Below are 71,684 nucleotides of genomic sequence, written 5' to 3'. Positions count from 1 at the left end.
ACATTTTTAGCATCAAAAAGAATAATGACTACAATGTATTGAAAGCTGGAAAATACAGAAAACTCAAAGTTCATAATGATTAAAAAAAAAAAAAGACTCCTTATTGGTCACTATTAGAGGTTGTTTGGGTACCAACTCAACACTCTGAAAACTGATAGAAATAAGAATATCCCTTTCCTGCATGAACGGTATCTCAGAGTAGCCAAAGAGCTGGTACGGTAAAGTTCATCTTTACGACAAAATTCTCCCTAATAATAAGGAATAATAGAATTAGAAAATCACGACTTTTGCAACCCCTAATAAGATAATGGATTTAGAAATGATCATCAACGGATGCTAAAACTATCTAGTGAAAGGCTGACAGGGAATTTTAAAATAGATAATCTATGACAACATCTACAAAGTAAACAAGGTTCATAGCTGAATTTGGTTGTTATATCTGTCTTCAGAGAAGTATGAATAGCTAGTTATAATAAGACATTTTTGAAACAATCTGGGAAATTTGAATAGTGGGACTGAGTATCAGATCATATTAAGGGTTTGTTGTTTATTTTGTTAAAGGTGATAATGGCATTACGGTTATGTTTTTTAAAATATGCTTATCTGTTAAGGGCACATACCCAAGTTTTTGTGGGTAAAATCATATGTCCTCTGGTATTTCCTTTAAAAATGCTCAGAGCAAAAACGTGTGGGGGGTGGATGAAACCAGATTGACAAAGATGTTGATTACTGTGAAACTAGATGATGAGGATGTAGGAGTTCATCATATTCTTCTCTCTGCTTTTAGTATGTTGAAAAGTTCTAGAATTTAATTATAACTAATATTTATTTATAACTAATATATAATATGATATTTAATAATACATTAGAAATATATGATATATTTTCTATGATAATGATTTTTTAATGTTTCAGAAGCTATTTTTATTTTCAATGCCGGGGAAAGGTAACACGTGGATTGGTTTATCAGGTGAAGGTGCATGACATCTTAGAAGGCAGAGTCCAAAGAAAATGGGAAAGAAATCGGGCAAGATGCACACCCACCCCTGTGGGTACCAGGTTTCCCGTGAAGAGTGCAGCTGGACCAGGGCCAGCTCAAAGGCACCAGATTCCTAAGGTGGGAAGGAGGGTTGGTAGGATCTGTAACCATCTAAGAAGGCCTGAGGCCCAGCTAGGGGCTCTGCCTGGGACCCGCCAGCTCAGCACTCAGACCGACCTCACTGGTGGGCCCCAGGGTCTGGATTCTGGGCTGTTCTTGGTATATCTGGAGGTACTAGGCCCTAAGTTCATGAACTAGAATGAATAATCCCAATTTCAGTTTGTTCATTTACGACGAGCTGAACCGTCAAAGATCAGATATCCGTGGCCACTGAACAGCATGTTATGGGGAACCGACACCCGGTGGGAGAAGATGGCGGTGGCTGGTTTCATCGGGCTGGGATACTTTCCGACACATCTGTCTCCACCAGAGGGAAACTGCCCCAGCAGCTGCCCGGGACTTCCTTTCTGGTATTAAGAGAACAGGGCCAGAAACACAGACGTGTGTGCCCCTGATTTCACCTGTTGTAGGAGTCCCCTCCTGGCCACCTAACCCTCTTCCTTTCTCCATATCTTTAATCAGGTCATGGTTGAGCCATTCCATCTCCTTAGAGGAACTTTCCCTCGTTATTTTATTTGATATCAGGTCTGAGAGGGCAAACCCATTTCCCCTTCCTGAGTTCTGTTAGGATTACTCATGTTGCCCCTTCCGGGTCTAGACAAGGATGGTACTAAAAATTAACTTTACCCATGATTTCTGAAGCCTAACAGTAAAGAAAATGGGTTCTGGAGCTGCACAGAGACTGTGCTAGCACCTCTACCTTTGATGTCAACCAACTGTGTGACCTTGAGCAAACAGCCCCTCTAAGACTTGGTGTCTTAAAAATGCAACACCCTCGACATTACTGTGAAAAATGGATTAAATAGAGCATCTGGTAAAGTGGCTTTCACCTAGTAGGTGCTTGATAAATGATAGCTGTAATTGTTGTATTATAATTACGACTGCAGTTTAGAGTCGACCCTGACAGTAGTTTTGTTCACGGGGGCTAAACTGAATGCCCAAACTAGGAAGCTTAGACATGCTTCCACACTCCAAATGCAAACCTGGGGTGCTTCTCGATGGAATTAAAAGTGGGACTGAGCCGTGGAATACAGGCTAATCCCATAAACAAGGTATATTTGACATGTCCACTCTGCTTGCTTCTCTGATCTAGCAACTCCAGAGTGCTGAAGGTGAGGTGGGGGGGACACGGAGGGGGCTAACCTTGACCACGGTGGTCACTCGCTACGCTTGGAGTTAGCGTGTAGGCTCACACCTCTTCTGGTTCCCCAGCAACTTGCTTCCCTACCTGTCCTAAGACCCCACCATGCAGCTGTCTCCTGCCCCAGTAGCCTCCTTGGCAGGATTGTATTAATGACTGACAACGCTCAGTAGATCACCCTCGAAGGGACACGTGCTTCTGAGCTCAGCATAAAGCCCTCACTTAGCTCAAAATAGCAAACGCGTAACGATGCGTGTCAGAATCCCCAAGTGCCTGGCACCTAGTAGGTGCTCAGTAAATATTTGTTAAGTGATTAACGGAGGGAATTTCAGGCACCGTAGTGAACGGCTGAGGGACATAACATGCCTTAGGCCTGGGGACTTTCCTGGGACCATTCCAATCACTCTACAGAGGGTGGTTTCCTGTTCCAGTTACTCAGAAGGCCAGCCCTTAGGAAGGGCACCAGACCAGTATTTCTTTAAGGGTTGAGGCAGATTCCAGCCTGAGCTGTAGGAGATTTCCTGCTTCACAGTGCTTCAGATCCATTAAAGCTGCTTTGGTGGATGGGTTCCCAGTGGGAGTGATAGAAAGCTCACCATTTAAGTCAGTTAGGCTTTGGCTGCCCAGGCCTGAAAAAAAATGCCCTTGGGACTGATCCTGAAATGCCTGAGGGTAAGTTAAATGGCTTAATAGATCCTGGCAGCTTCAGAAAGGACTAATGGTCCCGCATTAATTGGGTACATACAGTGAAGATGAATCTCTGAAAAGGTATTTCAGATTTGCCCGTTCAGCTGTCAGAGCATCACGTCAGTCGACCCCCAAACTGATGCTGATTCTTAACGAAGTATGAATGCTTGATATTTGCATCGACCTCCATATTCCTCATCCCCTTGCTCGTCCCCTCTGCAAACATGGAGTGAATACCTACACGTGCCAGGCCTTGGGCCAGGGCCTAGAGATAGATGACGTCCCTATCCCTGTCCCCCACGAACCTGGATTCTAGAAGGCAGAGGATGAGGACGGGAAACAAGGAGACAAGTGCCTTGTTAGGGGCAGATCCGAGGAAGGCGCAAACGAAGGAGGCGTGGTCCTGCCTGGGGTGGCAGGGGGCAGCGACGTTACCGGTTGCTTGGGGACTGGAGGAACGTTCCAGGCCTCTGAGGTGTGCAGGCAGGAGACGGGTCCTGGAAGGGGTGGGGCAGCGCGCCCACAGAGCCTGAGCGCATGACTCACTAGGGCTTGGGAGTTGCAGGGGGCACACACGAGCTGAGGGAGGGAGTGCGGGCTGGAAAGGTGGACAGGAGGACTGCGGAGGAGTCTCTGCTGGGACTGAGTCCCTGGAGGACTGGGACCCAGACGTGCCCAGCGCAGCTTTGCGCGGTGAAAAAGACGCAGACCAGAGTACGCAGAACGCACGCGGGAGGGGGCGACATGAGAAGCGGGGAAACCTCTTTGAAGGGTCAAGGATGCGAAGCACGGTTTAAACTCTTGCGGCTCTCTCTGTGTCTGCGCACTTAAAACCTCTCTGAGCTCCTTCCTCAAGTTGAAGAACAAATGATAAGATACCTAAAAACGCGTATCTCAGACGCTTTGGTCGTAAGTGACCGAACGCCAACTTGAACTCAGGCAAAAGAAGAATCGACAGGAAATCTCATGTTTCCGGGGAATCCTCTGGGCGGCGGGAATGCTTGCTGCTGGGAGGCTGCCTCCCCACCTCACTCATTTCTGCTTCCATTTCTCCACGTGGCACCGAAGCCTGGCCAGCTGCTACTGCCACATCGGCTCTCAGCGCTTCCCCACCGGAAATGCCTGCAGCTCTGCTTTTAGTTCCACTCGGACAAACCCTGGAACTTTTGGGCAGGCTGGTGCAGGGTACTATTCCACTGAGGAACAAGGGATGAGATACTGGAAAACAGTGGTAGCTCCCATTCAAAACTCAGGGTTGTAGCTTGAGAAGGAGCATTTCGTAAAAGTATGGGTGCAAGGGAGTACAATTCCTAGAAAAAGAGGAGAGATGCTGGGCAGAAAAACCATTAGGGCAGCATTACAAAAATACTTTGTAGATAGAAGACACCATGCAAGTAGAAGACATTGTTCACACTCTGAGAGCGGGACTTCTTTGGATTCATCTCTAGTTTCATTGTTTAGAATAGGTACTGACACATAATAAGGACTTCATAAAAAATGGTATGAGTTATTAATAGATACCAGCTATTGAGTTAGGAGAATTAGCAGATAGCATAGATGCAGGGGAGTCAAACTTCATCAGGGATTAGGTCTAAAGTCTACATGTACTGTGGAAATGACATGTAATCAATATAACCCTTAAAACCCTCCCCCGTCCCCCCCCCCCCAGGGAGACACCATATTGAAAAACCACAGACCATCTCTCAGTAAGTTTAACAGAATTGTTTGCCCTCCAAGTTGGAACAGATCACTGTTTCCTTTGGTTAAACACCAGATGGTTTTTATTTAAGAGTAAAGCTTTATGAAAAAACTACATGAACCTCAGAGTCCCATTCAGCGTGGTGAAATGCTCAGGACGGGGCAGCAGGTTTCCTTCTTCCATCTCCTGCTTTCTCTGGATGTGGACTCACTGAATGCAGTGGCAGGTGGAATTGCTTGCCTTATGTCATTGTTATTTTTATTATTCTCAGTGTTACTGAGAATTGCTGAACAAATGTAGTTAGAATTATGTAAATCAAATAAGTGTTTAAGTGTCCTATTCTCTCATTTATTTATTTGTATATGGTCTGGTGTTCATCCACTAGAATGTGTATTCAGTGAGTTTGAAAGCCTGTCTGCCCTGTTCACTACAGATGCTCCAGCAGCGTTGGCACAGAGTAGGACCTCAGTAAGTACGTGTTGAAGGAATGTTCCTATTGCACGAGGAGCCATGCTTGGTACTGAAGAGGTAGGGGGCGGGGAGATAAAAAGACCAGTGAAACTAGCCCTTCCTTCGGGGCAGAGTCAATCTAATAAAGGAGATAAGCTATGAAGTGCCTGAAAAGACAATAGTTCCAAGCAGGAAGTGTTCAATGTCAATGAATAATAGAAGGAAAAGTTCTGGGGGACTCTTAGAGGAAGTAGGACCTATCTCTAGGGACCGTCTTCCTGCTTTTCTTCTCAACTCCATCCTGTTTGCTTCTCTATTCACCCAGAGAGGTCTCAGCTTCCTGCAGCCTGGAGCAAGTTCAAGCCCAAGGATTTACTTCAAACATATTCTGGTGCCCGGAGCCAGCTTCCTGGGGACCCCTCTGCTCCGAGATGTGCCTAGAGCGGGGAGAAATTCTCACACTGGCTGGCAATCAGTTGATATCAAATATCAGATTTATCTGAGCTTGGAGAAACCTGACATTGTAATGACTGGCTGTGACAATGAGGTCTTGATTTGGTGACCTCCTGGGGAAGAGGGTCTTACTTTCCTTCCCCACGATGGCACACGCCTGCTTTGTAGGGTAGGACCTTGGGCTGTCCGACTGCCCATGTGAGTTTGCAACCCCTAATTCCAGAGCAGAGCTGCTGGGGGCAGCCCCACCTCTGTCCTCACAAATCTGTCCATCTGCCAACAGACTCCCCCTTCTGCTTTCACGGGCAAGACAGTCTGACCTGCTCTGGTCTGGGAAGAGTTTCTCTGCTGGTGGCTTTAGACTCATGTCCTGATGGGGACCAAGTACCTGGGATCTCGGGTACAGTGAACACCACCAGGTGTTCACCGTACAGGAGGAGGCTACCTGCTTTACCTGAGGGCCAGGTCACTTATAGCCCACATAGAATGCAAAATTTATTTTATTTAATTGCAGAAAAATTAGAAAGTATGTATATGTGACCACTGTACACAGGAGAGTTTTTAAATTCTCTCTCTCTCTCTCTCTCTCTCTCTCTCTATGTATATAAGTATACAAATACAAAAATAGGATATTATCATTTTGTAACCTGCTTTTTTAACTTTTACCATATCATGAAATCTTTCAATATTAAGAAATACAGATTTGCCACATTATTTTTAACAGCTACATAATATTGTGCCGTGATTTATTTAATAGCATCCTATCATTGGGTATTTCATTGTTTGCCATTTTTTTGCTGTTATTATAAGGCAATGCTGTAGTAAAACCTTTTTGTATTGAATATGTACTATCACACTCTTTTTTTTATTTTTCACATTGCTCCATTTTTTAAAAATATTTATTTATTTATTGAGCTGCAATGGGTCTTAGTTGCAGCACGCAGGATCTTCCTTCCAGCACGTAGTCTCTCTAGTTGTGGCATGCGGGCTCTAGAGCACGTGGGCTTAGTTGCCCCGCAGTGTGTGGGATCTTAGTTCCCCCACCAGGGATCAAACCTACATCCCCTGCATTGGAAGGCAGATCCTTAACCACTCAACCACGAGGGAAGTCCATCACACTCTTTTTTGATAATTTCCTTAAGAGAAGTTTGCAGAAGTAAGATTATAGAATTAAAGGGTATGCACACTTTAATGTTGGATCAGTTTACATCTGGCCGGGGATGGGTGAGAGGGTCACTGGTGGGACACATAGCTTCTGTCTCTACCGCTCTGAGCTCTTGTGTCTTGTATTAATTTTCATTTTTTTACTTCTAGTGAGTTTGGCCATTTTTTCATATGATGAATGTCTCTTTAAATCTCTTCTTTTGGGGATTGTCTATTTGTGGAAGCTTTTTTAATGTGAAGCTTTTTAATGTCCATTTTATAGGGTCAGACAATTCAAAGTATTCTAGTTTTATTAATGTCCACCTTCTCTTTCCTGTATTTTCCGCCATTTCTGGATCTGACCTATGTTGTTCCCACCCCCTTCCCCCCTCATTGCACATTCAACATTGGGTCCCTGTCCCCTGGCCTGTCCCTGCTGTGACCCATGGTCAGAATGACCCCCAGCCCACCCCACCCCCAATGGCCCCAGACATCCCTCAGGACAGGATCTGGTCCATATTTCAATCTTATAAACACTGATGATAAGCCTGGGCTGAGCTGAGCACTGAGGGGTTAAAAATGAATGAAACACAACTATAATTCTCAGAGCTGAGCATCTATTAGGAGAGTCAGACACGCCATACGTCACTAATGCAAGGCAGACTCTGAGATGTGCACTAAGAGCAGTGAAATGGGTCTGGAAGAGGAAATAACTAATTTTACCTCTTGGATCTCAAATGATTTCTTAAAGAAATTGAGGTTTGAGGGGAAAGGTATTTCAGGCAGAACAAACAGTCTACCATCAGGAGAAACCACTTATTCAATAACTGCCCTGTGCCAGGTTGGGACATATGTTATTGCTAATTCTTCCAATAGCTACACACAGTAGGTATTATTCTATTTCACAGCTGAGGAAAGGAAGGCTTAGCAAGATTAAACAACCCACTTAATGCTGTTGGGTTGTGTCAGAATGGGGATTTGAACCCAGGTCTGTTAACATTTCTTCGTACTCTTCCAATGACTGTTTGAACAAAAGTTGTAGGTTAGGGAGTGTGCAGAGCACAGGATTCTTGGGGGATCATGAGCTGGCCTGTGCCTCTTGTCCCTACTGTCCAGCAAGGCTGAATTCAGATATCACCTCCTCCAGGAAGCCTTCCCTGACTTCCTCAGGTTACCTAGATGTCCACCCTTATCCCCCGCTCCCCTACACTTGTAGGCGTGACCCTGTGCCTTCCTTTCCCATGGACTTATTCACCGTATATGAATTGTCTACTCATCGGTTTCTCCCTGCTTGACAGTAAGCGCCTTGAGGGTGGGGCTATGTCTGGTCATCTTTGCATTCCCAATTTGTGAGTGACAGAGTGACAGAGTCACGGGGCACTGGGTGTGGAGAGGAGGGAATGAGCAGGTTCAAGGCAGCCGGGTAGGATTTGATGACAGGCAGGGAGGGGAGAAAGCTCTGAGGATGTAGGGTGACTGGGAAGAGGGGTGTGGGAGGAGAAGCAGGGTGGCTGGATGGTCCTCTGCCCTCCCTCAGGGGTAGGCGTCCAGGAGTGGGGAGGCAATGCCATTTGAAGTTCATGGATCTAATGCCATCAGGGACCCATTATAAAAGTAACATCGGTCTGTGGGTAAACTCCTTGCCTCTGGTCTGAAACTGTCTGGGTCCAAGTTCCAGCGCTGCCACCTGACCCCCTTAGCACATGTGGCAATGTAAAGACCTGTCTGTGTCTCATTTTTCTTCACTGCTAAACTCAGGCTTTAATCCTGCCAAGCTCCAAGGCTGGGAGTGGATGGAGCTGAGATAGTGTGGGCTCAGGGCTAACATCACCATCCTCCTTTCTCTCTGGTCATCTCCTAGCCTCAAGTTCTGCCTCAAATGCAGGGTGTAGGCAGAGCGTGTGCACTTCTACCGGGGGCTTGAACTAGCTCAGCCTGGGGCTGAGCTTGTGTTATTAAAAGATCTGTAGGTGAGGTTTTTGTTTATTTAAGGTTTGGGGGCTCTGGGAATCACAGGACCTGGGTCAAATCCCAGCTCCAGACTTAGTGGCTGTGGAATCTTGAATTTGTTACCTAACCACTCTGAGCCCAAGGATGATTGGGCTTCCCTGGTGGCTCAGTGGTTGAGAGTCTGCCTGCTAATGCAGGGGACATGGGTTCGAGCCCTGGTCTGGGAGGATCCCACATTCCGCGGAGCAGCTGGGCCCGTGAGCCACAATTACTGAGCCTGCGCGTCTGGAGCCTGTGCTCCGCAACAAGAGAGGCCGCGATGGTGAGAATCCCGCGCGCCGCGATGAAGAGTGGCCCCTGCTTGCCGCATCTAGAGAAAGCCTTCGCACAGATACAGAGACCCAACACAGCCATAAATAAATTTATAAAAAAAACAAAAAACCCCAGGGATGATTATAATAATAATAGGACGTGCCTCCTAGGGTTGTTTGTGGGAGTTCATTGAGATAGTATATGACTTCTCATGAGACAGAATAACTTTCACATTTCTCTGTGAGTCTCCTTGTGCTCTGACTTCTGTGCAGGAATCTGATGACTACTCTTCTCCCCACTGTTGCCCATCCCTCCATCCCAGCCACACAGGCCTCCCTGCTGCCCCTCAAGCCGGCTTTCCTCTTGGAGTCTGTGCACCTGCTCTTTCCTTGGCCGAGCTTTTCTTCCCCGAGGTCTTTGCCAATCTTTCTCCCTCACTTCATCACATCTGCTCAGTGTCACCTCCTCGGAGCAGTCTCCCCGGATCTCCCCACTCAACTTGTTTCCCTCCAGCCCACCTGTCACTCCCTATCCCCTACCTTCTTTTTCTTGATTAGCCCTTACCTGGTGTAAGATTCACGTTTATTCTTGTGTTGTCTCTCCCTCCTAAAAGGTAAGCTGCCCGAGCACAGGGACCCGGTCTATCACCTAGAAGAGCAACCGGCACAGAGTAGGTGCTCGATAAATATTTGTGGAATGAACACGTGAACAAACAAACTTCTTAGCACCTACTAAGAGCACACCCCATTGAGTGTTGGCTGGTGTGCCTCTCCCCATTGTCACTATTACTACAGAAAAGCAGAGTTATTTGGGTTAAGCCACGAACTCTAGAGTGCCTGGGTTCAAATCCCAGCTCTGCCTTTGTCTACCTGTACAGCCGACTGTATGTTCCCTGGACCTCGCCTTCAGGGTGTTGTGAGGAGTGGATCAGTCAATGGTGTGAGGCCCTAGGGCAGCGCGTGGGCAGAGGGGTACGCCATCACTATCCTGAAGTCCATGGTTCACAGTCAGCCACACTCACCAAAACACTCAGGTTTTCAGAAAAATGGGTGACACCTCTCCCCTCTTCTACACTTTATGTTTCATTTTTGCTTTTTTTAAAAAAATGGAGGTAAATTCAAACAACATAAAGTTAACCATTTTGACGTGCACGCTTCAGTGGCATTTGGAACATTCACAATGTTGTGCAGCCCTTAACTCTGTAGTTTCAAAACGTTTTCATCATTCTGAAAGGAAACCTTGTATCTATTAAGTAATCACTCCCTAGACCTCTCTCCTTCCAGACCTTGGAAGGAAACCACTAATCTATTTTCTGTTTCTAGGGGCTTACCTCTTCAGGATAAGATTTCATATAAATGGAATCATAGAATAGATAACCTTTTGTACCTGGCTTCTTTCACTTAGCATGTTTCTGAGGTTCAGCCACATTGTAGCATGTGCTGATATACTTTACTCCTTTTTATGGCTGAATAATATTCCATTGAAAGGAAACACCACATTTTGTTTTTGCCCTTCATCCGTTGATGGACATTTGGGTTGTTTCTACCTTTTGGCTATCTTTGAACATTTGTGTATGACAATCTGTTTGAATCCCTGTTTTCAATTCTCTGAGGAATATATCTAGCCGTGGAATTGCTAGGTCATATGGTAACTCTATATTTAACTTTTTGAAAGATGGCCAGACCATCTTCCAATGCGGCTGCACCATTTTACATTCCCACCGGTAATGTATGAGGGTTCCAATTTCTCTACATCCTCACCAACTCTTATTTTCTGACTTTTTGATGATAAGCCATCCTACTGGGTATGAGGTGGTATCCCTCTGTGGTTTTGAGTTGCATCTTCCTAATGATTAATGGCATTGAGCATCTTTTCCTTTACTGTGTGTTGTTGAACCAGAGGCAGGACTTGGCTCAGTTTCCGTGCGTGAGGTTGTGCTTCACAGGCAAATGCATCTAGAGAATGCGATTCTTCCCCTTGGTTTTCCCTTCATCATCAGGGTGTGGGATTGGCTTTCTGGGTCCTGTTTCACTTCCATGTGTGGTGGAGGAATTGGAGCCCAACCTCCTTTGTTAAACAGGGACGTCAGCCACCGACTTAGAGTGAGGGCAAGTAAGAAACAGGAGTAGCTGGGTGCAGACTCCGAAACCAGATTACGGGTTTTCTAAACCTGACTCTGCATCATCTATATGACCTCGGGCTGAATGAGTCAATGTCTGTCTCTGTGCCTTTGTTTTTTCTGTAACTGAGCTTAATAATAGTAACTGCCTCATGGGGTTGTTGTGAAGATTAGATGAGTTACTACATGAAAGCCAGCACTCAGTCAGAGTCTGCTATTTTTATCCCCGGCATTCTGTACTTCGGCTTCAGCTGGACACGGCCCATCAAACTCATGTCTGTTCTGCTCTGCTCCCCAGCCAGGTCCTCCGAGTTCTTTATGGACCGTTTTCCATTTGAACTACATAAAGACTCTCTTATCTGTTGTTTGTCTGTCTTCAAAGCGAAAAGAGTATGGTTTCAGTTAATAGCTCTTCTTGTGTCTAAGCAAGACTTTGATGAAACTCTTTTAAAACTGTGCATCTCTGATCATCAGACACGGGGCCAGGAACACAGAATGGAAGAATTAGAATGTGAAAGGCCAGTTTAGTCCCCCAGACCACAGCTGCATGGGCACTGCAGACAGAAAGGAAAACCTGCTTCTCCTTCCGACTTGGGCCTCCTGACACCGTCTCTGGATCCTGCCTTGTCCTGCACTAGAACTTCAGTCCCCTTGGCATGGGACTTGGCCAACCTAAACCCAATGTTGTAGAAAATCCTTCTGGGGAACTCCACCTGGAACCTTTCCTAAGAATGGCTTCCTCTGCCACATCTGCAGTTCCTTCAGCTACCCTGATTCTCTCACGCCCTCACTTCAAGTCTTGAAAATCTTAGGCAGGGAATCTCTTACTTTGAGGAGGAGAAGAAAGTCACTTTGAATGTTTCCTTTAAGTATTCATGACACAGCCTGTCTTCCAGCCTCAGGGAGCAAAAAGTGTTTTAGATGGTGGGAAACATTCTGGCCAGGACAGGAAGCTGGGTACCGAACGGAATGTGAGTTTGAGGGCGGGAAGGCTGCCCATGGCAGCATCACCAGTTCTGGGCTAAGGGGTGCATCTGGGGTGCTTGGTTGGAGCCGTTCATGCTCACGGTGGGACAGGTCAACCACTCCGGGATAATGCTTTCATCCAGCGACAGCAACTCTAGGGCTTTGGTCCAAATCCTGGCTGCGTGTCCTCATCTGCGTAGTGGGTGAATGAATGCATTCTGTGACCAGCACGGTACTGCACCGGTTCTGATCAGCTTCATGAGCTCTTCAAGCTCAGACTTTTCTAACAACTGACCCAAGAGAGGGCAGCCCGGGCTCTTAACTCGATGGGTACCCGTGAAGATGCATCTTGGCCTTCCCAGGGCAGGCCCAAGACTGACACGTTGTTCCCTACTCTACTCTCTGCGGTGCTGCAGAACTTCTTCCCGGGATGCGCAGCTGTGTCCACCCATCTCCAGTTTGGTGAATCAGGGGTGGGGCTGCAGAAATCTGGAAACCCAAGTTTCCCACAGCTTCAAATTCAAGTTCTTCTATTAGGCCTCACCTCAAATTACATATTGATTTAGATTCATGGATTGTTTGTCCTGTCAGTCACTGCTCTTCTCGCGTTGTCTGCAACAGTGACCTATAAGAGGCTGAGGGCTAATGTGGGTGGAAGCCTCAGAGAGAGGCCATTGGCCCCAAAGCTATGGCCTTTCAACCTCCAAAGCTGTGCCCATCTCCTTTGCCCTGCTGTCACATGGTGTGAGCTTCCTTCCTTTCCTCTTTGATCATCCTGTGGGAGAATCACACGGTGATTGGGCCTGGTGGTAGAGGTCAGAGATGAGCAGGTTGGCAAGAGGGACACAACTGCATCTGCAGGTACTTGAGTGGGGACTCATACACCGACGATTACAGAGGCAAAGGATATGTCCATATATCTACATATCTGTGCACTGAACGGCTGTAATGGGGCACCTATGCTGGATAGGCTCAGGGCTGGGGACAGGACGGTCTATTCTCCATATTCCTCAAATATACCTACCCTCCCTGCTTCTGCCTCAGCGCCTTCTCCTGGCTGTTTCCTTTGCTTAGAGCCCTCTCTCGCAAGATTTCTACATGGCTCACCCTCTGACCTCCTGTAAGTCTTTGCTCAAAAGTCACCTTCTCAGTGAGACCCACCCCATTCCCCTGAGGCTCCTTTATTTTCCTCCAAATCATGAAACATCTTCTATAATTTTGCTTATTGTTTATGTTTACTGCCCATCTCACACCACTACAATGTAAGCTCCCTGTGGACTTGTTTTATCACTGACGTATCCCCTGTGCCTGAGACAGGGCCTGCACATCTCATAGTAAGCTTGCACTACTTATTTGCCGAATGAACTACTAAGTGACTGAATGACTTGTAAGGTACCTTTTAGCTCTAAGAAGCTGGGAATTGGATCATGAAGGGAAAGAAGACTGCATTTGGAATCAGAGGGCCTGGGATTGAGTACTAGCTCTGTCACTCATAAGCTAGCTTACCTGAAGAAAATTCGCTGAAAACATAGGAGTCTCAGTTTCCTCATCTATAAAATGGGGTTAATAATGGACAATATTTGTTTTGTGTTTGCTGTGTTCCAGTACTTACCAAGCACACTGCCATCTTAACCAAGTTATAGTGGGACAATCTAATATTATGAGTCTCCTGATATGATACAATATTCAGTACACAGTATCACCTATAAAGCATTCTTGCCAAAAATATTTAACTTGAACCTAAACGAGCCTTTTGGCCTAACTTCCAATTTACAGGAAAACCAGAGATAGAGAAAATACTGTCTAGAAAAACCAGAGATTACATACTGTCATAAAAAAAAAAGACAAATTCAGAATTTGGGACATTTTTCAAGACAACTGACCCTGGAAGAACATTCCTTCATGAAATTAATGATGAAGTTGAAGGATTGTTCCAGATTAAAATAATATAAAGAGACATGCAATGCATGATTCTTGCTTGGAGTGTAGTGTAAGAAAGCATCATTTGGATAGGCAAAAACTAGAAAAGATAACACATAACCAGTTGAATGGATATATAAACGTATATATATATATATATTATAATGGTATATGTTGTAGCAGTACAATACATTGTACAATATTCTATTTAAGTATATATTAATGTACTACTGCATCACACTACATAAATGTATCTCAAAAACATAATGTAAATTAATAAATCAGACCCAAAAGGAAAAAAAATCAGTTGGACATACATTTGAGAACATTTGAATATGGCCTGAGAATTTAAATGACATTAGGAAATCCTTGGGGGTTTTTTGTGTTGTTTCTTTGTTTTTTTTTTTTTTTGCGGTACGCAGGCCTCTCACTGTTGTGGCCTCCTCTCCCGCTGCGGAGCACAGGCTCCGGACGCACAGGCTCAGCGGCCATGGCTCACGGGCCCAGCCGCTCCGCGGCATGTGGGATCTTCCCGGACCGGGCCGCGATCCCGTGTCCCCTGCATCGGCAGGCGGACTCTCAACCACTGCGCCACCAGGGAAGCCCTGTTTTGTTTTTTTAATTTGGCTGTGCTAACTGGCTTGATCCCTGACCAGGGACTGAACCTGCACCCTCGGTAGTGAAATCTCGGAGTTCTAACCACTGTTCACATTGTCAGGTGTGATATGGTATTATGGTTCTATAAAAGAATAGCCTCACTTTTAGGAGATTTCTACTGAAGCATTTTGAGATAAAGTGTCATAATATCAGCAAATTGCTTTATAATGGTTCTGTAAGATAGCTAGCTAGCTAAATGATAGATGTAAATAAAATCAGTATGGCAAAGTTTACAACTGTTGAATCTAGGGGGTAGGTGTATGGGTGTTCATTGTACTGTATGTTTTTCAATTTTTTGTATGTTTGAAAATTTTCATAATAAAAAGGTGGAAAAAAGATTCCATGGAACTTCTTTGTTTACACAGTGGCAGGGATCAGGGAGAGGAACATCTGGCCCCAGACATGAGCCCGTAGTGGTGCCCCTGCCTGTCCTCCCTTCCCACACATGGGTCCCTGGGCAACCCCTCTGCCACTTCTGTAGTGTGATGGCCAGTGACTTGTGTAATGTCCTGGAGGGGAGCTCTGTGTGTAGAAGAGACACTATTTGTGGTTACTTAAAAAAAAATTCTACTCAATTTATTTAAATAATACTCTGAGGAAAACCCCCTAATTTTCCTTAAGCTTTTAAGTTCAACTGACAGCTCTCATTATTTTATTTACAAATCCAGTAAATTTTAACAATCATTCTTAAAGGGGCTTTTTACATTTTGTTAATTAAATCCCCTTATATATTTTAAATCAGATTTATAAATGTAGCATATTTGGTTTTATTTATAAACACTTCAAATACCTAAAAATCAGAACATTCCCCAATACTAAAACAATCCTATTAAGTATAATAAATTAAACTTAAAAATCCAGTGCATCTCAAGTTCTCATAAACATTCCAATATTGTTTATAAACCTAGTAAAATCACAAATCTAAACAATTACTCAGTTATACATTTTAAATTGCAATCATGAAGATAATATACTAGACTCCTTAATGCCAGCTCCTCTTAAACATTACAAACACTCAAAATGCCCAATATACACAAATCATTGCAAAATCCAATCTAAAAGTATTAATACTTAATTTGAACCCTTTCCAAGGTCAAAAGACACTTACTCATGGAGGAAACAGTAAAGTTGAACCAAGCAAGTTGTAGTTTCCATCTCAGCGGACTGAGGTGTTACAGCAAACAGAGATTTTGCTGTGGACACAGACTCCAGTTTTCCTCATGACCCACAGACAGGTTGAGTTGAACTCTTGCCTTGTAGAGGGGTTTGGAATCTCTGGCATTGAAGGTATATATAGCCCAAGTCTCACATCTGGTCTGAGTCTGCAACTCTCTGCACCAAGGTTGCTTTATCTTATTTATTTATTGCCCAATTCTGTTCAGAATCCCCCCACTCCCATATATTCTTCCTGTCTAGTAGGACCACAACACTCATGGCTATTTAATGATACACATTTGGGTTCTGTTTCCCTAGCGGCTTTGTGTAGCTCCACACTCGGGATCACAAAAGTCATGTTGGGGCTCTGAACCCACTTACTGTACTGTCTCTGTGACACACTAAGGTAGCAGATTGCCCAACCACGTCCCTGGGATAGGGCACAGGTCTTTTCTAACTCAAATCCCCCAAAACTGTCCTGGCCCTTGTCACCTCCTCACGTCTCTGTATGAGGGAGGGACGGAAGGCTCTTTATCCATGGACCACAGAATCTATATTCTCTTTCATGGCCTCCTGACCATGTTTCCCCTGTGAGTCCCTCAGCCCTAGGAGTATTTCCATGGTGTAAAGGTGAGTGGGGGACTTCCCTGGCCATCCAGTGGTTAAGACTCTGCAGCTTCCACTGCAGGGGGCAAGGGTTTGACCCCAGGTTGGGGAACTAAAATCCTGCCTGCCCCATGGCATGGACAAAAAAAAAAAAAGGTGAGTGGGATCACTTAACTCTTCTTAAACCCCCGATCCCAAATACCTTGTGTACATCTCTTCTTTCCTCTAAGGAATGTTTTAAATTCCTAAATTTTTAGAAGACAAATGCAGAAAGAGATTCCCAGATTTCTGTTCTTTATCTTTTGACTTTTAGGAAACTATGAAGTATTTCAAGCATGCAAAAACAGAATAAAAGTTAATATAAAGAATGCTAGCATAGGGCTTCCCTGGTGGCGCAGCGGTTAAGAATCCTCCTGCCGATGCAGGGGACATGGGTTCAAGCCCTGGTCCAGGACGATCCCACATGCTGTGGAGCAACTAAGCCCATGCGCCACAACTACTGAGCCCGTGCGCCTAGAGGCCGTGCTCCACAACAAGAGAAGCCACCACAACGAGAAGCCCATGCACCACAACGAAGAGTAGCCCCCGCTCATGGCAACTAGAGAAAGCATGTGTGCAGCAACGAAGACCCAACCCAGCCAAAAAAAAAAAAAAATACCAGCATATACACTTACTACCCAGTATGTTAGAGTTTAGCGTTTTTCCATATTTCCTTCAGAGATACATATATATGTATGTATATATATAGGAAAAATATGAAAAATATTGCACAGTTGAAGCCCTTGCATACTCAGTGCTCATCTGATCCTCCTCTCTCCCCTGAGGATAGCACTATCTGGTGCTTAGCATTTTGTGTATACTTTTATACTTATATTTACTATATGCACGCATAACTAAGCATGAAATAGTTTTGCCACGCGCCACAGCTGCAGAGCCTGTGTGCTCTGGAGCCCGTGTGCCACAACGAGAGATCTCGTGTGCTGCAACTGAGACCCGATGCAGCCAAATAAATAAATAAATATTTTAAAAATTGGTAGAATGTGAATAATCCTGCTATTTTAAAAAAATAAAATAGTTTTACATATTATTGAACTGTAAATAAATAACATAGTGCATCTTTCTGCAATGTACTTCTTGTATTCAACAACACATTTTGAGACTTATACATGTTGATGCATATAGCAATAGTTCATTCCTTTTTTCACTGCTTTACAATAATCCATTGAATGAACATATCACAATGTATCCGTTCTTCTCCTGATGGACCTTTTGGTCATTTTCAGTCTGTTTATACAAACGTAATACACTGGTCGTTCTTACTCACATCCTCTCGTGCATGTGTGTGAGGATTTCTCTACACTTTTTATCTAGGGTGGGGTTGTAGGGTCCTGCTGTCTGTGCCACTTGAATTTTTCTGGAGATGTCAAAGCTTGTACACTCTCTCCAGCAATTATGAGTTCCTGTTGTTCCACACCCTGGACAATGTACTTTAGACTTGTTTCTCTTTTGCCAATAGTGTTAGGCATGAAATGATATCTCTTGTGGTTTTAAATCCCATTTCCCTGATTAACAGTGAGATCTGATTACAGATCCTTGACTGTGAGGTTTTCTTCTCCTGTGGCCAAGAGCAAGGGACAGCCCAGCTGTTTTAAGGTGGGGGACAGACACAAGGGTGGGAAGGAACTAATAGCTTCAACAACCATACAAAGGATGAATTTTTTTTTAACTGTTTTTTTTTAAATTTTTATTTATTTATTTTTGGCTGTGTTGGGTCTTTGTTTCTGTGCGAGGGCTTTCTCTAGTTGCGGCAAGTGGGGGCCACTCTTCATCGCGGTGCGCAGGCCTCTCACTGTCACGGCCTCTCTAGTTGCGGAGCACAGGCTCCAGACGCGCAGGCTCAGTAGTTGTGGCTCACGGGCCTAGTTGCTCCGTGGCATGTGGGATCTTCCCAGACCAGGGCTTGAACCCGTGTCCCCTGCATTGGCAGGCAGACTCCCGACCACTGCACCACCAGGGAAGCCCCAAAGGATGAATTTTGTTTTGTTAGTCTATAAATATACAGGGGTTGCCTCGCCTGGAGGAGGTTCCATCCGCCAGAGCCACCCTGTTGTCTGCCTATCTTTTTTTTATCACCCCTGCACTTCCCCCTCCAGCAAAGCTTCTCTCTCCTGATTGCCCATAATTGACCTGGAGTTGTAGATGAGGTTCTGGGGTATCCTTGGCTCTGAAGGCTGGTACCTGTATGGAAATGTCTTCATCTCTAGCCAGTGAGTTTTGTTTGGTTATCAATTCCAGGTTGGAGTCACCTGTGTGGAATAAGCACTGCAAATCTGGACACACTGCCTCCAGATTTGTGGTAGCTTCCTCTCCTCTCTAAAAGCCAGGATTCTAAACACACTAGACGCTCAGTGTTTCCTGGGGAAGTGCAAAGACTTTCATGGAATTCTAATCAGTGAACAGCATCACTTTTTTATACCTATTGGTTTTATGACTCCCCTCCTCACTGACTGGGGCCTTTTTTTTTTTTTTTCACAAAGAAACAAAGTGGTATTAGAATTTCAATCACTTCTCTTCTATCTTAATGTACAAAAGCCATTAATGCTGGCATCTGGTCTCCTCACTTGGCCCAAGAACTCCCTCAAGAATGTTAGCTTCTTGACTTGTGGAATTCAAATTGGGCCCCAGCAAATTTTAAATGATGGCATGTTGTCTTCAGTATATGGCATGAGTATTCAAAGACAGGAATCCGAAAACTTGAATGGTAAAATTTTATTAAATACATTTATTTATTCTTTTAAAAAAAGAGCTTCATTGAAATATAATTTACATACCATACAATTCACTCATTTAAAGTGTACAATTCAGGGCTTCCCTGGTGGCGCAGTGGCTGAGAGTCCGCCTACCGATGCAGGGGACACAGGTTCGTGCCCCGGTCCGGGAGGATCCCACATGCCGTGGAGCGGCTGGGCCCATGAGCCATGGCTGCTGAGCCTGCGTGTCTGGAGCCTGTGCTCCACAACGGGAGAGGCCACAGCAGTGAGAGGCCCGCGTACCACAAAAAAATAAAAAATAAAATAAATTAAAGTGTACAATTCAAGGAATTCCCTGGCAGTGCAGTGGTTAGGACTTGGCACCTTCTCTGCCATGGCCCTGGTTCAATCCCTGATTGGGGAATTAAGATCGCGCAAAGCTGTGAGGCAGGGCCAAAACAAATAAAGTGTACAATTCAATGGTTTTGGGTCTATACACAGAGTTGTGCAACCATCATCACAGTCCATTCTAGAGTATTTTTATCACCCCAAAGAAAAACCCCATACATTTCAGCCATCCCTCCCCAACCCCCATCTCCATTCCAGGTGTAAGCAACTACCGATCTACTTCCGGTCCCTACAGATTTGCCTGTTCTGGACATTTCATACAATGGAATGACACAGTAATGTGTCATCTTTTGTGACTGGCTTCTTTCACTTAGCGTAATGTTTTCAAGGCTCATTCATGTCGTAACACGTATAGCACATTCATCTGTTGATCGAAATTTATATTGTTTCCACCTTGTGACTGTTGTGAACATTGCTGTGATGAACACTCATGTGTAAGCTTTTGTTTAAATACCTATTTCTAATTCTTGGTGGTATATACCTAGGAGTGGAATTGATGGGTCATATGGTAGTTCTGTGTTTAACTTTTTGAGGATCTACCAAACCGTTTTCCCTAGCAGCGGCACAATTTTACATTCCCACTAGCAATGTACGAGTGTACCAGTTTTCTCACATCCTCGCCAACATTCATTTTCTGTTGTTGTTTTTTAATTATTATGATAATTATAATAGGGGATGTGGAGTGGTATCTTCTTACAGTTTTGATTGGAGTTTCTCTAATGACTAATGACATTGAACATCTTCTCATGTGCTTGTTTGGTCATCTGTAGATCTTCTTTGGAGAAATGTCTATTCAAGTTCTTTGCTCATGTTTTAATCGGGCTGTTTGGTTTTTTACTATTGAGTTGCATGTATTCTTTCCAAACTTCTTTTTTGGCTGCGCCGTGCGGCATGCGGAATTTCTTTCCCCGATCAGAGATCGAACCCATTCCCCCTGCAGTAGAAGCGTGGAGTCTTAACCACTGGACTGCCAGGGAAGCCCTTCCATAAACATTTTCTGAGCACAAATTGTGTACGACACATGGGTAATGGCATTTGGGAGGAGAAATGCAAAGATGAATATGGTAAGATCCCTGCCTTTTTTTTTTTTTTTTTTTTTTTTTTTTTTTGCGGTAGGCGGGCCTCTCACTGTTGTGGCCTCTCCCGTTGCGGAGCACAGGCTCCGGACGCGCAGTCTCAGCGGCCATGGCTCACGGGCCCAGCTGCTCCACGGCATGTGGGATCCTCCCGGACCGGGGCACGAACCCGTGTTCCCTGCATCAGCAGGCGGACCCTCAACCACTGCGCCACCAGGGAAGCCCCCTGCCTTTTTTTTTTTTTTTTTTTTTTTTTTTTTTTTTGCGGTACGCGGGCCTCTCACTGCTGTGGCCTCTCCCGCTGCGGAGCAGAGGCTCCGGACGCGCAGGCTCAGCGTCCATGGCTCACGGGCCCAGCTGCTCCGCGGCATATGGGATCTTCCCGGACCGGGAAACGAACCCATGTACCCTGCATCGGCAGGCGGGCTCTCAACCACTGTGCCACCAGGGAAGCCCCAAGATCCCTGCCTTTTCATTGCTTTTAGCAGAGATGCGAACAGTGAGTTCCCCTAGCACAGACCTGGCACTCTGAGAGTCCAGCAGAGGGAGGGAGACTGCACTTCTGGTGGAGCAATTTTGGGGCCCTGTGGAAGGAGTAAGCCTGGGACCCCATGTTGGAAGTGGGAAGATAGTAGGAATGGCCTGTGGCCAAAGCTTAAAGAGCCCTAGGGAGATGGTAAATCCAGGAGAATGTTGGGAATGGAGGCGGGGGAAAACAGGTGTGGGGCGGATGCATGAATGAGGTGATACACAATTACGAATTGACGAGAGAAAGCTGCGGAGTAACAACAACAACGTGAACGGGAAGTTTCATCTGAGGATTTTAAGGGCCCAGAACCTCAGCAGCGACCTGCCAGGAACTATCCCCTAGATGCAGCGACAGAGCAGTTGTACCAGTTTGTGGTGTGGCCTCTATTACTCAGGTGCGTGAGTGTGGCTGAGAAAAGTTGGCCTGAAGACCTTGGAGCCCAGAGGTGTCCTGTTTCCTATTAGGTGACATCTACGTTAGCACCTGGACCACTCTGCAGAGCCTGGGACAACTGGTGGCCTGCCCCCTGCCCTTGGGGTCCTCACTCGGATCGTCTGAGCCCACGGCTGGCTCTGTAGGCTGCCTGCGGGCTGTCGGTTCCCCACCAGGGCCTTAGCCTCGTGGTTTCTGGTCCTGCCTCAGGTCATTTCCAACTGAGGTGAACTCTTGGGAAAAGTCGTTGTGGCTCCCATTACTTCCCACCCCAGGCCAGTCAGAGAGCTGGCTCCCAACTGGGTAAACTCCTTTCCTCAGTTTGGGAAGGAAAACAAGTGTGCAAAGCAATAGCTCATGTGCCCTGAAGGCCTACTGGTTGCCAAACACTCAGAGGAAACCAAGATTCAAGCCTGATGCACGGAGAGCACTGGTCCAGCCAGGATCAAACACACAGAGGTGTAAACAGCAGCCCAATTCCCAGGGTGGCTGAGAAGCGGCTACCCCTCAGGACTGAGGGGTGTTCACGGTGCGCTGGGAACAGTCTCTGGCAGTGGAGCGCTTTTCTAGGAGCATCTCAGGAGACTTGTGGGGAAATGGTGCTGTATTTCCCGTGGGCGTGCTTGACATTATGAGTGGGGTGCAGCCTGGGAGCTGGAGAAGCCGCAGAAAGCCAGAGCCAGCAGCAGTGCTGGTCATTTAGAAAGTACACGTGGCAACAGTTTTTGCAATGCTCCGAGGGAAATCACTCCATCTGAGTGTCCGGCCTTCGATCCCCTGAGGATGTGTGTCCTGGTCACCTCTGCATCCTAAGTGTCCAGCATGTGGCATCAGCTTGTAGCGTTCGCCCTGTGATTTGAAACGCTGAGAGAGTGTTCGCCCTGTCTTGTCACAGGTAAGGAGGACGTCAGGTAAGGAGACCATCTGCTATGGCTACTTATGGATGGAGTGTTGCCTTCTCAATAGTGGCCCCAAAGGCCAGGCCATTCAAGTGGTTTTTTCGTTTGTTGGTTTGTTTGTTTTGTTTTTAATCATAGTAAAATACACGTACAATTTACCATTTTGACCATTTGAAGTTTACACTTCAGTAGGGTTAAGTATATTCACATTGTGGTGCAATCAATCTCTAGAACTTTTCCGTCTTGCAAAACTGAAACTCTGTACCCATTAAACAATAATTCCCCATTTCCCGTCCCCACTCCTGGCCCCTCAACCAGCCACTGACAACCGCCATTCTACTCTCCTGTTGCTGTGAATTTGACTACCCTAGGTACCTCCTCTGAGTGGAATCGTACAGTATTTGTCCTTTTGTGACTGGTTGATTTCACTTAGCACCATGATCTCAAGGTTCATCCCTGCTGTAGTATGTCTCGGGATTTCTTTTCTTTCCAAGGCTGAATACTATTTCATTGTATGTCTGTACCACGTTTTGTTTATCCATTCATCTGTCAGAGGACGTGTGGGTGTCCTCCACCTTTTGGCTATCGTGAATAAGTGATGCTACGAACATGGGTTACAAATACCTCTTTAGGACCCTGCTTTTAATTGTTTTGGATATAGGCCCAGAAGTAGAATTGCCGGATTACATGAAGATTCTATTTTTAATTTTCTGAGGGACCACCGTATGTCTTCCATAGTGGCCGCACCATTTTACATTCCTACCAACAGCACACAAGGGTTCTGACTTTTGAAACAGCCGCTCTTCTAAGACTGAAGTGTGTTCTTTAAATAGCTGTCTGTTGAAGTTGGACACAGAAACTTTTTCTTCTCCTTTCCTTTTTCATCTTCCTGCCTCCCAAATTGTAACTGGTTCGACTGCAGATGAATCTGATTTTAGGGGTCTGATGCAATGAGAAAACACTAGAAACCCTAAGGCTGATTAAAGAATCTATCTCAGCCTATGAGCCTCCACGGCCAGAGGAGCCAAGTAGACTGGCCTGGGGGATCCGCAGTTGTGTGCATTTTTCTCTAGTCCGTCGTAACTTCACTGTTCCCTCTTTAGGTGACACTTAACTGATCTTTGAAGTTACTCGAGTTTTTTCATCCATCCATAAAATACTACTTCTTCTCTTCTAAGATAAATCATTTCGAATGGACATTTATTCACCGAGAATAGGCCAGAGGTACCCAAATTGCACACACTTTTTATTCTGTGGTTCATTGAGCTAAAACCTAGAGGTGCGAATGGAACTCATTCCCCAGAGCTCTGTCCCAGATAGGGGAACTGGGCCAGTCTGTCTTCTCCAGCATGTGCTGTGCTGCATCTGGAGCAGGTGAGGAGGAATGGTTCCTGGGCTTTCAGCTGGCTGCGGGAAGGTCTTCAGGGACAGACTCCAGGTGGCGGTGGAGCAGGAAGTCGGAGCAGCTGGAGGAACTGTGGTTAGGGAATCTCCCCCAGGGCCACAGGTTTTGCTCCATCTAGTTCTTTCCGTGACAGCCGGATTCATTTCTTCACTCCCTGGCCAGGTTCCGAGTTTCCCTGATCGCAGTGCTGGAGGGCCTCCCTCTGCTTCAGGAATGTTGAGGGCAGTGGGTTGGGCTCCAGAGGCTGTCATGAGAAAAGCATCTTTAGGTCCCCTTCCGGGGATGTTGCAAAGATCCTTTAGCATCCATCCTGCTGCAAAGCCCAGAAAATCTGACAATGCCATGCCGAAGTCACAGCAAAGCAAGTAGAAAATGAAAGGCAGCGTCTGGACGATAGAAGCTTCTAGTTATTCTTTTTTTTTCTTCTTCTTCTTCTTCTTTTCCTCAAAGGATAAGCTTTCCATTGTCACTTCAAGCCAGAAGAAATGGTGTATTAGGAGTCCGATTCAACTTCTCTGTGTCTGTGTCAATGCTTGTCTTTTTCAAAACGTGGCTAACTTTTGTTTTTCTCTCTTGACTTTCCAAGACTGGTGAGATACTCAGAGGGGTTGGAAGGGCCAGCATCTGTGGAGTAGCATCTGTAGGTGCTTTGCATACCGGTGAGGTTGATTGGAATAAAGTCAACAAGGGCATGTGAATAGAAAATTCCTTTGTCCTTATAGTGCCTTTAGAAGCAACAGAGCAGAAAAAAAATTCCTTTAGTGCACAGAAGACTTGGGAAAGTTCCTTTTTATTTCACAGATGAGACAGCCACCAGGTAGTATGTGTAAAGCACAAAGGTCATTCAGGTCAACATTGATTGAGCATCTGACTGTATGCTTGGCTCTATTTGAGGTGCAAGGACTAGGATGGTTGAGAAGAATAAGCAGGACTCTTGTCCTCAGATGTACAAATAATTGCAAAACAATTTGTGGTAGAATAAAAAGATAATATGTATATTTGTCCTTTGCCCCCAGTTCCTGGCATAGAGCTCCTAAAACCCTTGGAATTTCAAGAGTGAAGGAAGTGTCTTTTGTTATTCATAACAAGCCCCTTTCAACCAAACCTGAGTTTATGCTAATGAGGTGACAGAGGTTGGCATTTAGATAGTTTCAAGGAGGGGCCTGGCCTTGCTTAGAGGATTGGAATTTTCAACTACCATCTGTCACCTCCCACTTCCAACCTCTAGGGTAGGAAGAGGGGATGGAGATTGGGTTCATTCATCAGTGGCCCATGATGTAGTCAATCTTGCTTACGTAATAAAACCATCATAAAAAAATACTTTTTCCTTTGGCCACGCCTCGCATCTTGAGGGATCTTATAGTTCCCTGACCAGGATAGAACCCGTGCCCCATGCAGTGGAAGCATAGAGTCCTAACCGCTGGACTGCCAAGGAATTCTTCAAACCACCATAAAAATTCTTGAACTATCTGTGGATCTCTTCATCTGGCTGTTGATTCGTACCCTTTATAATGAACTGTCATCATAAGTACAGGGTTTACCCACGTTCTGAGTTGTTCTAGAGGATTAGCAAACCTGAGGCGGCACTGTGGGAACCCCCAAATTTGGAGTCAGCTGGACAGATGTGTGGGTAGTCTGGGGCCCCCGCTTGCAGCTGGCATCTGAAGTGGGTGCAGTCCTGTGAGACGGAGCCCTTAACCTGTGGGGTCTGTGCTAATGCTGAATGGTGTCAGCACTGAAATTGAACTGTAGGACACCCGGTTGGGGTCAGAGAGTGAGAACTGTTGTTGGAAAAACCAAACGGTATTATAAACAAGGTCTCTGTTCTCACCACCACCACCATCCCTATCATTACTGTTAGGCTGGACCCTATGAAATTGCCTTTTGCTGTAGGTAGGTCAAAACTAATTGAGTCACAGCGAGTTCATATAATTCAACCTAATGCCTTTTCTTCAGCATTTATAATTGACAGTAGGCACAGTACCGAGTGCTTTATGGGTGTCCTCTTGAATATTCCTTACAATACTCTTGAGATAGGTACTGCCATTATTCCCAGTTTATACGTGAGGAGACTGAGACTTCCAGAAGTTAAGAAAAAGGCTGAGGATAAATGGCTAGGGAGGGGCAGAGCTGGGTTTGAGCTGAGGCCGGGCGTCAGCAGACTCTGCGTTCCTCTCCTAGGACTGCCTTAACAGAGTATCACAAACTGGACGCTTTGTTTTTTTTTAATCTTAGGAGCCAGAGTAAATTTGAATATAGTTCACATGTTAAAAGAATAAACCTATGATGTGTACCAAATGAAAAAATACACAATGCGGTGAAACTAATACATATACAAAGTGATTTTTTGTGCATTTTTGATCACGAGGTTTATATTCTATATTAAATCGTAAGATAAAAGAAGCTATATATAGTTTTTTGGGGTTTTTTTTGTGGTACGCGGGCCTCTCACTGTTGTGGCCTCTCCCGTTGCGGAGCACAGGCTCCGGACGCGCAGGCTCAGCGGCCATGGCTCACGGGCCCAGCCGCTCTGCGGCATGTGGGATCTTCCCGGACCGGGGCACGAACCCGTGTCCACTGCATCGGCGGGTGGACTCTCAACCACTGTGCCACCAGGGAAGCCCTATATATAGTTTTTTGATAAATGTATTCTCTCACAGTTCCAGAGGCTAAAAATCAGAAATCAAGGTGTCGACAGGGTTGATTCCTTTTTGGAGGCTCTGAGGGAGAATCTGCTCCTGGCCTCTTCCTAGCTGCTGTCCTTGCTGGCAATCCTTGACACTCCCTGGCTTGTAGCCGCATCCCTCCCCTCTTTGCCTCTGTCATCACATGGTTTATTCCCTGCCTGTTTCCATCTTTCTTTTAAGGACTCCAGTGATTGGGCTTAGGGTCCTCCACCCCCCATGCAATATGACCTTATCATGACTACATCTGTGAAGTCCCTATTTCCAAATACCGTCACATTTACAGGATCTGGGGGTTAGGACTTCAGGACATTATCTTTTTGGGAGGGGAGGGACACATTTTGACCCAAAATGTTGGGGTCAGATGGGAAATCTATGGCTTCAGGATGCTGTGTGCCTGTGTTGGGGCCAGGATCCCAACATGCCCATTGGCCTCCTGGACCTCGCACGCCCTACGCACAGAGCCAGGCTAGCTGGGGTGACAGCAGAGGGCTGGGAGGGAGGGGCCAGGCTCCTCCTCTGCAGGGGAGGGGAGACCTCCCAAGTGCAGTCCAGGTGGACCACCCAGGACGTGTGGGCAAGGCAAGGGGGCATTTTTCATGGCTGCTATGACCACACATCTCTCCCTGCAGCATGGTTTAAATCACCTGGACAGGAAAACCTCAAACTTAGAGTCTGGGCTGAAGATGCTTTGTTTTTCTTGCTAATCAATTCTCTTGCTTTTGGCTAGTGGTTAGAAAGGTTTCAACACTTGACAGCTGAAAAGCTTGTTAGAAGCTCCTGGAAGACATCTTGGAAGTACTCTACAGAAACGGAACAAGTTAAATGAGAAGTAATTACCTAGCGAGTAGGATTCATGACCGCACATTCTCAATGCTTGCCCAAAGAGAGCGTAGGGAAAATGTGTTAAGTGTTATTGTATTGTAGGAACTGTGAGGCCCAGGAAGGGTCATAATAAATAGTACCTAGGACTGTGGTCCCACACGGCTCTGCCTTGCCGTTTCCTGGGAGAGCTGGGGAGTGCTTGGATGTCCATCTTGACCTGGGGATCTGCCCGGAGCAGTTCTCGGCTGGGAGTTTAGTGCTTGCGGGAACCAGATAGGAGCCCGTCTCGTTGAGCAGACTGATAGAAGCTGGTTCTGTCCCATCTTTCTGGCACGTCAAAAGGAGTTCATCTGAGCTAACATGTATCCATCTGGTGATGCTTGAGAAGCATTTGGTTTTCCCCAGGGTTCTCATGAAGCATGGCCTCCAACATTTAAGCAAGCCATGCTTCTGAGGCCAAGCAAAAAACACTGTCAAATGTTGACGTCTCCAGGCTTCGCTTAGGAAGAAATTCTACTTTGGTTATTTTAACAATGGCTTCAGTTACTAGGAACCCGGGTGCCCGGGTAGATAGACCCCTTGGGCTCTCTGCTGACACTACCCTTCACCTTTTGGGCCTCTGCCCCAGGGCTGGCCACACAGACTCTTTTTCTTGGGCCAGACTGAGGTCTCTTAAATGTGACTCAGACTGGAGATTAGGCCCAGCCAGAGGAGATAATTGTTTCTAGTCTGGTTTTTCCTCGGGAGGACGAAGTTCCCCTCCGAACTTCGCTGAGACGTCACCCGTTATCAATTTCCCTTCAGCGGCTCCCTCCTGTTCCCCAGGTTTTGAGCACTGGACCTTCGCATTCTGCACGTCCCCGCTCCCAGTTTCCTTGAGTCCAGAATCCTAGCACCCACCTCTCTGCTGAGGGCCAGGTCTAATGTCCCCGTGTCTGCCGGGGATCGATCATCACCTCGAATGCAACGTTTCTTACAGTCACTGTTGGTTCTGCGGCTCCCTTAGAAACGACCTGGCTCTCTCTGCCTGACTTACTTCACTTAGTACGATCATCTCTAGGTCCTATATTCACTATCTTGTAATAAACTATAATGGAAAAGAACACGAAAAAGAATATATATAGGTATGTATAACTGAATCACCGTGCTGTACGCCTGAAACTAACACAACACTGTACATCAACTATACTTCAATTTAAAAACTTTAAGTTAAAAAAAAACAAAAAACAAAACCCTTAACGACCTGGCCCGTGACGAGTGAGGCTTCAGTCGCTCAAGCTTAAGTTAGATCTCATGGGCAATCAGCCGTTCGGCCTTGCAGGGTTCTTCTCCCTCCTAAATTCTCACTGTCTTCTTTTCCTGTCTCACCGCGAGGCTGGCTCACAGGCCTGTCACTGCTTAGCTGCAAGAGCTTCCCTCCTGACCGCTCTCTGGCTCGCGGCGACTCAAAGTTCTTACGGCAGCTTGATTGGTGCTCTTAACTTCGCAACTCTGTGCTCCTGTCGCTTTCCTGCTAAGAAACCTCTCAGGGCGCCCCTCTTCTCCATCACGTGAAGCACCCATTCCTCCTCCTGGAATGAAGGCTCTTTTCAAAACGGGCCTTTTGTCGGGGAGGCATGGCATTCCCTTCGCGTGTTCTGTTTCAGGCACGATGACTATCATCGTCCCTTTTCAACCTCTGGGCCTTCCCTCTTTTTTTTCTTCCCGCCACACCGCGCCGCATGTGGGATCTTAGTTCCCCGACCAGGGATCGAACCTGTGCCCCCTGCGGTGGAAGCGTGGAGTTTTAACCACTGGACCGCCAGGGAAGTCCCTGGGCCTTTCCCGATAATCCATTCTTTGCAATGCCCAAGCTCTCATCCTCATCTCCATCTGTTTCATCACCAACCTTCAAGGCTTATCTCAGTTGCCTCCCCACCTTGCTGAAACCTCATCACACTTCTGAGGCCTCACCTGTGGTATATGCACAGAAAGGTACTTGTATTTGAACTTGTGACTTGCACGCTACTTGAGTCCCTGGGCCCAGTAGATGCCTGGTGTATCAAACTGAGTGTGGGCAAAGGCTGACTCCATGCTCCCTGGCCCCATGTCCCAGCCACCTCTGGCCCATCACAGCCTTGCTTTCTCTCCTCCTTTTTAAAAATTTTTATTTATTTATTTTTTGGCTGCATTGGGTCTTTGTTGCTGCGTGCGGGCTTTCTCTAGTTGCGGTGAGCAGGGGCTACTCTTTGTTGCGGTGCACGGGCTTCTCGTTGCGGTGGCTTCTCTTGTTGCGGAGCACGGGCTCTAGGCTCGTGGGCTTCAGTAGCTGCGGTGCATGGGCTCAGTAGTTGTGGCGCACGGGCTCAGTTGCTCTGCGGCATGTGGGATCCTCCCGGACCAGGGCTCGAACCCTTGTCCCCTGCACTGGCAGGCAGATTCTTAACCACTGCGTCACCAGGGAAGTCCTCCCGTCTTTTTAATCAGACACAGGCAATAAATTTGACACAGAAGGAACTGCCCTCCTCCCCCAACCCTCACTAATTTTGTGTTTTGTTGGGGGCAAAAGCAAATTTCCAAGAGTCAAGTCAATACCAATTTCGAATTATTTCTGCCAGTTGGAAAAGAAAACTTTGAAAAATACATGTGACTTTTTTTTTTCAACTTGGGAAAAAATTTGAAAGCTATAGCCTTTCAAGGAAACAGGATACTTTAAAGAAAAAAAACAAAAAAACACCAGCCTGGCTTTATGCAGTTCAATCCTGTCAAGCTAATCTAATCTTTTGTGACAAAGCAACAGACCTGGTAGATCAAGGGGGAAAACAATAGTTGGAATTTATCTTTGCTGCCTTCAAAACTTTTGATTCCTGGGCCCCAAGATGAGAGAGAGCCAGTTCTAGCTGGGGAACAGAAGTGGCCTCTTTAGGGGGTCAGCCTTGAGCCCAGTGGTCCTGAACATCGCCTAAAAGGGCCAACTGACAGAAAAAGGGAACATATTCAAAGTCAGCATTAATCTCAAGGTGGGGTCGGGGGTCTCCATGAATAATCAGCAAGAAAAGGAACACTGGTAATTACTTAAATGATCAACACAAGTGTGCAGTCTTGACTAGAAGAGAGTTCACGTTTGGGGAAAACTACATCATCAATACAGCTTTAGGCTAAGAACAGGAGACTGGTATGAAGCTACATAACACGTAGGAATCCTGCAGTCCTAAATTTGCATTAACTGGGTCCCCTTCCAAACTCCACGGCTAAAGATGGGAAAGAGAATTTGGACAACATTCAAGGGAGAGCCACAGAGGTAATTCAACTAAGGCTGGGACATGGGAATTGAAGACTTCTACCAAAAAGTTAAATGAATTTGGTTTATTGAATTTAGAGATGGACAACCTTATAAGGGCAGTAACAAACAAGAATAGAAATAGGTTTAAGTTATAACACATGAGAATAAAATTAAATGTAAAGAAGACTTTCCTTAGTCTTAAGATTGTTAAGTGGGTTGTTAAAGTAGAACGGATCTCTGTAGGATGGTTGGAGGGTGCTAGGGGTTTACTGATGGGCAGACCCAGAGAACCCCTGAAAATAAGTCTCCACCCCACATTGTTATGAGGTTACTTCAAAGTACAGTTGACCCTTGAACAACACAGGTTTGAAATGCACAGGTCCACGTGTACATGAATTTTTTTCAGTAGTGAATACTGCAGTACTACACAATCCAAGGTTGGTTGAATCAGCTGATGGGGAATTGCGGTTAAGGAGGAACCACGGATACGGAGGGCTGACTATAAGTTACACATGGATTTTTGACTACACGGAAGTCGGGGCTCTAACCCCCGTGTTGTTCAAGGGTCAACTGTTCTTAAAATCCAAAATGGAAAATAAGAGGCGGCCAGTGCCTCAAGTGTTATAATGCCTTCAGGTTTAGCTGTCATTTGTAAAAAGAAATTCAAACACAGAATGAAGCTGCTCGTTAAGACCAGTGTTGGGGACACTAGCAGTGAGCCAGCACTATCCTGTGTGTGGGTACAGTGCAGATTTGAGCTGTGGTGCAGCCAGACAGCACACAGGTATTGGGATTCTTTCTATCCTCTCACTTTCACTATCAACAAGCTCCTGATAAAGTCTCTAATCTAAGAAGATGGTAACATTGGAAATTTGAGTGTAGGGCAACCAAAGCTATCAATGTCTGTTCCTGAACACTATCCCGTTCAAACATCTCTCTTTGAGGTGTGATATGGCATGGAGGAAAAAAAGAACACAATGTCCCTGCAACAATGCTGGTAACTAATAATCACACAGTCATTTGTATGTAAGTTTTCTTTAAATTTAATCAGTCCTTTATAAAATTTCCCAATTAATTAGTAAAAGATGGCTTATTTTAATAGCCTAAAACATTGGTCACTATTTAAACAGGACATTCTAAAAACAAAAAAAAGCAATCACATAATATTTTATAGTAATTTACAAGTGGATGGTATACATTTAGATACAGAGGTAGAAGTTCACTTTTACAACGTTTCACTAATACACATTTACCAAATTCAAGGCACAAAATAGTTTGCTTTACAAAAAAATACTGTAAAAATGTCATTTGCTGTTCTACAATGTGAATAAAACTTTCAAAAGAATCTTTACACCCTTCCATATGTACTCCACAGTATAAGATTTTTTCCCCCTTGCTAATCATAGTTGGCACAAAAATGGGGACGTTTTTAAATGCAGAAGTTCCCATTTTTAGAAACTGTTTCTTTGCAGAGCTGCTATGTATTCTAGATCAAAGTCCATCCAAAGAAATGAAACACAGCAACTTCCTGAGGAAAGGGCACTTTCTGTATGCAGCAAAATTCATAGGTAGAAAATGTATGATCTTTTTTTGGATCAATAGGTCTCCAGGGGAATAGATACTCAAGGAAAGATCTCAGAGACTCATTTTAAAATTCGACCAACACTGTAGTCGTTATGAGTTTAACAAAGAGACCTGATCACCTTTACTGTAACAATCAGACATCATCATCTACTTCCAATTGACAGAGATTTCAAAATGCCATTTTCAAAGAGCTGTACATACAAACACAATGAAAGAGCCACACAGGCTTTGCAAAACTGAAACTTCGAAAACATGAGAAAATATAGCACTATCAGTCCTTGAAGTTGCAAGGGTGTCGATTGGCTAGAGATTAATTACAAGAATTAATAAACTCTATGGGAATTAAGAAAAACCACACACATGAAACACACTGTCGTTATCATCTCGAGACTCCCTGCTCATTCAGAAAAAATAACGGTAGCCTGGAGACATCACACAGCGCTTGTCTAAAAGATAAAACTGGTTTTAGGGTTCTGCCGGAAAAGGACCCCATTGGCAACAGCTTAAGCTCATTTACGCTGATCACATTTTCCAAGCACTCTAGTCGGTTAATTTACACTTTATTTTTTTAAAAAGTTGATTTGAAAAAAAAAAAAAAGTCAATACGGATTTAGAATCCAGAGAGTATCAGTCATGCTGATGTGGGTCGGAATGAGATATCTTGATCGTCTTCTGGTAGAAGTGATATTCCATACAAAAAAGATCCTTAGATTCCGTTTTTTGCTTCGTTATTGTTTGTGGCTTGTTTTCTCTGAGCGATAAAGGGGTACATACACTTGTCCGCTCCTAGGAACCGATACATACACACAACTGCTTCGAAAGGGAGGATGCTGAAAAGGGAAAGTCACAGTGAGCCACCGTGAGGCGTGGTGTGTTCCTTACGTTACGGGGCGGACAGGGGAAGACCTGCGGAGGAGGGAGCCCCCTCACACTTACCTCTTCATGAAAGTCACGATGTACATGAGGCGGGGGGTGCAGATCATGGGCTGGTCCGTGAGGATGGCCTTCATAGCCTGCTTCACACAGTAATCGGGCTTCAGAGGGGGCAGGAAAGGCTCAATTTCTTTCCTGAGAGTTACAAATTCAAAAGACGAAATTAAGAATGAACACAAAATAGGGAAGACTGGAAATGCACATCAAAACACGAAGGATGACGTTATCTGAGCAACAGGATTTGGAATTCGTTTTGTTTACTTCGTTGTGCTTTTTCTAAATTTTCCTACTATGCACACATTTTATTTGCATAGTCTGGAAAACAAGTTAAAAAAAAAAGTAGAATTGGTCTGCTTTTCTGTAAAGTGAGAAAGTCGTGTTTTCAACATGCCTTGAAATGTATTTCAAATTACTCTTTTTTTTCTTTCAATTGAAAAAGGAGAGGGTGTCTGGCATAACAGACACTAAACCCAAACAAGATGCCAAACTTTTAAGTATTAAGTGTAGTTCAGATGATGGTGTGTAAACACCAACATAACCTTTCTGAGTGAAGTATAAGTCAGCTGTGTGCTTTCCCGGGTGCCTGGAGAGGGAAAGCCGTGGCATTTTCTCCGGGGGTCTCTGAAATGAAGTGCACAGAGACATCCTACCTTCAGCTGAATTCATCCAGGCACCCACTGAAATAACGTAATACAATTTATTCTTTTGACTTTTCATCGTCCCCCGCCCCTCCGCAGCTCTGGACACCTGCTGTGATGCTAAACAGTCTAAGCTCCTCAGACCCGCAGCGTCAGTCCGTAAGAGGCAAAAAGCAAAGCAACACACACCCCGCCCACACGCGGGAAAAGAGGCAGGGCTGAGTCCGTTCCTGGTCCAGACTTGGAGTCAGCCTGAGATGGAAATGACTCAAATCACCTCCACCTGCTCAGAGCGTGGCCAGGCTCAGGATGCGTCCATATCGGCCCTGACCCATGGGGAACTCGTTTGGTTCTCTCGCTTTGCCTGTCAAATTCGTCCAAGCAAAGCTCTCACAGTCAGCATGTCTTTACAAGTGTCCTCTTGATGAGTCACGGCTTTGTTTACTCCGCTTAGCTCAAGTCGGATGTGACCTGACATGGCTATTCCCACATGCCTCCTCCCTCCAAAGTGTGGTGGTATTTCATTGCATGTTTAGAAAATCTCAACGTTTCTGCTCATTCTGTCAGAGTGAATCTAGCTACATACACTCTCTGCAAAAAGGAAGTTCCCAAACCTGGGGTGTCTCATTCAAGGGTCTTTTTGGAAGAAAGACCACCCTCTTCTATGGCAGTGACATTGTTTCGTATCCAAACCAAAGTCGCATTTATGTACTAACGTTAATATTAAAGAAAGAAAATCATTCCTAAAGAAGTAGCTTCTAAGGAAAATCCTGAGTATTTGCTCCTTGAAGGTGCAGAGAAGCCGTTTCCTACTGATGCTCGTAGGCTACCTTCTGTGAGCTAATACCAGTCCTTGCTTATCAATCGTACACGCCTCAACTTTATCGACCTTGACCAACGAAAGCTACAGGTGAGCTGCCAAGTGACAGATACTGAAGTGCGAGGCGGGTTACGGCTGGAGATCTGACTGATTCCACATATTCTCCCAAGATGGAAAGAGGATTTGTTAGAACCGCTTCTTGTCAGTATCGAGGCGGGTCCTTACTGACCTGATTCGGCAGCCCCTGAACATGCCAGTGTCTACAAGGTAAGGGCAAACCAGCGTGGTTTTAATTCCATCCTTCTCCGCAGCCTTTAACTCATGGCTCAGGGATTCATGAAAACCCACGACTCCAAATTTACTGGCGCAGTAATCCTGAGGCAGAGGGGAAAGAGCAGAAATCCTCAGTACGTGTCCACGTCCCTGACCCATCCCAAGCTGCCCTGGTCCCGTTACTCCGGTTACATGTTTGATATAAAAGGTTACAGGTGACTAAGCAAAGAAAAGGAGAGCATTTTAAAAGGCAGATATCTGATGTGGTTTGGTGCAGAAATAATATTTTCAAAGTAACAGCAGAAACAGATGAACACTTTCTGCCACATCAACGAAGTATCAGGTTACTTTGGGGAAGTTACCACAAAGGACTCTATGAAAGCGAACGAGCTGGAGTTAAAAATGGAGAGAGGCTCGCTTTGAAGTGTCTGGAAAATTTACAAATGGTCTCTTGTTCAGTAAAGGAGACTGAAAAACCAGTTTGTTTAAATTAATGCTAGGAGAACAAAGGCGAGTTTAGCTGGGGTTATAAGCTGTTATGATCCAATTTTCTTTTTAGGGCCAAGTGAAAATGGAAATGATAACTCTACCTTGTAAAGTTAAACTAGAACTTAACCTAAGGACTCATGGTATAGGAAGAAAGTGCTGCTCCATTACCCAACTTTAAAATTAGGAGTTGAAATGTAGAATGTAGAAGCTGTCTCTTCCGCATCCTTTTGCATATTTGCATGGGATGATGTTTTCAGTTTTCCGCTACAGGCACCCGTGGGATGAACAGCACACAGAGCAATATACGTACACACGCTTTGTAACTTGAATTTGGTGAAGAACAGGGTCTGATTAAGCCCAGTTCTACAGACTTAGGATGCAGACACCTGGCATCAGCCCTAAGCATCTCATCTGATGAGCTAACACAAGACAGCTCGCTTTTGGCAAGTGGACCAAAACAGAATGTCAACCTTTGGCCTCATTTATCTGTTCCCTGTGGCACTGCCACTGCCCTCCGGTTTCATCCTGACCCTGCACCTTCCCACTATTGTCAAGCACAACTGCTAATGAAAATGGGGCCATACTGAGGACGGGCCCACCCACTTCTGCTGCTGCTGCTGCTTTGTCAAACTAGTAGAAGTGACTTTATGGCAGAAGACGTCGAGCCACGTGGGTTGCTGGGGAGCATTCCACAGGCAGCACACAGGTAGCGTGCTTCCATGGCCTTTCAGGAACATGCGGGCAGCAGGTACCCTTCCTAGGACTTTGGTGTATTCTTCTCGAGATGAACCGGACTGAAAGAAGGACATGCTTTATAATGACAAACCTCAACTCCAGCAGTACTGAACAATCCCAGGGAACTTGCAACGGTCACAATATGACCATGATTAATCTCCAGCATGGTAGGAAGAAAAGCCTTAGTGGTCTGAAAGAAAAGGAAGATTCAAGCTTTAGAACTGACGTTATGGGTTTCACCTAACAAACAACAGCAACGAAAAACAAACAGAAACCCCACAAACCCAAGATCACGAAACGAAGTTTTACCCACACGTTACATTTCCCAACCTGTTTGAAAATATTTTACATTTATCAAAAAGAGAAGATCCTTTAGGCGTCTGGTTCACTTAGCACCGTATCATCGGCATGGCAGGCCTGTTATAAGCCGTGACCAACGAGACTGTAACACAAGAGCTTTCGGGGACAATGTCCAGAGATGAAAAGAAAGCCATTAGGAGAAGGCTCTTTATCACCTTTCAAGTGATAGTTATCTGCTAATCTAAACTACTCCCAGGTCAGAGATCTTTTCATGCTCTGACACTTCAGTGCAGCATCTCATGGTCTGTGAGGGACCTCCCGCTTACCCACGAATAGAAGCCTCGTGTAATGTTTACCTCATGGGCTGTGTCTACACAGCAACAGACCCATGAATGAAGAGATATTCCAGAAGCGTCTTCCAGCATCCAAGCTGTATTATCCAAGTATGCTCACAGGAGGTAAAGTATTTTAGGTGTAAAAAAAGGAGGGTAAAGTACAGAATCATTTTAATGAAAAATGTGTCCTAACACTAACTCTGCTGTGACAATTTATAGCATTTGAATGACCACACTCCACTGTGGGGTATACTGGGGGGTGACTTCCCCACGGAGGCAGGTGACTGGCCACTCAGGGGGCAGAGCACGTGGCAGAAGCTCCAGGGCGGTGGACCCAAAAGGCGGCATCGATTTCTCATTCACTGAACTTCTCTTTTCTCTCTAGCTTTCTTGCCTTCCAGATGCAAGGTTGTATTTTTTTTTTTTAATTACTTCAAATTGCTTAACATGATCCATTAACTACTCCACCAGGCTCCCAACAGTTTTATAACCTGCTTCTTAAAAGAAAGCAGCAAAGAGCAATCTGTCCACTGCTGAGTTATAGCCCACTGCCAACACAGCTTCCCATGATTTATGAAGTTAAAGAAACCCAAACACTGACCAGTGGACTTAAAGGAGAGTTGCATTCCCTTCTCAGAGGATTTCCCGGCTAACAGATCGCTGAATTTTTGCATACATAGCTATTTGTTTTGATAGCTTCTGCATGTACAAGATCAAACAGTCATCCCATTAATTTTGAAATTTTTCCATGTCCCAATCCATGATGCATTCAGTTGCCAGATGAATCTTTGTGAAATACCCCAAGGTCTTCCCCAGTCTGACTCCTGATCATCACATAACCCCCTGGTCCCCACTTATATCCATGTGTCTGGGCCTCCTCACTGCTGTTACCTGTGTCACGCTTATTCTCACCTGTAAGGTTTTACCCATGATCTCAACTCTTCTCTGACAATCTACCCCGATGCCCTGCTATATAATTCAAAGTGTAATATTCATCACATATTTACATGGCCTCTCATGCTTTTCAAAGTGCTTTATGTTAATTATGTCACCAGAGTCTCTCAATAATTCTCTATCACAGGTAGTTATGGTATTAAGCCTTTATCTAACATTATCCTATTCACCTTGACTTTGTCCATATTTCTTTAAGACATATAATCAGTATCATTCACTGTAACATATAATTATGTTCTGCGGTGCTTTGTTTTGTTTTGTCCTTTCAGTCTACAGCACCTGGAAACTTCAGGCTTTAGAGCTTATATATGGGGACAGAATTTCAATATAGTAACATCACAAGGAAGCTTATCTATTCCAATCTAAACTACAAAACACATCCTTAAGTAATCAGGCCTATAAGTCTTATTTTAGATATCTGATTATAATTAATTGTTCCTCAATTAGCTAAAAGGTATAAAATTTAGTCTTGACATTATCCAGAGACCACATCTAAGTTTTAAAAGTTTGCTCTAGTCTTGAAAGACAGGGATAGATTTAGTATGAAGGTCTTATTTTTAAGTTAAGTAAGTAGAAGGACTCAAGAGTACATCCAAAGAAATTACACACAGTACAGAATACCAGTAGGAATTTTCTACTTGGTTACCTGACAAATCCGAATCGCTGACCGTGCTCGTTCCCAGCCTGTTTCCACACTAACTCTACCCGGTGGCCAGGCCTGACTAGAAACCCAGACACCCAGTGGGCGGGCTCTAATGACTTCTCCATGTTCGTGTTCCATGTTGGTGCCTGCAGGTGTTAAATGACTAATCCAGATCCCCAGCGCATATGAAGGTAGGTGACAGAAGATTACCAAATTCCTCACTGTTTTGATTTTATTTTTTTAAGCCTTCATTGAATTTGTTACAATATTGCTTCTGTTTTATGTTTTGGTCTTTTGGCTGCAAGGCACGTGGGATCTTAGCTCCCGGACCAGGGATCGAACCTGCACCCCCTGCATTGGAAGGCAAAGTCTCAACCACAGGACCGCCAGGGAAGTCCCTCCTCACTGTTTTTAAGTTTAATTTCTTGCAAAGTTCTGAAACGGATTCATGTCCCCTCCTGACCTGGCAGAATTAGCTTATTCATTCAACAAGTATTTCCTGAACACCTACTACATGCAGGTCTTGTATTATGATCTGGCCAAGCGATGACAGGTTACATGGCAGCAGGTCTCATTCCCGTCTCTAAGCAGAATTTATCCTCACCAGCATGTAACTGTGTTACATCAGTACATCAAATATACAAGTTTTAGTTTATCCTTTACAAAAGCAGGGTGCTGTAGCTACATATGCTAAAAACTGTGATTTGGGGGGCTTCCCTGGTGGTGCAGTGGTTGAGAGTCTGCCTGGCGATGCAGGGGACACGGGTTCATGCCCCGGTCCGGGAGGATCCCACATGCCGCGGAGCGGCGGGGCCCGTGAGCCATGGCCGCTGAGCCTGCGCATCCGGAGCCTGTCCTCCATAACGGGAGAGGCCACAACAGTGAGAGGCCCGCATACCGCAAAAAAAAAAGAAACAAACAAACAAACAAAAAAAAACAAAAAAACCCTGTGATTTGGGCCTGCTTCCTTCCCTTCACCTCCCCTCCCCCCCCCCCCCCCCACCAAAGTAGTTTGGAGGGACATTTAAGCTACTGGTTTTGCACTTAAAGGAAATAAGAAAAAAGAGAGAAACAAAAGAATCCAAATATAGCTATGTGGCTAAAGTCTTTTCCAACTGTGGGTTGTAAACATATTTTTTAGGGAAATAGGCTTCACTTTAAGCTGCTAGTAAAGTGTGGCACAGGTCTGTCCGTTTTAGTATGAAGCTTTCTTTTAAGAGGAAGGGGTTGATTTTTTTTAAAAAAGGGCTGTGGCAGGTCAACACTTCTTATAAAATCCGTGCCTCCTGCCTCATCCGGGACCTTCTGTAGAAACAAAACCAGCACGCCACTGTGCTTTCTACATGCCAAGACAAAGGTCTATGCTCTTTATTTAGAAAGGCTCACCACTTACACGTCTACTGCTACAGTTATTACAACTACTAGCCATGTCGGAAACACCAGACAAGGTGCTGGGGAAACTGGGAGGGGAGGAAAGCCATCCAAGGGCAGGGAGGCCTTGGGACCCAGACTGGTTGTCTTCCAAAGCTGGTGGCCACCACTCAGCTCCTACTGGATGCCGGGTGAAGGCAAGCCTGGGGGAAGAGCGTTCATACCGGGGACACTCAGGTTTCCTTTTAAACCCGAGCTTGCAGGGCTCAGGCTGGAGCCTGATCCATGTGACTGAGCACTGAGGCTGTTAATCATTTCCTTTGCTGCCTGAGTGGAGGCGAGCAATTACCGCCCGGGCCTTCTTTCCACAACCAAACCCCTGCCTTGTGTCTGGTGCACATTACCAAATGAACTTTGATCAACACGAAGTCTAGTCCTTACGTTATGAGAAAAAGTGCTGTAAATGGGTGGTAAGAAAGCATCACGCTCTCGGGAACTTTCCCGAGTAACCCGACGAGTTTTCTTTTCTAATTACTCTTGCCCTCAACAGTCTGCTGGGTGACATCTGAGCGAGCACAGCACAGTCTGTCCTTGACACCGTTTGACAGCACAAAGAAAGCTGGCACTCTGTGATGAATTATTAATGTGCACAAATATTGTAGCACGTAAGAAATGGGGACCAGCAAGAGGTGAAGTGCTAGTTGCCATGACACCAGTCAGTTCAAGCTCAGGTTCGTGATCTTTGTCTGAGACTCGTTAGAAGAACGAGCAAATCTGCGGCACACACCCAAATGGCTTGAGTGTAAATTCACGCACGTGCTGCCGACAGTGAATCTGAGAGGGGCAGCTCCGCCGGACACCGGGACCGTTGTGTTCTCTTACTGTAAGGACGAATTATCCAGATCGGGAGTTACCAGCTGGTAAAGGGATGGCTAAAGGAAGTACATTGGATCAGTCACCAGAGTTAGCTGGTCCCAACAGTGGGTGGCAAGGTTAGCTAGATGTTTAGTCTAAGTCAGAGAACCGCACTCTGAGCTCTGTCCTCTTATTCAAATGTCTGAGACACAGGGGAGGACATCTAGATCGTCACGAGGAAAATGTGGTTGACTCTTGACCTGGGGGCGGGGGAGTCTCAGAGTCAGCAACCAATTTGTATGTTCAGTGAGACAATTTAGAATTGGAAGGGACCCAGGGATTATTTTATCTGCAAAAGAGAAAACTCTTTCAGTAATGGATCCTGGCTAAAAAGTATGATGATAGACCTTTGATTACCTGTGATTAATTTTATCACAAGACCATATCCAATACCATAAGCTGCCAGGCTGACAGGGTTGCTAAGTGACTAAAAAGAAAAAAAAAGGAAGGAAGGAAGGGATGAAGGAAGAGGATATTCAGACAGACACTGACATTCCTACGAAACATGCTTCACAAGTTTAATATCTCCATAGCTCCTCGGGGTTCCTCTTCAAAGCACTGGGCACTTTGAAAGATAACTGTAAAGGTCATATTTATAATATAAACAAGAACTTCTTAAACAGAAGTGTGACTGGACACAGACATGACATGTCATATCTTGAGAAATCTTTGAATGTTAGGTTTACGCCAAATTAACTCCCAACAGTTCCAACCCTCCAGATCATTCCTGGTGCTCTTAATGACAGACTGCAACGCAGAGCCCGCAGCTGCACTGTCAGGACAAATTAACCTAAAGTTAAACAAAAGAGAACGCGAAGAAATGTGGTATCCGGCAAAGGCCGACTTTTGAAATTTCAAGATTGACGACACTTTAAAGGTATAGGTAAAACACTCAGAATGTTTTCCATATTTGCAAGCTATTCAAGGATAGTGGATACTAAGGGAAAAGCAAAGTTAATTCCTCACAGTTAGGAGGTCTCATTCCCGTCTCTAAGCAGAATTTATCCTCACCAGCATGTAACTCAAACTCTATTTTTGTGCATTGGCATGACTGTCCTGTGGTCCATTCAAGAAAAGGTATCTTTTTAAAAGAATCATTTTGAAGTGTTTCTCTCAGTTGAATGTCCAAGAAACAGAAAACTTTCATTTCTAAAGGGGACCAAAAATCATATTACAATGGGAAAAGGCTTAACACCATGAGCACATGTACAGTACAGTTTTCTGATGTATTTATGTTTAAGGATTTTCAGAGTCTCCAAATAGCAGCAATATATATGATCTGGAAAAAATGCGATCAAGACTCCATTGAACAAAGAACGTTTAACTGGACATCCCTATGGTACCCCTCCAAATGGTTCAGCGACTCTCCTTGGTGTTTTGCTGTTTCCGCCTGCCGCTGTGAGAGTAACTTATCTTTGTCGGGATCACAGAGGAACATACTGCTTATTTACAAGGCTAAAATGACATCTGGTGGCACTCTTCTATGAAAATTCAGTCACTTCTCCTGGAAAACGATGATTCAAGAGTACAAACTATTGAAGGTGCTGAAAATACAGGGAACCGGGCTTAAAAGGCTATTTAATAGGGTTAATCATTAGTGTGCTCAAAGATTAAAGAAAGGGTGACATACTCCCAAGCTAATCTGGGAAAGGAACCCATGGCTAAGTATTCTTAATCCAGTAGATTTACAGGTATCTGCTTAAGCAACGTACTGAGCACCAAACTCTAGAAACTTCACGTTGACCACAGAAAGTGTAACTTGAAATTTTTCATTACAAAACTGTCTTCAACTAGGAAGTAAAACCCAAATCTGTATTTGTTAGCAATAAACTGACTTTAAATACTTTCGTTGCAGTTGACAGCACAAATTCTGAAATTCATGTAATTCGATGACAGCTTTTTTTTTTTTCTTTCCTATGTGGGTGTGTTTGTAGAGACAAGAAAGGTCTCCAGACAAATTGTGCAACAGAGCCCCAAGATACTGAAACCTGGAACGACTCTCAGACCTAACAAAATGTTCATGAAAACCTCTACCTGCTGGACACAAAATGTTCTCTCTTTAGCTATAGAGAAGAATTTGTCATAAACATCAAATTCATATCAGTGTTACATCTACTGTCCTTTTTGTCATTATTTTGAGGCCACAGGGATTGGTTTAACATTTAGAGGCATCAGCAGTTAATACTTAACGCACATGCACGAGTATACGCCTACAGTTGCCCTGCAACCAAGAAGCTGATAAAAGAGCGAGGCTTTTCAAATGAACACCTAGATGATGACGCCATTAGTTATTCAGCAAAAATAAATGCTTCATTAACTTGCCTTCCCACTGTTAAAACATGGGATGAATCCACCCCAAGGCAGCAACTCAGATATCAACACTCCCTGACACTTCGGAGTTCCCTGTGCAGAAATACCAGAAAGGAGGGGACTTAAAACTCAATCTGTCTGGAAAGTACACTGGCCTTTAGGGTCCAGAAACCACATGGTCCTGACTGTCAATCACTTAACCTTCCTTGTTACTTGACCTCTCTTGGCTTAACTCATTTGTGAGACAAAAAGGAGATCTCCGAGGTTTCTCAGCTCAAAAATGTTACGACGGCTTATATCCAATAACTCGTTCTTTCTTACCACGTGTTCGATACACAAGTCGTAACACAGAGGTATTAGTTGCCTAAGACTTTCATAAATGACTCAATAAGGTATCAACTCCATTAGTGCAGTTGCCGGCATCTGGTGAGCAGTGAAAATATCTATTCATTCAACACTTACATGTTGTCATGGCTGTGCCTTTTCAAATAATGCAATGTGAACCCATGCCTCTTATATGTTAAAAAAAAACTACAATCATCGTTTTTCTGTCTTTTACTTGAGTCCATGGAAGCTCAATGTTTTAAAAGGAACGATGAATGCTGCACACTGGTTCTGAAAGGCTGCTTTCCCTGACCCTCCCCCTGGCTGAGTCCTAGATGATCAAAGGAGTGTTCCCCAAGCCCCTGACCCGATTTAGTAACTCTTTACAGAATAGTGAAAATAGCCCACAAAATTGCAGCCAAATAGCCTGCTAAACAACAGGTTGTCATTAATCCCTCTGCTTTGCCCCGAACTCAAATCACATCGCCGAAACTGTAATGAAAACAGACCTTCCACAGGGCAGAGGCTTCGGTTCTGCTCGAGTGACTAGCAACTACTTCCATGAGGCATAACCACGTGCATGTGAGCTCAGCCCCTGCTTAGGCCATCTGAAGTGGCAGGACCCAGCCCGCGCCCAACCCAAAGGCCACAGCCCAGCAAGGCCCCCGTGATCCCCTTCCGTCACCCTTCGTATTTCATCTGTGCGAAGGGTTCAAATTCTTCTCTGCTTTCCAGGGTGCTTACTGTGGAGGCTTTATAGAAAATTAAATCTTTACCTAAACTCCAGATACATAAAATCAAGAGATTACTCCTGAAAACTCACTTTATTCTTAGGCACGCACTGTAACAACTTAGAACTTACTCACTGTGTAAGGGGGTCTATGAGATACCTGTATTGTGCTAGGCATTGTTAAAAAAACAAAACAAACAAAGAAAAACTTTGCAAACCTCTTAAAGACACTTAAGGATTGTAAAAAGCCACCTTTTCTAGAAATCAGTTCTCAAACTATGCTACACATTGGAATTATCCGGGGGAGGTGTTCCTTCTGAGGCCCAGGCATACCCGGGAGGGAATCTGGCCGTGGAAGGCGACACTCCCCAGGTGACTTGACTGTGCAGCCACGTTTGAGAGCCAGTGTTCTAGAAGAGGGCATCTCAGCCTCAGCCCCATGGACATTTTGTGCTGGGTAATTTTCCATTGTGGGGACTGTCCTGTGCGTTGTACAGTGTTTAGCAGCATCCCCAGACTCTACCCACTAGATGCCAGTAATAACCCCACCAGTTCTGACAAGGGGAAATGTCTTCAGATGTGGCCAAATGCCCCTGAGGGGAAAAGAGCCCCATGAGAACCACTCTTTAGAAGGAACGTGAACATTAGCAAATCAAGTTCCATATAGTCCCGTGATGATTTTTTCTAAGCTCTAAGTCTCATATTGTAATGACATTTTCTAGCTTTGCAAGACATTCTAGGCTTAACAAAATTTCACGTCTTAAATATGGGCTCAAAAGCCCATTGTAGTTTACATGCCAATACCTTCAAACCACCACTCCACCACTAAATTCAGAAATGCCATTGAAGGGAGCTAATGCTGACAGTCTGCAGGGGCTAGGAGCAGAGAAGCAGGGTGCACAAGAGGCAAGGTCCCTGCCCTCCTGCAACCTATTTCCAGACAGCTGTTTGGTCCTGGGCAGGAAGAACATCTCTCTTCAGTGCATAGCCTTGACTCTGTACCATGATGTTTATGGCTTTGGAAACTCCATCCTGGGCACAGCAACCAAGGGGGATAGTGAGCAAGAGAGCACCTGGGCTCCTCCTTTAACAATGGCCTGGAACCCAAATAAAAAACCAAAAACAACACCTAGACAAGGCGGACCCTAGAGTGCATGGTGTAGTATTTTCCTAGTCTACAAAATCCCTAAAGGGCTAATTAGCTCAGGGAATAAAATAAATAAAAAAAAAAAGCGGGAAGGGAAATATGTGCTCAAGAGCCATTCCTCCTCAAACTTTGATGTGCACAAGAATTACCTGGGATCTGAATCAAATGCAGACTCTGATCCAGTAGGTCTGGGAGAGGAGAGGGCCTGAGAGCTTGCTTTTCTAACATGCAGCCTGATGGGGTGATGCTGTTGCTGCCATTCTGGACCGCAGGCTGAGCCTAAGGTTGTAGCCTGAGCCAGGTCATGTCTACTCTAAACCTCAAGTGGCTTCAGATCAATTTCTCCTAGAAATTCAGCAAGTAAAGGCAGACTAACTTCTCTGCCCTCTATCCTACCTGTGTTCTCTGAACCACAGTATTTATTAGGGGTTGAGAGGCCCCATTCTCCACTTCCCACATCCTTTCCCCAGTAATGTTTATCAGACAAATGCCAGTTCAAATTGATGCCAAGATCCCTGGGAGCTTTGTATGGGCAACTATGGGAGTTTACAGACTGACTGTATGTATATTTGCCTTGGATCCATTTTTAGCACTAGCAAGCCCCTCTGCTGTGGTTTGAATGTTTGTGTCCCTCCAAAATTCATGTTGAAACCTAATGCCCAATGTGGTGTTGTTAGGTCAGGAGGGTGGAGCCCTCATGAGTGGGATAAGTGCCCTTATAAAAGAGACCCCAGAGAGATCCCTCACCCCCTTCCACCGTGTGAGGTTACAGCAAAGACGGCTGTCTACAAACCAGGGAGTTGGTCCTCACCAGACGCCACATCTCCCGGAGCCTTGACCTTCGACTTTCAGCCTCCAGAACTGTGAGCAATAAATTCCTGTAGTTTATAAGCCACTCAGTCCATGGTAATCTGCTAGAGCTGCCCAAATGGACTAAGACACCCCTGACCCCATTAGAACAAGCTCTCAAAAAGAGACCTAGAAGATTTCAAAATCCTTCCCCCTTACTCACAGAGGCTTTGAGGGCTTAGCTTTCAAGACACGGAATTTAGACCCTTTTAGCCTCAGCATTTATTTACCTTTTAAATTTTCCACATTTACCTTTCTGAAGCTTTCACGCTTTGGTAAGCCTGTGAGAAAACCCTACCTAGGAAAAAGTTACCCCTTTAAAAGTCAGATACTTGGGCCACAAGTTTGGACACCATCAGCTGGCCAAAACTGCACAATTTTGAGAATCCATGATGAGCATTTCCAAAGCAAATCTTGCGCAGTTACCTGGAATTCTGCTCTCAAAAGAATATTATGTAACAGAATAAAGGTTTTATATTTTCCAGGAGATAAGCTTAAAACAAACAAAAGCCTAAACTAAAACCACACTGTTACTGCCATTTCAGTTCCAAGTATTTATAGAACTTTGTTCAGCCAGTCTTTGTAGAAGAGCCCTTTTTATTCATTACTTTTTATGTCTGTCCTGTCAATGTTGACATGCAAACTAGGAAGAGAAGGAAGCTGAGTGACCAAGGATACACCACACTCTTGTCAATGAAGTAACCATCTCAGACACAGACCATGGAAAATTACAGAAAAGGGAGAGAAGAACACATGAATTGGGCTTTGGTAATAAAATTCTAGTGTGGTATTGGGTCTTTAGAATTTTACATGTTTGTCTAATTTATGAAGCAAACTTTCCGGGGATATTAAGCTAGGGTTAATTAGTCATTGCTAAACTAACCGTGCTAATAAAAAAAAAAAATCAACATTTGAAGGTGGATTCTTACATTATACCACAGGGCACAAGCATAAGTGACTCCTAGGAGAATCTACCAGGAGCTTTGAACATGCAGCCCAGATGAGTATTTGTAGAGCTTCTAAACTAAGTCCTAGGCTGAGGGTCTGGGTCCTAGCTTCTTCCTTCCCCAGTGGTGACCTTAGGTAAGTCCCATAACCTCTCTCGGTTTGTTTCCTCATCCATAAAAATGGGGATATTGGCTCTACTTAATTCAGAGTTGCTATGAGGAGCAAATGAGAGAAAAGTGTTTATGAAAGGGCTTTGTAAAAGTTAAGTGCTATGTACAAGTAGAGTAAATGTACCCAAGGCTAATTAAGCATATATTTATAGGCTATTTGGGTGAGAAGTGCTATCTATTTTTGGTTATGTCGTTTCTTCCAGTTCCTGCAATTCCCGGTTCTTACTATGTACGGCTCGCAAGCCTCCCTGCCCTCCACGTAGTGTCCGACCACACTTCCGGCAAAAACCCAGGACCTGACCACTAGAAGCAGCCTCACAAACACAGGGCTAACAGCCGCTTCAGCTGCCTGCCCCCTTCCTCCGGAATCCTGGGAGATGCTGGGAAACAACCGACACTTTCCAGTAACACCACTTCTCGAATCCTTTTCTTTAGTTCTACTGGGGTCAGAAAATCAACGCTTAAAAATACAAGTTACACTGCTTGACGGAGAAGAGTCCAGCAAATGCAAAAATACTAAAAGTTAGTACAGAACTATTTAAAAATAATTTATTACACCTGATGTTTCTCTTTCCCAAGAGATTGTAGAACTATCCCCATTTAAAAAAAAAAATCCTTGAGAAATCAGCAGGGGGCAGTATGTTAATTACAATTTGCAGGTGGGAAAAAAATTCAGGCTTTGAATTTTAAGTTGCACTTGTCCTCAAAATACCCATGTGCTTACATAAGTTACACCACAAATATTTTCCCAGTTACACTGATTTGGAAGTGTTATTTTGAGCCCCATTGTTTAGAATAACACTAAGAAGCTGAACCGTGTTAATATTCAGAAATTCCAGTACTAAGCCATTTGAAGGAAAGGCAAGAAATTCACATTTTTATGCAAGCAGCAAATGAGAAACACTGTGGTTTCCCCAAACCCCCAAAACGCCAATGTTCACGATGTTAACACCGTTGTCACCTTTCACACATCTTTGCGCGATCTTTGAAAGTTTCACAGACCAAGTCACGTTGTGTTTCCGAATGTGAATTCACTGTAAGTGGCTTGTCAGTTGGGCTCATTTGACAGCACTCAAGGTTGCAGCAGTAATTGCCCTTCCTTGTTAAATATTCTAGCAGCACTTGCTGCGGTGTTGAAAGTTTTATCATCATTATGAGAGGATATTCTTTTTTTTTCCCTGTGGTTCACTTAATTTTAGCTTCAGAGCATTTAGGAAAATGGTCCCTGACAGGTGTGAACTTGAGTTTTGAGGGAATTGACAAATAAAGTAAAAAAGAAAAAGAAACTCAAGAACGGGCCATGCTGGGTAAGAGCAAGTAAGAGATGTTGGCATCCTTCTATTGGAAGGCACGCCTGCCAGTGCTGTGATGGTATAAGCCTGTGTAAACCCAGAGGTCCAGGTGATGGGAAGCGGTTGGCCATGTGTGTCAGGGTAAACGAGATTAGGTCCTAAGGCCGTACTCTGACAACCTCTACTCTAAACAATGGTGTCTGAACAGGGTTAGATCACAATATAGGGAGGTTCTCTAAGGTGGCCCTATTACGGGGCCCAGCTGTATGCTTTACCTGTCTACCATATATTTTCAAAGAATGAAGTAAAAGACTCCATCCTCCAAGTTATTTTCTGGTTATGCTTACAAGGGGTCTCTGCCTAAAAGGAGTTTTTAGCTCAGTAAATAGAACTATAACAAGGGGTTAGTTCTTTGAATAGCTAACTACGATAGTAACTTCTGAGATAAGAAATCAACTAATTAAACCAAGAGAGATTCACACATTTTAATCTGATTCCTAGAGTAACAGGCTCAAAACATTGGATTTAACCCATTCAGTTGAGGCAGGGAATAGGTCCCTATTTCTTAAGGACTATCAGTTTGTCATACTCCAAAGATCAACGACAAAAGGCCCTTTATCTTGGGACAATTACTGGCTGTGTGCGGAAGGAAATAAGATACAAATCCACCCTGCCAGCACACCCCCTAGTGGAATTTCAGCATAGTACAACTTGGGGGTCCAAAACCATCCCGGGGATTTAGGACTTCACACAGGCTCGAGCGCACTTTTCCAAGTGCAGAGTCTGTAGCTGCGCCAAGGTCAGGAGCCTCCTTCCCTGAGCGCTCCAGCACAAGCTAGCAAACCGCACACGTCCTCTCTGCATCCAGCCACGCAGGCAGACAGTGGGGTTAGACAGAGGCAACTTGCCTACTTATCTTAATTGAAATAGGCTTTAATTTTAGTTTCTGAAAGAACTAGAAGAGAAATTTTAGATGAATCTGCTATTAATATTCCTCAACTCAAGAAAAAAACTTAAATAAAAAGGGGTTTCCTACTTTAAAAAAATCATTCCACCTTCCCAGTGAGGTTATTAAACTGCTTGGAAAGTGTTTTCTGATTGTCACATCTTAGGTATGTTCAAGTTACTCAAGTCAATTCACTAGAATTTGCCAAAGATCTTGAAAAATCTGAAAAATGGTTAGGGTAAAAACAAACGAAAAGAAAGAGAATAAGTTGAGAATGTGAGCAGTTAAGCATTTAACCATAGGGTCTGTAGCCCTCCTCGGGGGCGCAGTGACCCGATCACGCATCCGATCCAGCGGCTGAGGGCTCTACCGGGCATTCTCCACTCAGTCTTTCTGAAACAGCTGTCCCAGCAGTGTTAGCCTTAGCGCAGACTAACGGATGCTTCCACTTTGACATGCCGTATAGATTAATTTCTACCTGGGCAGACACTGGATAAAGCCCTGGATGTAGAAATAATGAGGGAGAAAAGAATACCAAGTTTGCTTCCAGGAATCTAGATAAACAGCACATAATCAAACAAGAGAGGTCCATTCCCTGAACCAGCAACTTGACACTATTCTACAAGGACTGCCCCCTTAGTATATAAAGACACTATGAAGTCAGCATGAAAAGATTTTGAATGTATTCGCTTTTCTTTCTCAGGAGTAGTGATACATTTTGTCTGAACTATTCAACTTTTGTCTCCCCAGTAAGACAGGACCCAAATGGCAGAAGAGCTGAGTGTGCCGGGCCCCGTCAGGCCCAGCGTGGTGTCCAGCCTGCCTGGTGTTTACAGTCTGCCAGGGGGTGTAATAGGTGATGAGCTTGGAAGGCAGGTGGAAAGCAGCGTTGGAAGGCCTAAGCTGCCATGCTCACAAGCCTGGACTTCACGCTGTGAACAATATGGTCACACAGGGCTTGGGGTAGGTTCCAGTCAGCATCATCTTTAAGCAGGCATATAACAAACTCAAGTCTGCTTAGATCACCCTGGGTTGGGGAGCAAAGGCTGGAAACTGGAGAGAAGTTCAGAGATTCTTTGTAGAGGCCAGGCAAGAGGTGAAAGAAGCACGGAGGAGGATGCGGGAATGGAAAGGAGGGGATCAAAGTACATGATAGCAACAATCAGTCAGGATTTGGTGGCCCATGAATGTGTGCGGGATGGAGAATTAAAGACACTGCTGATGTTTCCAAGCCTGGTACTGGCCACGCCAGGGAGTTCAAGAAGGGGCGAAGAGGAATTCGTTCAGTTTTGAGGCTTGCTGGTTTTAGGGAACGCGTGGAAGAGCTGAGACAGTTGTATGAACTTGGGAACTCTTAGAAATCACAGTTGAAGCCACCGAAGTAAACAGATTACTCAACTAGAGGTGCACAATGAGAAGAGGTCTGCGCGTGCCGAACAGCCATCGTATCTCGGAGGTAGGGAGGCTAAGAGGATTGGGAAGACAGGAAGAGAAGCAGGAGAAAGGGGGCTTATCATGGAAGCTAGAGCACCAGCGTTTCAAAGAGATGGTCAACAGGCTCACGTTCTGTAGAAAGGTCACGTCACACATTGCATTTGGCCATTAAGCAAGCCCCTGCTATTTTTTCATATGACACTGGTTACTTAGCAATATTTTCTAAACAACTCAGATAACCAGACACAGATTACAACATTTATCAAAGGTGTTGGGAAGATTTTTATAGGATGGTTCCCTGCTCACACCAGTTATGTAAAGTGACAGTTTATCATGTCATAGATGTTTATTTCTAGTAGCCCTAGATTTGGGTCCAGCATGTAATATATCAAATATAGAAACTTAAAGCTCAGTGAGCATGTGATCTTATTTTACGTTAGGAAAGAAGGCTGTGAAATGACCCTGATAGGTATAGAGCTCCAAGTATCCACGCAGTTGCTATCTAAAGAGATGTTTTACTCGGTTTTTAACTGTGACCGTGAGAATTAATATGATAAAGTATGCTGACCCTATGTCAATTTACAGTTTGGTTCAAGACACAAAAAGTTTATTTCTGAAGCTCAAACATTTGATTTTTATGCATGTGAATTCATTTAATAACAAAAGCCAGCTCTAGTACAGACTTGAAAATACACCATGAATTTCAAGTTTTTAGTAGGGAAAACAATACTCTATAGAATTCTTAATATTATGCTTCGGAGGAGGAAGTATCAGTCAAATAATTTTATAAGAATAGAAATGTTTTTTTTTTAAATTCTAAATCTAAGAAGCCTTGACCACAACTAGATTTCTCTAACCAGAGATCAGAGGAATATAGTCTTTGAGATTAAAAACCAGTAAATCACATAAGAACTTAAGCATTAATGATTAGGGACCATTCACGAGATATTAGGTGCAACCACAGCACTAATGTCTTTAAGTGCCACATTACTCAGATCTAGCTGGTGGGCTTTTACTTTTCCTGGATGGATTTTAACTAAATAGACTTTAGACACTTGGATATAGATAAATGCCTAATTCAGTAATTAGTATTTTAAAACTGTGAAACCTTTTAAGTTAAGTGGTCTATTAATTAACTACCAATTATCTTGTCTGACTATCATATCAATAGAAGTAAATTACCGACTGACTAGCGATTTGACAGATTTAGTCCTTTACCATGCAAAACTTCTTCAGAACATAAAAGGCCTGGAGTTAAATGCTTTTGCTTCCCCCTTTTGGTTAATCGGGGATCAATTTGCTGCTCCCGTATAAATGCCAAGTGCAGCTCTTTGGTCAAAAAGGATCTACAGATAAACTTTGTCTTTTAGAAATGGCAAGCAACGATTTTTTTTTTTTTAAGATTCCTCTTAAAAAATAACAAATGAAGCAATACTTAATGTTTTGGGCGAAACATGTGTTTGCAGTTGCTATATAGAGGCCAACTCTCCATATTTCAAAGGACACTAGAGAGGTATTTTCAAGCTTTTGCATCTCACCCAGATACAGAGAGAACCTGAGTGGATTGTTTCTCTGACTTATGCCAAAATTCAAGTGCGCTGTATTGTACACATTCTCACGTTCTTGTCCTAACTGTGAATGCTGCACAACAGATTATGCTGATTAGAACCTACCTCAAATCTATCACTTCTTGACTGGTGACCAAGGGAAGGTTCCTAGGAGAGCTGCTGGTGATAGGAGAACACTGGATGGTAAAGTATCACAGCAGACTGGGGGGCTGTGCAGAATAATGCCAAGTACTGCAAAAGCTTCTAACGTGTATGCAAATAGGTTCGAGGTTAAGAAGCAAGGGAAGAACTGCAGCAGGAATCCTCTCCTTGAGGCTCGGCCACTGGTAAATATGAATGACTGCCATATAGTCAAATTGAGCTGATTCAAATTGCCTTCTCAAAGTTGTTAGCCTCGCACCAATGAGCAGAGTCAATACACTACAGTAAAAAACAAGCTTACAGGTAGGGCAGGGAGAATGGAAAAGTTGTGGAGGAAAACAAAAGGAGACAGACACAATAACGAATGTGAGACAGCCTCACTTTGAGATCCCGTCAATCTTATGCAGCTTGAATTAGTCCAACATAAGGCTTACCCTTTGAAACTTCAGAAGCCAGACCCATGTGAGCATTCTCTGAATAGGTTACCTTCTAAATATTTAAGCGGAAGCTTAGCCTATACTATCAAACATTTACTGAGTGACTAGGAGTAGAGTTTTGTTCCTGGCAGGGGAAAACAAACAGACGGCCATAACAAACTGCCTACAGACAGCTTGCCATCTACTTGGGGATCTCAGGGCACAACGAATCAGAAGTTACACCAAAGAGCACGTACTATGCGCAAAGGATGGGGAAGACAACAAACACTGCGAGAGATCAAGGGAAAGAAGAGGCAAGTCATTGAACGGCAGCTTCGTCAGAAAACAACGGGTTGCACAAGATGGTCTCTAAGGATCCCTGCGGCTCTGATAAGCAAAAATGCCAGAAAAGGGCTGAAGTGGGGATGGAGGTTACATGAAGAACTTGAGCCAGGCCTCAAAAGATATGCGGAGCGGAGAAGTGGGCCTTCCAGGCTGGGGGAGTGGCACGAGGCATGGTTCAAAGGAGGAGCCCCCATAGCTCTTCAGTGAACGTCCACATGGTTTCTAGTTCGCTGCCTATGACTTTACCTCTGGGTCAGGATCAACACGCTCTTTATTATGTTATGAACACAGACACCAACTGCTACTTAAAAGGCTGGTTAAAGATGATCTGCTCAAATGATGAACAAGTCTTTGCTCAGCTGATCCACTCTTTAAAATGTATGGGGCAACTTCTTTTCCCCACCCAGATGCAGTAAAAAGACATGCTGGTTATTTTTTCTGGAAGGGAAAAAGCACATGCCAATACATCTGGGAACAGTTACCGTGAACATTTTCACCTAAGGGGACTACTGGAAGGGAAGCTGAATTCAGGTGGTAACTTGTACCACTTAAACCTCGCCCCTCAAAACACACAAAATAAATCACTATAAAATTATAGTAAGTCTTCTTTTAAATTTTGGTTGCTAGAGCTCTTCTTAAAAGGTCTGTAAGTCTTGGCAAGAAGCCAGAAATTCCAACTCTAAAATGAATTTTTTGACTCAATTTAGAAAATAAATTCTTAAGTTTAGATGCTTAGGGGAAAAACAGCTGGAGAATTCAGGAGCCTCCCAGATTTTAATATGAAGTGACGTCATTACTGTCTAAGCTTCCAAGAACTCCCTAAATTGATGTTAAGAGACGTTAAGCAACATCTCTAAGCAAAGTAAGGACTCTGAGAAGGTGGTATGTTCCTCCTTGGTATAGAGATTCAGGTCCACAGTAGTTTTTTTCGTTGGAAATTTGATTTAATTTTCTACTTAGAAGTATATCAACTGATGTGCATTTTCAAAGCGAAAGCAATGGATTTTCTATGCTTAATACACTCTAATTAGCTCTCTTTTTATAGGATGTCTAGAAAAAGAAGCTTCTTTTCTCTTACAAATACCTAACTGCTTGTAAGACAAATTGTATGGAGTTTGTATGGAGTTTCTTTAAAAATTTCGTTATGTTTGGGACTTCCCTGGTGGCACAGTGGTTAAGAATCCACCTGCCAATGCAGGGGACACAGGTTTGATCCCTGGTCCAGGAAGATCCCACATGCTGAGGAGCAACTAGGCCCGTGTGCCACAACTACTGAGCTTGCAGTCTAGAGCCCACGAGCCACAACTACTGAGCCCACGTGCCACAACTACTGAAGCCCACGCACCTAGAGCCCGCGCTCCGCAACAAGAGAACCACGATAAGAAGCCCACGCACCGCAACAAAGAGAGTAGCCCGCCGCTCGCCGCAACTAGAGAAAGCCCGCTCGCAGCAACGAAGACCTAACGCAGCCAAAAATAAATTAAAAGAAAAAAATCTTGTTATGTTTGAAATTGTACAATTCAGCAAAATATTCATGCAGAGAAGGTAGGCAAGATGGTTAAACTTCAGAGTATTTTGTGTAGGTAAAAGTTCATATTTTGGAAACCATACATCATCTCAGTCAAAGGTTATTAGAAAAAAACAATCCTGGTGTTGGTGGTTCATAACTAGCTGACCGACGGCTGGATATCTGTTTAAGGATGACAACCTGACTGAAATCAGCTGGCGTTTCTCTGGCAGCCTCATCCTTACCAGGCTTTAAATATGAAAACTACAGTCTACTTGCAATTTATGTGCATCTTTTATTTCAAGTGGTGGCTGTTTGTTTTACTCAGAATTATAAACACACAAGATTCTTGATACACTGTATTGCCAAGTTTATTCTGTTGTGCTGGCTTTTACTCACCTGATCCACTCCTTTGTCACTTGCCGCCTGTTCCTGTGGACCCCACGGCAGCAAGGACTTATATTCAGTTCCCCACCCCCGGTGCACACACACACAAGCACACTCAAAGCCCTCCAAACTGTATTTGGTAACCTCCTATGTGTTTAAAACATAGATATGAGTTAGCTCATGTCATTTAAATGTTCATTTCTAGAGCTTTGGAAATGAATTAAATAAAGCTCACGTTTAAAAATACAACATTAAAATAAGCTTCTTCCAGGGGCAGAGAAATGGTTTAATGTTCAAGGAGCAACATTTGAATAAGTACTTCTATAGCTAGATTAAGTTTTTAAAACAGTTGCTAAAAAATTAATGAGGTTTAATGTGACCTATTTAGGAGAAACAGTTCTTTGTTGTGTTCTGTTAGAAGGCTAAGCCGTCTGTGGGAGAGGAAAAAAAAGAAAAACAACAAACCTATTTCCTTACCCTTTCTTTATTGGATCCTACCTGCCTACAAAAGAAAAGGGGAAATACTATGGGGGAAGAAAAGCAGAAAGTGGGTCAAGAGTGTACAGTTATAGGGGAGAACTTCACACCTACCATTACTGAAGATAAATTTAGTTGCAAAACTGCGGTTAGTTTTGCCCCCAGAGCAGAAGGCCCTCCCCTCTCATCTATTTAGATGATGTAATAGCTCTGATGATTAGAAGCCGACATGGTGCATGTCCCCGGTTTGCCAGGTCTCACAACACCCCTGCCCTCTACATAGGGACTCTGTGGTCCTATCAGGGTGACTTCTGTTCTCCAAAGAGACGCATCCTCTAAGCTGAGAAAGTGCTGAGATATACCCCAACAGGACAATGTCACAGACCCTGGGGACAGTCAATGGATGGTAAAGGAACTGCCAGGGTGGCCTGACCACTCCCATGGGACCACAAATGCTGATCTCAGAATCTCTGGCACTTTCTAAAATGTGGCTGAGCAGTAATTTGGAAGCCTAAACTCTGACTTTAGGAATTCATAAGAACAACCAAAGTTTTACAAACTCAACAGAAAGTAAAATAAACAAACCCAGGGTTTTATGCTCCCTCTTGTTATTTTTATGGCAATCTTCCAAACTAGTTCAAAATGTTCAGTCCTCTACTCTCTCCAGAAATACTGAATTGGAGGGGAAAAAAAAAAAGAAAACAACGATTTAATAGTAACCGGCATACATTGTAATTCACCGGGGGAGGAGTGAAGTGGAAGTAAGCTTTGTGGTGAAAGAGTGCAGGTGGCTTTCAGGCTGGTCCCGAAGTCTCGCTCCCTCCCAGCCTTCCTGCTGAGTAGGGCCCAGTAATAAAAACAAGCATGTTTATATTTACCCAGAAGTGTGCGTGGCAATTGACCATCATGGTTCTCTCAATGAGCTCATCAGGACATTCCAGAAGGTGATGCCCAGAGACCACGCCAGCATTATTGACCAGGACTGAGACCTCGCCAACCTCCTTGCGGACCCTCTCCGCTGTCAGGTAGACATTCTCTCTCTTTCCCACATCACAGGTGTAGGTAAAAACCTGCAGGTTACAGTGGGGCAGAATTTCTTCCTCACCATTCCCAGCTGTCCTCAGAAGTCCAGATGAAGGAAAAAAAATGGAACAGAGAAGGGATTGGGGGGGGGGTGCAAAACATGAGTCACGTGGCCATCAGTAGGACAAAGATCACACAAAACAAAAATCACTACAGTGAGCTTCAAATTTCTAACACCGTAAGCCTTGCCAATGACGGAGCTTACAGCTGCCTTCCTCCCCCAAAAGTCTTTGGGAATTACAGCAATTTACTGGATAACTCTGCTTAGGGGAAAATCATGTAATTGTGACAAGCCCAATACAAGTCAGACCTCATGGGATCGGCTTCCCGGAGCTAAAGACACCTGGAATGAACTGATCTCAGCCCAGAGAGTAACACCCCCTCCTCCCAAACACATGCACTACACACTCCTCTTTTTGGGGGAACAGTGGCCAGAAACAGCTCTTACTCTTTAGTATGTGCACCCTCAAAATGGAAACTCATCTCAAGGTTCACAAATCAAAATTGTAATTAATGATCTGAATTCATCCAAAGCCAAGAAATCAACCAAGTTTCTGATAAAAAAAGTGGGACTCACACTGGTTTGGTCTAACTGGAGTAGCTGAACTCCCCAAAGAAGCATTCTTATATAAACCAACTTTACAGGTAAATATGCAATTTTACCATATAAGAACTCAATTTAAAAACCAAAAAAACCTTCCCTGGAAAACAACGACTGTTCCCTTTTAGGTTTGGGCAGGGAGCACAAAAATCTCTATTTGCTACCCTCTTACCAATGGTGAAAACATACTAGTTTTGACCTTCGATTTTCTGACCTAAAAGGCAAGTGCCAATACTTTTGGTGACAAATGATCAACATGGGGGAGGGGTGGTGCCCAAGTTAATCTTCCAGATATAGTTCAATGTTTTCCCTGGAAACGAAAAAATTGTCAAAAAAGCAAGAGCCATTACCAAATCTCCCAGACCCAAACTTATGGTCAGTTACGGTCTCCGCTTTGGCTTTAAAAAAAAAAAAATCTCAGATTCAGGTTAGTTAATAAATATCCAGAAATGCAGATTTCCTAAGGTTATCAAAAACATGGAATGAATTTTACAATAGGGCTTGAATCCTTCAAGCGTTTTCCCTTAAGAGAGGAGGTTACCTTTCAATCAGGCTGAGTATGTAACTAAAGTACTGACTTGTCTCTGGTGAAACAATGTTAATTATTTTCCCGTGGCTAAAGTTATAGTGAAATCATCAATGCTGCCCTAGTCTCAGCGGTTCAGACCGCAGTAACATATACACATGCATCAGTAGAGTCTGAGAACAACTTCCCAAAGACACTAGTTTCCCGTTCGCAAACGAGACTGAGACATTTCTTTAGGATTCAAACCGGTGGTAACAAGTTCCCTCGCCTTCCTTAGCCTCCGAGGGCTTGGGAAACCCCACAGTCGTGCTCCAAGGGACAGGACCTCCGTTAAGACAAGGCTTTGGCGCACTTTCTCCTTTCTAATACAGAGGTGATCGTGTTCCTTTATTAGGGGACAAATTCTACTCGCAGAGGACCGGGCTGGGGTGGGGGTGGGGGGTTCTCTTCCTCGAGAGCAGGGTTGACCGTGACAGTGGGGTTTCGGGGCCCTCCAGGGTAGGGCGCGGGGGTGGGAAGAGGCTTGACCCAACAATGCTAGGGTGCAGGTCCCAGTTACCTTGCAGCGCCGCGGCGTCCGCCGCCTCCAGGTCGCGGTAGATGTGGCGCACCATGCCCGCCGTCTCCTCGTTGCTCTGAGTGTTGATGTCCCAGAGCACCAGCAGGGCCCGGCGCCGGGCGAACTCGAGCGCGAAGAGGCGGCCCAGGCCGCTGCCGGCGCCCGTAATGAGGCACACCTGGCCAGCCACGCTCTTTTCCTTGGGCCGCACCAGCCAGCGCGCCGCGGCCAGCACGAACGCCCAGAGCACTTTAAAAGTGACCACGAAGAACTCCACCACGATGTTCATCGCGACGTCCGGGGCCCCGCACGAGCCCAGCGCCCGCGTCCGCGCCCACCCCGCGCCCCGCAGCCCCCGAGATGCCCGGGGGCGCTTGTCAGAGCTACTGGGACCAGAAGGCTGCGCCCCGCGCCCGCCCCCGAGGTGCCCGCCGGGATGGAGTGCGCAGCGCCGCTCCCCGCTTGCGCGGGGCCACTCCCGCCCGGGCTCGGCGCGGTGGCCCCGGGCTGTGCCCGCCGCGGCAGCCGCCCGGCTCGGCGCCTCCTGCCGGCTGCCGCCCGCCTGTCCCGGAGCGCCCGCGCCGCAGGCCGGTCCCGCTGCAGCGGCGGTGACAGCCGCGAGTTAGGCGGCGCGCACTGCTCTCATGGCCAAGCCGCCGCCGCCGCCCGAGCGTCCCCGGAGCCGGCGCGGCGGCTCCCTCTCACTCCGGGGGAGGGGCGCGCAGCGGAGACGGCACGGGCCGGCCGGCCGCCGCGGGAGTTGTCAACTTGATCCAAGTTGCGAGAGGGTGGAAGAGTGGGGTGCGGGGCAGCGGGAACGCCAGGAAGGGGCGACTCGCTCAGTGCAGGAGAGCGCTCCCCAACGTCTTGCAGCTGCCTCCGCGGTCTCGTGTCCCCCTGCCCTGCACTCCCCGCGGCTGTCACTCGGGCACCGGGCTCCGAAGCACAGCGCCGCTTGCAAGTCGGAGCGCTCCCGACCGCCTCTGAGAAGGCTCCACACTCCGCGCTATATAACCCGCGACCGGGAAGAGCCGGCGGCGGCATCGGCCCTCCCTCGGCTCGGCCCTCCCCGCCCCCGGGCGCACCCCGCCCCCGGCCCAGCCCCCCGCCCGCTCGCCGCCCGCTCGCCGTCCGCCGAACCGCGGCGGGGCAGCCCCTCTCACATGGCCGTGGCCGCAGCCTCCAGCCCTCCTCGCACCTCCCTTCGCGGTTCACGCCCCCTGCCGTGGGGTGTCCCGGCCTCCGCCTGCCAGACCGGACGGTCGGCAGTGCCCCGGCCATCTTCCTTTGGCCGTCCGCTTCTCGCTTGTCCCCGTCTCGTCACTTTCGTTAACCAGGGGGCTCTGGGTGGCCCCACCTGCGATCAGGCGCTGCGGAAGACAGCCCTGCAGGCTGGAGGAACGAAGAGAAGGACCTCGGCAGCGCGGCAACGGGCGTGCCAGTCTTCTACTGGGGCTGGCAAGGAGCCGAGAAGGCGGTCAAAAGCCGGCAGCAACTTCGAATCGTAGGCTTTGGAACGTAGGCTCAAAGGCTCTCAATTTCCCCGGCTGGAATCACCACCGCCGTGGTTCCCTACCGACCCGGTCAAGCGTTGCCCTCCCGCCAGGCGGGCCGTGAAAGTGATGCATGCCGGGATTTGTAGTTCGCGCCCCGGTCGCGCGTCATTTGCATATATTACTGGGTAGAATTCGAGCCGTATCCTGTCAACGCAGCCCAGGGATTAGGACCCCGAGTAGTCAAGGTACTGGCACTCTTTGCTCTCATCATATTGGTTAAAGAGTCTAACCAATGCATTAATTTTTCCCATACAGATTTTACTTGAAACTTGATCGTAAGAGGCTGAATCAGGCAGTTCTTAATTCTGCTTCTGCAATACGAGTTCTCAGTTCTGAGTTTTTTTCTGGCTTATCCTGGGACACCTATGAGTCTTGGGGCTTCACGCTCGCCGTCTTTAAGTGGAACAGCGCGCATGCGCCAACTTCCTCTTTCCCGGCTGGAACCATGGAAGGTGCTGAGTAAGTTTCTCCTCGTCCTTTCGAGAATCCTTCTCCATCCCCGAAACCAGAGGCGTTTGTCTCACTCTCTCTCGTTCTATCTGTAACCTGTCTCTTTGTCGACTTACCTGTGTGTTTGTGAAGTTGTGTGACACTCCTGGGGGTCTTAGGCTGAAATGGGCTTCAGCAGGCCTTGGGGCGAGGTTTTGGAGTTACCGGGAACGAGGTGTGAGAGCTGAATATGTGCGGAACCGACAGGTTGTCCCAGTCTCTCGTCTTTTGAAGGAGGCTCAGAATCTCTGAATGGGGTTCTTTTTCCTTAGCTGGCATTTGTCCGAAGCGTCCCTGCTGTCAGGTCTTTGCTTACAGCATATGGAGTTTGAGGCTTGAACCAGGGTTGTCGTTGGGGGTTTGTTTGAGGTTTTTTTTTTTTTTTTCTCTCTCTTGAGACTCTTAAGTCCTCTTAGACTCACACTCACTAATAGTCTAGGGATCAGTGTCTTGCGGCAGCCTTTTACTCTGCACGGTTTGCTCTCGGCATTTTTGTTGTCGTGGGACCCCGGGAGTGATGGTAGATTAAATGTGAATTTGTTATTTTTGTGAATCGTTTAAAGAAAGTGGTCCGTGTTAAACGTAAAGATTACTGGCATAGGAATTTTCTAAAATCTACCTCTTACACCATAGCACGCTACAGCGGTTAAAGAAAGGTACGTTTGAAGTCAGTGGTGATAGTAGTGTTAAGAGAGAGCGCTCAGTACAGAATGGGAGTGCTGCAGTGCTGTGAGCTTTCTGAATTAACGCTCTGTCTGCTAATGTTAGGGAGAAGAAAAAGAAGGTTCCTGCTGTGCCAGAAACCCTTAAGAAAAAGCGAAAGAATTTCGCAGAGCTTAAGATCAAGCGCCTGAGAAAGAAATTTGCCCAGAAGATGGTAAGTAAACTTTTTTGAGGCACCAAGTTAAAAGGCCCTACGATTGAAAATGAGGTGAATGTTTTTCACAAGGCTTGTTTACTTCAGCTTCTGTACCAGTGAGCGTGGTTGATTTAGAACGACTTTTCTAAATGAAGTTAGTTATCTCCCTCTTGCAATGTTAACGCATATTGTGGTGAGAAAGCTTGAAGGGAAGGGTTTTCTTGGAAAGGACTGATACTGCTAGTTGTATTCGGGAGCTAAAAAGCAGATGAACAACTGATGTTGGTTTTCAGCTTCGAAAGGCAAGGAGGAAGCTCATCTATGAAAAAGCTAAGCACTATCACAAGGAGTACCGGCAGATGTACAGAACTGAGATTCGAATGGCTAGGATGGCAAGAAAAGCTGGCAACTTCTACGTACCCGCGGAACCCAAATTGGCATTTGTCATCAGGATCAGAGGGTAAGTTCAGTTTTTACTGCATTCTGGTTTTCAAGGGAAAGCTACACAATCCCAGTAAAATTTCACAGTACTTGTGGGGACCTTGGTTGTAAAACATTGGAATGAAAATATTTGGGTGGTGAGGAGAGTAATTTAGTGATTGTAAGCCCTGTGCCCAAAGCATCTGTCCATTCTCGAATTGAGCACTTGGAGATTACCTTCAAAAGCAGTTAAATTGGAGCCTCATAAGTGCTGTGACAAAGATGTATGCAAAACTAGAAGTAATAAGAGTGTTAGGGAAAGTTGTGAACGTGAAAGGTATGTGTCAAAAGACAGTTTACTTGCAGGGGAGGCAAGCTGGCAGAGGTAATAGAATACAGCTAACTAAAGGGAAAAGTCGTCTTTGTAACATGCGAGGATTCTTATTTAGGTGTGACACGTGTTGCCCAAAATTGTAATAGTTAGTTTCTCATCTTTTACTAGTAAAAATTCTGATAAAAGCTAAATGAATTTTTTGTATTTTTTCACTGCAGTATCAATGGTGTGAGCCCAAAGGTTCGAAAGGTGTTGCAGCTTCTTCGCCTCCGTCAGATTTTCAATGGCACCTTTGTGAAGCTCAACAAGGCTTCAATTAACATGCTGAGAATTGTGGAACCATACATTGCATGGGGGTAGGTGTCTTTGATTTCTGTTTGGTAAACTGGCAGGTGTTTTGACAGTGATAGTCTTATTGGGTCATTTATATCTGTATTTCCATATTTAGGTACCCAAACCTGAAGTCAGTAAATGAATTGATCTACAAGCGTGGTTATGGCAAAATCAACAGGAAGCGAATTGCCCTGACGGATAACGTGTTGATTGCTCGATCTCTTGGTAGGTTCTGCCTCGTGGGGAAAAGTTACTATTATTAATTATAAAAGTTATTGTATCAGACAAAATGATATTTTTTGGCATCTTGTGGCCTGATTTTTCTCACTATTATGCATCTTCCTTTATTCCCTACAATATTTATGAAAAATGGAGGTATGATTTCATTGGCTTGAGTTGTATCTTTGTAAATAAAGTCATGTATTTCCTTCTTTGTTACTTTACTCTTGATTTACTTCTAATTCTTTATGTCACAGCCTATCTTAATGCCTTAAAAATTTAATAGTCTGAAAATAAACAGTTTTAGTAAGTCTAAATCATCTTGATGATTTATGTTCAGGCAAATACGGTATTATCTGCATGGAGGATCTGATTCATGAGATCTATACTGTTGGAAAACGTTTCAAAGAAGCAAACAACTTCCTGTGGCCCTTCAAATTGTCTTCTCCACGAGGTGGAATGAAGAAAAAGACTACCCATTTTGTAGAAGGTGGAGATGCTGGCAACAGGGAAGACCAGATCAACAGACTTATAAGAAGGATGAACTAAGGTGAGCAGCTACATCCTGAAAGAAGTTTACTTAATACTGGAGGAAAAATGACTATTGTGGTAAGGGTTTGGTTTGAGTTCTAAGCAGTATTTAGTGGGGCGGGGGGGGCATCAACCATCATATATGATCGCAGTTGGTTTGGTTTCTCCTTTTGAGGACATTTATGGAGGAAAGAAAAAGCCTTTTTTTTCTTCCTACTTAATAGTGGAAACTGAATTGGTGTTTCTTATAACTTCCTGGTTTATGTTAATTCTTAGTTATTAAGGTGTTTAATGGGTTTTTTTCCCTTCCTTTCAGGTATCTACCATGATTATTTTTGTAATCCGGTCAGTTAATAAACAGTGACTGCTCTCAAATTGAAATGTATTGTTGTCTTGGTGACTTTTTATCTTTTCTCAGCCATCCCCTAACTATTGTGGCAAATCTTGGTGTGACACAGTTAAGTCAAATCAACAGCCTGTTGCGTGTAAAACTTAGGGTCCAGTTTGTATCTTGTGAAAAACATTCCTGGGGTTTATTGAAGATTTTCCTGTACGAAGTCCTGATTTTTCACTTTTGAGTTGGCCAAAATGGGTCTATTCTAAGAAAGCCCATTTCACAGGCCTTTGTGCATGAGTAAAGGTTCAGTTTACAAATAAAAATCCGTTGCTGAAATTCCATTTTCTCAGGCTTTGGCTTGCCTATAAAGTAGTGAGTAAATGTGTCATTTTCTTTTTGCATTTCACTTTTATGTTTTTGCTTTGCATCTTCAACCCATACTTAACGTGAGTTCCTAATAATTCCACTACGTATTGTGTATATCAAGAAGGAAGAAATGAAATGTGCCCATGGATGCAATTTATTTGGAGCACCTAAAGAACTCATGAGAATACTAGTGAGCAAAAACTTGAAATAGAAAGGCTTTTATAAATAACATTCCCTGTATATTTTTATGTATCATCTCACCTAGGCTAACAAACCTGAAAGTTTTAAGTGTAGTGTAACAGGAAGTACATAAAATAAAAGTAAAAAGGTTTATGATTCTCACTGATAGCGCCAAGGTTATGATGCCGTATGAAATAGATGCCCTATTCTTTTGATTTTGTTGCACCAGAATCATCACTTTAGTATTTGAAAGTTGCTAGACAAATACATTTAAATTCTTGGATGTTGGAAGCTATTTGGATTAGTGAGTTTAGGGTCAGTGAATCCTGGAGGGAAATCAAGGTTATTAGTTTATAAAACCAATGTTACATGTATACGTGTCTATAGTGTTTTGCAAGAAATTTAATATCTTGGTAAACGGTTGGATCAATGTATAACAAAATCATACATTAATCTCTTGGTGGAGCCTAAAAGTCTTTAAGTTTTGAAATTACCTGTTTTGTTTTACTGCTTTGGTAGGTAACTACACAGTATAGCCCACGAGTCTTTGCACAACCAGTATTCTGAACGGTAGGAGTGGCTCAGAAGAAAACATGTAATTACTGTAATAAAGTTGATCAGGTGACATATTGCTAACTACCTAGGCATGTAGGATTTGGAATAGTAATAGAAATGGCATTTTATATATGGGATGGTGGTATTTAATAATGTTTTTTTCAAAAGAATTAACTTTTTAAGAGCAGTTTTAGGTTCACAGCAAAGCTGAGTGGAAAGTACAGAGTTTCATTATACCCTCCTGCCCCTAAACAGCCCGTCTCCCCCACTCTCAGCATTGAGTGGCCCATTTTTTGCAGTCCATGGATGTTGACACATCATTACCCAAAATAGCAAATACTGGTGAAGCAGGTGAGGGGTATAGGAAGGTCTGTAGGTATATGGAGGGGAAAGAAACAGTGTTTGGGCTGTACATGTCCTCTGCAGACACGTTTGTTTTCAGTCCTGGAAATTCACTGTCCACATAGTTTCCGAATGTGGCTAGAGGACCAGAGGATGGGGAGATGTATGAGAGAGTTTGGAAGTGGGGAGGACATCTGGGAATGTGGTAGATAACTAAAGCAATGGGAATAAACAAAAAAAGCATGCTGTCAGGTGACAGTTACAGCTGTCAGATTGCTAGGGAGTGAATTGGGATAATCATTTGCCTGCACAGGATTGTAAGGATTAAAACTGAACATGAGAATATTTTGTGAACTATTAGAACCTGTTGAAATGCACCTTAATATCTTATTAACTCCCCTGAAAGTGGTGTCACTTTCTACAAGAGATCATCCACATCCACTAGAAGGCTAAGCAACCTCTGATGAAAGTCTGGGCCACCCAGGTTCTACTTATACAAAGATTCACTTCACATAAGTACATTGCCTTTTTGTACCCTTCAGAGTTCCAGCTTTATTAGGTCTTCCCCTAGCTACCCTAGTTTAGTTGTTCCCGGTGTTTCCTGGTCTTGCTTACCTTTGAAGGTTAACTGGATTAAGAATGCTGGCTCTGGAGCCAAACTGCATGAATTCATATCCAGCTTCCACTTAATAGTTTGAGCCATTAAATTACTTCATCTCTGATTCCTTACCAGCAAAATGGGGGAAATAATAGTACCTAATTTCATAGGATTTTAGTGAAGATTAAATATGTCAGGTCATGGAAAATGCTTAGGGCAGTGCCTGGCCCAAAGTGCTAAGTAAACGCTGTCTGCTGTGTAACTTGAGCACTTAGCAGGGGTGTACAAAGGAAAATAGCCTCTGCTTTCTTGTGTTAGTGGGCAAGATAGACTTAACACAAATATAAGTGCTACACAAGGATGTCTAGGATGGGACAGATTCTTGAAGTGTCATTGGGGACCACCTGATGTCAAGGGGAAGATTGACAACTTTCTGTTCCCGCTGTTTTCCTTTACAGATTTGGTATCAAACTAGACAAAACATACACGTGCCTCATTCAAGTGCTCCCTTCTCTTCAGCAGTTAGCTTTTTAAGGTGGGCTTTTATTCATCCTACCCAGTACCTGACATAACTTATAGTAGGCACTAAGTATTTGTTTTCTATCACTGCTGTCACAAATTACCACAAACTTAGGTGACTTAAAACACAAGTTTCTTAACAGCTTTGAAGGTCAGAAGTTCAAAATCAGTTTCACTGTGCTAAATCAAGGTGTCAGCAGGCCTTCCTGCCTTCCGGAGCCTCTAGGGGAGAATCCGTTTCCTTGCAGTTTCCAGTTTCTAGAAGCTGCTTACAATTCTTGGCTTGTGGCCTCTTCTCCATCTTCAAAGTGTAACCTCTGTTTCCATCCTTCCATCATCTCTGGCTCTGATCTTCCTGCCTCCCTCTTTTATGGACTTTTGTGATTATGTTGGGCCACCCAGATAATCCAGGATAATTCCCCATCTCAAATTCCTTAATACTGAATATAAGTACATCTGCAAAATCTACATAAGGTAGCATATTCACAGGTTCTAGAAATCAGGGCAGGGAGATATTTGAGAGGGCCATTCTTTGATCTCTAATTTATGGCTCCCAGGTATATTTTTTCTTGTTCCTCAAAAATGAAAACCTTCTAATGTACGGTCTTGGCACTTGAAATCTTGTGTCTGGAACACTCAGCCCTGAGGAGGTCTGTGTACTTGGCTTTTTCATTCTGGATAAAGATCTCTGACATCTCTTCATGTAACCTTGTTTTTTGTTTTTTTATAGTATCTTCTACTATCAGAAATCATTTTTCCATTTACTTGTTATCTGTTACTTTTCCCAGCCACTCAAGATTTGAGTATCAGGTTTGAGTCTTAGCCTCCTCTATTCCAGCAGTTAGAGAACAATGCCTAGTGCATTGCAGGTCCTTTGCTTTTTTGCTTGAGTGAATCAAGCCTTTTATGGACAATAGCCATTTAAAATTTTGCATCTCCAGTGTTAGCACATTTTAGTCCTTGGGTGTTTGGGTGGGGAGTGGTGAGAAGAGGAGTGGAAGCTTATGGAGATTAGATAGATATTGTTTTACTCAGGAGGACTTGGGAAAATGAGTTTTATCGTGTAGGGGTAATAGTATGTGAAAATATGTTAGAGGAATATAGGAGATGGTTCCTGCTGTGAGAATTAGGAAGTTTCACAGAGGAGGTCGAATTTGGGCACCTGTTGGTAGAACAGCATGAGCCAAGGCAGAGAGTTGGGTAAGTGTCAGTGAGGGGTGTGGTAGCCAAGAGGAGGGGACAGCAAACTCAAAACAGACCGATTTAATAAACATTTGGTCATATATTGAGGGCTAGTGTACACTTAATCCACCTTATCCTGGGTGGGTGGTTCTCCACTGTGAGTGCAACTCCAGAACTGAATTCTTAATTGGTTTGGGGATGGGCCCAGGCTTTTTCCCTTTAAAGTCTCCATGTGATTTTTTTTTTAACATCTTTATTGGAGTATAATTGCTTTACAATGGTGTGTTAGTTTCTGCTTCACAACAAAATGAATCAGTTATATATATACATATGTTCCCATATCTCTTCCCACTTGTGTCTCCCTCCCTCCCACCCTCCCTATCTGACCCCTCCAGGCAGTCACAAAGCACCGAGCTGATCTCCCTGTGCTATGCGGCCACTTCCCACTAGCTATCTACCTTACGTTTGGTAGTGTATATATGTCCATGCCTCCCTCTCGCTTTGTCATAGCTCACTCTTCCCCGTCCCCATATCCTCAAGTCCATTCTCGAGTAGGTCTGTGTTATTCCTGTTTTACCCCTAGGTTCTTCATGACTTTTTTTTTTCTTAAATTCCATATATATGTGTTAGCATACGGTATTTGTCTCTCTCTTTCTGACTTACTTCACTCTGTATGACAGACTCTAGGTCTATCCACCTCATACAAATGGCTCAATTTCGTTTCTTTTTATGGCTGAGTAATAGTCCATTGTATATATGTGCCACATCTTTATCCATTCATCCGATGATGGACACTTAGGTTGTTTCCATCTCCGGGCTATTGTAAATAGAGCTGCAATGAACATTTTGGTACATGACTCTTTGAATTATGGTTTTCTCAGGGTATATGCCCAGTAGTGGGATTGCTGAGTCATATGGTAGTTCTGTTTGTAGTTTTTTAAGGAACCATGTGATTTTTTAATGTGCAGCCTATTCTATTAGGGAAGTATACCACTGTCCCCATTTTTTAGACGAGGGGCTAACTTTCCCGTCTCCCACGGTCACACAACTAAGTGGTTAGGTTCCAGGTCTAATGTGAGTTGGTTTTCTTAACCAGAGGAGCTAGGAAATGTTGGTATCAAACTTAATGAAAACAAAAGTGGTGTGCTGAGAGCAGTTTCAGGAGTTCTGTGGGATTCGAAACCACAGCCCAAGTTTGCAGCCCTAGTGGAGGGGTCAAGAAATGAAGACAGGGTTTGGAACAACTTGGCAAGAGTATATATACATAGGCTAAGCCACTACTGTCTTAGGCCGCTAGGCTTCCCAGCTAGGGAGGATACGTGCGCCGAGACTTTCACCAAAGAACCTCGACAGTGGAGGCGTAGAACGCGGAATCCGAGAGCGCACGATGAGGGAACTCCAGAAGGCTACGTCACTTGCCGAAGATTGCTCTAGTCAGGTACTGCTGGTCCACTCTCAGCAGTACTCTGGAGAGCCTGGTTAGTTTGAATCTTAAGAATGCAACCCAGAGAACCGAACCTCACCAACCTTGTCCAACTGCCCACTACCCACCCTGTCTACAGTGGGTGGCGCCACTTTCGTGCCGCACTGACCTGGTGTCACGACTGAGGCTCGTTTCCGCAGCCTCCTGCCACCCCAACCCCTGCAGCCGTGACTCCGACTGCGGCGGCCCCCTACAGTAGTCCAGTGAGTCCTAGCGGTCTCCCCAACGCCCAGGCACCATCCTGGCGCGGCAACCTGACTTGCTGCCCGGAATCCTGCGGGACGGCGCCGGGTGACCGCCCGGAAGGCATCCCGGAAGCTCCGGGCGCGTAGCAACGGGCGCGCATCGGGGTGGCGGGGTGGCGGCCGCAGCAGCCTCTCGCCGGGCGGAGCGGGGCGGTGGTGCGCCGCGCTCCCGAGCGTCGTCGGGCTGCAGGCCGCCGAGCATGATCGTCCCGAGAGCGGCGCCCGAGCGAGCGCGCGGCCGCCCGCCCCGTCCCGCCGCCGCAGTCAGCCCCGCGGCTCTGCAGGTCTGGGCCGGTGGTTCGGCTCAGCTCCGGGCCGCCAATGGCTCCCGCGCTGCCCGGTGCCCCCGTCCCAGACCTGGGCGCCGCCGCGGGCCAAGCCGGAGAAGAAGCCCCTCCCCTCCACGGCGGAGCTGCGGGGACAGTGACTGCGACCGGTCCCGGGGAACCCCGGCCAGGGGCGTGCCGGGGGTGGAGGGAACGGAGGGTGGCCGGGTCAGGCTTGAAAGGGAGGTGGGTCCCTGAAGTCAGCTGGCTGGGCCCCCTCCCAAGAAGGGCATTTATTCTAGTAACGCACACGGGTCGCCCCAAGGATCCTTGTGATGCTCTTGGAGGGGAGCTGGCCGGGAGGCCGGGGCTGAGGACCTGACGGGGAGGCTCCGGGCGGCTCGAGTGCAGGAGTATATAGACTTAAGAGGTGAAAGCCCTCTTTAGTTTCTAGTCCTTTCTTTACTTTCTAACACTTCTTACAGTTAATTTAGTATTTATTCTCTTTTCATTTGTTTTTGGTCATCAGTGGAATATATGATTTCTTTTGAGAAATTGCTTTTTTTTACTTAAGATGTGGAGAATACCTTTCACAGCAGTTTACTTAGGTCTTCGTTGAATATTTCATAGATGTGTCACATAGATGTATGATTATATGGTATAGATGTATCATAATTTATGTAACCATTTCTCCTGAAGATCGGTTCCAATTTTTCCTTATTACAAACAATGCAACAGTGAACATTCTTACACATGGGAACAGTTCTATAAAGTGAATTCCTTGAAGCAGAATTGCTGGGTCAGATGTATGTACGTTAAAAACTTTTGGTGGGATCTTGCCTTCCAAAAAGTCTTTACTGATTAACATGTCCATCAACAGGCTGTGGTGAAAAAAACCTGTGTTTATTATCATCTAGAAAACAAATCAATATCTCCCACTAATTGAATGTTTATTACATGCCCAGCACTGTGCTGAACATTTTGCATGCATTTTACTTTTATTTTTCTTTTATAAATTATTTAATTTATTTATTTTTGGCTGTGTTGTGTCTTTGTTGCTGCGTACAGGCTTTCTCTAGTTGCGGCGAGCGGGGGCTACTCTTCGTTGCGGTGCGCGGGCTTCTCATAATGGTGGCTTCTCTTGTTGTGGAGCACAGGCTCTAGGCGTGTGGGCTTCAGTAGTTGTGGCTCGCGGGCTCGGTAGTTGCGGCTCGCGGGCTCTAGAGCGCAGGCTCAGTAGTTTTGGTGCACGGGCTTAGTTGCTCCACGGCATGTGGGATCTTCCTGGACCAGGGCTCGAACCTGTGTCCCCTGCATTGGCAGGCGGATTCTTAACCACTGCACCACCAGGGAAGCCCCTGCATGCATTTTATTTATTTTATTTTTTTAACTTCAAAAGTAGCATTTTTAATTTTTGTGGTAATTTTCAAAGCCACAAAATCCTGCATGCATTTTAAAATTTAATCCTCACTAACCCTATGAGAGTCAGAGGGACTATTATTTTCTTCATGACCCCATGGTTATGCAGCTATTGAAGTGCAGAGCCAAGATTAGAATCCTGGTTCATTTAATTGCAATGCTTATGTTCTTTGTCGGATCTGAATTCCTGGTCAGTAATTGACTGGGCATTGTGTTTCATTGGGTTGTTTGAGGATTAAATGAGATCACGCGTTTGGTGTTACAGTATTATTAATATGTGGTTCCTTTCTCTACTAACTCCTGTAGAATTGGACATGGTCCGGTTTTTCCTACGATTCTGGTTCCTCTGGATCATTTGCCTTTCCAGTCACTTTTCTGCCTTTTCTTTATCTTCCTGGCTTGCATATATTTTAAGGGAATCTGTTTTTCTTCTCCCTGGAAAATCTCCTTTGCCAACTTTATCCAATCTCTGGCCTTAATTCTCACCAGTAAATCGATAACTCTTAAAAGCTTCATCTCCCAACCAAACCTATCGTCTTCAATATTCCTATAGCTTAGATCCAGGTTATATATCTCCACCTGAATGTCCTAGACTAATTTTATCTAAAACTGAGCTGCTTGTTGCCCTCTGCCCCCAGACTCGCACTTTCTCTGAATTTAATTCATGGTTCCATAATTCATTTGGTCACCCTAGTTCACAGCCTCAGTCCTCTTTGACTCTTTTTTTCCTTTCTTGAACCTCCAATATTCAATCAATTGTCAGTGTTGTCAAATTCTCTCTACTACTCTAATTTAAGCACTCTGAACTATTATTATATGTAGTCTCTTAACCTGGCTCCAGTCTCTGCCATCTTAATCTTCCTAAAGCATGACTGTGAATATGCCACACCTCTGTTTGAAAACCCTCATGCCTTCTCATTGCTCAAAAAGAAAGTACAAGCCACTTAGGCCGGCGTTCAAATGTGTCTGTGGTCCTGCCTCAGTGCTGAACCCCTCCTCCACTCTCCAGGGCAA

At 44.9% G+C, this 71,684-nt stretch overlaps 2 protein-coding genes across 2 annotated transcripts; one reads left to right on the top strand and one right to left on the bottom strand.

Moving 5' to 3' along the window:
• Window positions 1-30,793: 30,793 nt before the first annotated feature.
• Window positions 30,794-58,829, bottom strand: RDH10 (retinol dehydrogenase 10). Its single transcript, XM_082858943.1, has 6 exons — window positions 58,438-58,829; window positions 56,547-56,782; window positions 36,251-36,349; window positions 34,892-35,037; window positions 33,208-33,339; window positions 30,794-33,101 (listed from the first exon to the last, which is right to left on the bottom strand). Exons 1-6 carry the CDS (start codon window positions 58,724-58,726, stop codon window positions 32,978-32,980), a joined length of 1,026 nt encoding a protein of 341 aa, XP_082715069.1. The 5' UTR covers window positions 58,727-58,829; the 3' UTR covers window positions 30,794-32,977.
• A 1,577-nt stretch (window positions 58,830-60,406) lies between these two features.
• On the top strand, window positions 60,407-63,559 carry RPL7 (ribosomal protein L7; the record flags this gene model as incomplete). The annotated part of the gene is given in 8 exon segments (XM_082858411.1): window positions 60,407-60,419; window positions 60,422-60,452; window positions 61,251-61,359; window positions 61,635-61,801; window positions 62,314-62,451; window positions 62,544-62,653; window positions 62,988-63,197; window positions 63,495-63,559. Coding segments are annotated over 7 exon segments (777 nt in total). The 3' UTR covers window position 63,197; window positions 63,495-63,559.
• Window positions 63,560-71,684: the final 8,125 nt, after the last annotated feature.

This window comes from Leucopleurus acutus (assembly GCF_964270905.1).
Source record: "Leucopleurus acutus genome assembly, chromosome: 17".
NCBI lineage: Eukaryota > Metazoa > Chordata > Mammalia > Artiodactyla > Delphinidae > Leucopleurus > Leucopleurus acutus.
Note: the sequence above shows the minus strand (reverse complement) of the source record. Positions and strands in the feature narration are given on the sequence as shown.

What these genes read in the sequence shown, in the direction of transcription:
- RDH10 (XM_082858943.1), bottom strand. Translation starts at nt 58,726, where the DNA reads ATGAACATCGTGGTGGAGTTCTTCGTGGTCACTTTTAAAGTGCTCTGG. An exon ending in ATTGCCACGCACACTTCTGG is followed by an intron (nt 36,350 to 56,546) that starts GTAAATATAAAC and finishes CTTTTCTTTCAG; the next exon opens with ACCACTAAGGCTTTTCTTCC. An exon ending in TTCAGGGGCTGCCGAATCAG is followed by an intron (nt 33,340 to 34,891) that starts GTCAGTAAGGAC and finishes TGTAACTCTCAG; the next exon opens with GAAAGAAATTGAGCCTTTCC.